The sequence below is a fragment of the Humulus lupulus genome, chromosome 5 (assembly GCF_963169125.1).
Source record: "Humulus lupulus chromosome 5, drHumLupu1.1, whole genome shotgun sequence".
NCBI lineage: Eukaryota > Viridiplantae > Streptophyta > Magnoliopsida > Rosales > Cannabaceae > Humulus > Humulus lupulus.
The window spans coordinates 11,180,647-11,235,531 of NC_084797.1; the positions used below are offsets into that span (position 1 = coordinate 11,180,647).

At 32.2% G+C, this 54,885-nt stretch overlaps 4 protein-coding genes across 4 annotated transcripts; 1 reads left to right on the forward strand and 3 right to left on the reverse strand.

The window, feature by feature from the left end:
* Positions 1-13,754: 13,754 nt before the first annotated feature.
* On the forward strand, positions 13,755-16,432 carry LOC133834435 (pentatricopeptide repeat-containing protein At2g29760, chloroplastic). Its single transcript, XM_062264044.1, has one exon. The coding sequence runs from the start codon at positions 13,857-13,859 to the stop codon at positions 16,077-16,079; it is 2,223 nt and encodes a 740-aa protein (XP_062120028.1). The 5' UTR covers positions 13,755-13,856; the 3' UTR covers positions 16,080-16,432.
* Positions 16,433-21,257: 4,825 nt separating this feature from the next.
* LOC133778843 (uncharacterized) lies at positions 21,258-25,181 on the reverse strand. Its single transcript, XM_062218862.1, has 2 exons — positions 23,960-25,181; positions 21,258-23,827 (listed from the first exon to the last, which is right to left on the reverse strand). The coding sequence occupies exons 1-2, from the start codon at positions 25,179-25,181 to the stop codon at positions 21,258-21,260; spliced, it is 3,792 nt and encodes a 1,263-aa protein (XP_062074846.1).
* A 7,226-nt stretch (positions 25,182-32,407) lies between these two features.
* LOC133778844 (uncharacterized) lies at positions 32,408-39,926 on the reverse strand. Its single transcript, XM_062218863.1, has 6 exons — positions 39,890-39,926; positions 37,036-37,968; positions 33,130-33,142; positions 32,766-33,048; positions 32,608-32,676; positions 32,408-32,509 (listed from the first exon to the last, which is right to left on the reverse strand). The coding sequence occupies exons 1-6, from the start codon at positions 39,897-39,899 to the stop codon at positions 32,408-32,410; spliced, it is 1,410 nt and encodes a 469-aa protein (XP_062074847.1). The 5' UTR covers positions 39,900-39,926.
* Positions 39,927-41,226: 1,300 nt separating this feature from the next.
* LOC133778845 (uncharacterized) lies at positions 41,227-41,909 on the reverse strand. The gene is made up of 3 exons (XM_062218864.1): positions 41,766-41,909; positions 41,407-41,680; positions 41,227-41,315 (listed from the first exon to the last, which is right to left on the reverse strand). Exons 1-3 carry the CDS (start codon positions 41,907-41,909, stop codon positions 41,227-41,229), a joined length of 507 nt encoding a protein of 168 aa, XP_062074848.1.
* Positions 41,910-54,885: the final 12,976 nt, after the last annotated feature.

Consider the following 54,885-nt stretch of genomic DNA (forward strand, 5'->3'; position numbering starts at 1 on the left):
TGGCTGGATTTTCATCTGTAAGTGTTCAAACTTATGTTTAAGGTTTTGTCAATCTAAGGCTTTTGAAGATCTAAGGCTACTTTATTGTTTCTGGGTTGATGAATGTTTAATATAGGTTTAGGGATGTTAATATCTGGAATCATGGGGTTAGAAACATGTTATGATACCTGTTTTGGGGGTTTGGGTTCAAGATTTTATGATCAGGTTCGATTTTCATGTTTAGAAATCGCACTGCAATCTCTGAAAGTAGAGGCCTAGCGCGACCGCGCCCAGCCCTGGCGCGACCACGCTACTTAGCTGGTTTGGCTTGGCGCTCTGTGAGCGCGACTGCGCCAGCTGCCCAGAAACGTGATTTTGAGGATTTTTATGTACCTTTTAGATATAAGCTTGTATTTTATGGGACTTAATGCAGAGGGGTTTAAAGAAATTCTCAAGGATAATATGGTGATGAATTAGTTTTAAAAATAATTTTAGTGGGTTTAATTATGGTTTTGCTTGATTGAGGGTTTTAAAGCCTTGATGTTATATGTTATGTTTAGGCTCACCGAGGATACTTGAAGAGACACGTTAGGGTGTGTGGATCACTGCTGCATTTGAGGTAAGAAGAGTGGACACCTGCACACAAGGTGTACGCTTGACGTATTCTATGGTAGAAGTTGTTTTATGTGATATGTTTATGTAAATGCATGATTGTACTTGTAACGACCCAAATTTCCTAATAAGGTTTAGGACCTTGATTAGGAGGCCGGGAGGGCCATAATTGATTTACTGTGTTATTATATGATTATATGCATGATTGTGTGGGTCATATTATTATATGATGATAAAGGCATGCATGGGACTATATACTCTGCTGTGAGGGTATTATGGTAATTTGGCTCATTGCGAGCGTAATTGTGTACTTGTGTGTATATTGGTAGGCTAATGTTGAGACCACATTATTATGTGGATATATCTGTGATCTGTGACTCGAGACGATCCTAGTGAGCAAAGTAGCGAAAAGTCATGGCGGGGATTTATACCTGGCTCGGGGTGAACTTAGGGGTATAAATGGGAATTTAGCGAATATACTGGAGTTTATTTTGACATTGAGGAATAATATTGATAACTAATTAGGTATCGGGAATTAAGCGGGAAATATTAGAGACACTCGAGGAATTAGCGGGAATTGGGTAAAATGACTAAAATGCCCTTAAGTGGATTAAAGGGTTTAGACTTAATGGGGAGGGCATACTAGTCATTTAGCTTACATAAGTTAAGTAATACCAGGGCTTTATGTTAGTGGGATTTGTAGAATATTGGAGAAGTCTGAAAAAGAAAGAAAAGGAAGGGAAAAGAAAGAAGGGAAAACAGAGAGAGTTCTCTAAGTCGGTTTATGTTTTCTTCACCAATTTCTTGAGGATTTCTGGAGTAAAACTCAGAGGAAAGTTAGTCCAATTAAGCCACAAGGTTACTGAGCAAAGATTGAGGATTTGGCAAGGGTTTAGTAAGATTAGGCCATCACTTGAGGTAAGGTTCTGTAATCTCTTCAGTTGCTGGTTTGGTTTTTGTTTCTGGTTTTTGAGCTATGGTGCTTAAGTTGAATTGGATGGAACTTTAGGGAATTCATGCTTAAGACTGAGGAAAGGCAAGCCAAGAAGGTTTAGAGACAGCTTGTGGTCGAAATTCTATCAAAGGTATAAAGCCTAAACTCTAACTTTGTTGTTCAGCTGGTTTTGACTGAGTTTTAGAGCTTAGGAGTGGCTATGGTGAATTCTGAGGTTGTGGATGCATGTGCTTAAGTTCTAGATGTTTGGGGTGCTTAGGATGAGTGGGGTATGGTCATGAGGTTGTTTTTGAGTTTGGGAAAGAGTTGGAAGAGTTTTGGTTCGAGTTGGTTTGAGAAAAATCGTAGAAGAGAAAAATGGTGTTGGGCTGTCTGTGACTAGCGCTACAGCGCTAGCCTTTGGGCGCTGTAGCGCTAGGCCATAATGCTGAGTGGACTTTGGCTTCTGTCTGTAGCGCTGTAGCGCCCTCCCAAGAGCGATGTAGCGCTACCCTGCTTTCTGAAGGGGATTTTTGGGTTGTTTGCAAGGGTTTTTGACCTAGGGTTTGGGGTTTGGTTCCACCACCTTGTTTGGTGGAACTAGGACTTCCCGGGGGCTCGGGATTGGCCCCGGGGCTAGGTTTTGAACTTGGGGATTTATAATGACTTTGGCCATGATTGTGATTAGGTAAGCACTAGGGCTCAAGGGGGATTGTGCTCAAGGAGTCGAGGGATCAAAGCTAGTGAATTGAAAGGTAAGAAAGCTGCACCTGATTATGTGGTTAGATTGGGACTAAGTGTTCCCTATGCTTGTATGCATTGTTATGTGAATGTGATTAACCATGTGAACACGATGGGACTAAGAGCTCCCGACATTTGTATATCATGTCATGGGATGGTATTATTATACCATGGGACATGCGATAACCGACCTAAGAGTGTCGGAATCAATATTTGTGCACAGGGCGCGGCTCAGCCACTGGTAGCTGAGGCAGCTTATCTATCACTGAGCTCGGTTTAGCTGGCCGGAGTCAGTGAGTATTACACTGGGGGCGGCCCAAGAGAGCCGAAGACAGTGTGTTAAATAGAGGGTGCGACTAAGGGCGCTGACCCTGAATATTATTTGATGGATTATGATTGTGAATATTGTGTTATGAACATGATTTGTTGGTTGTTTGGATGACGAACTGTTAATCTATTGTGTGTTATCAATGATTGGATAAATGTTATGAAACGTTGAGTTCTTGGTTGTGCATTATGGGATATTTGATAAATGATGTTGATCTTGCTATGTTATCATGCTTTCTTGCTAGGCCTCGGCTCACGGGTGCTACATGGTGCAGGTAAAAGCAAGGGTAGGATGAATCAACCATGAGTTGGAAAGCTTTGGAGGCGAGGTGTACATTGTCAGCTGCTCGGCCGCCACGGTCGAGGAATTGTACGGGGACGGAAACCTAAAATGTATATTTTTCCATTAGAGTAGCTTGAGTTATTTGTAACTCTCGGAATTTATTGTAACTAAGACGTCTAAACCCTGTCTTGAGTTTCCATGAGTTAAACTGTCATTTTTAATGAAAATAGCCTGTTTGTGACCAAAATATTTTATTCCTAATCCGTTGATGGCATTGAATTCACACTTTGTTTAAATGACTTGATTAGCAAGTCTTGCACTATTTTAAACACACAGTGTAACGGTCTTGGTTATCCAGGGCGTTACAGTACTAGTGAATGTTAATGTATATTGAGCACATATGAACTTATAGTTATGTGTTGTGTATGTGTATTTGTGTGTGATTATTGTTTGGCATGCTTACGTTTAAAAGGCATGTCTACGTTACAAAAACGCATGCTTATGTTATGTTGAAATTGCATGCTTACGTTATACGATACTTGTCCAACTCAATTTGGACTACATTTTCTTTTTATGAGTTATTATTTATGTTATATTATTGATATTGTTATTTTTATTGATTTAAGTTCCCGATTAAGGTTATGGGTTGTGTCCTACACAACTCTTCTTGTTGGCCTTTGGCTCATGGGTACTCTGTGCTGTAGGTAAAAGCAAAGAGGTGGTTACAACGCAATAAGTTGGAGAGATATGCGGAGGACGTACATGTCAAGGATTTAACGATCATAGGGGATCAGGCCTACATTGGGAATTTACTAAGTATTTCTTTTAGAATGATGTTTTAGTTTTATGGATTGAATTTTAAGTTATTTATTTTATTTTATTTATGAAAACTACGAAATTTTGGAGTTTCATTTTTTTAGCGTTTGAGTGGTGTTTATGAACGCTTTTATAAATAAAAGAGTATTTTTATTTTAAACCTTATTTATGGTAATTGTCAAATTAATGCTTCAAGAAATTAGGGTAATACAAATTAGCACAAAAAACTTTAAGTACTAAAGGCTCACTAATACACAAGAGTTAACAAATATTGTAATTTTTTTTTTCTGAAATTTTATCTTTGAGCCACCCCCACACTTTAGTACAACCATTACAAGAATTGATTCCATTACAACCTAGACTCTAAACTTGACACAAAACAAACCTAAACAACATCTGAAACTTAAGAAAAAATACAAGACATTAAGACAACACAATAGCAATTATAAACAACACCCCCCCCCCCCCCCCCAACTGAAGAGAGAGCAATGCCCTCATTGTTATCCAATAGAAACATCAACAACAAAACAGTCACAAAACATCACAACAAGGAGAAACTGTCCAAATAAAAACTAAATAAAAGCATAAGGAAAAGAAAACTCCCTCCTATCACTGATTGCCACCATTAGCGTCCTCATCACTAGCCTCCTCATCGTCTGCGGTGCTATCTCCTCTCCATGGGGCTAGGATGCTATCCGGGAATTGAGGCAAGAATGTGAAGGGCCTAGTGAAATTCCTCTCAAGTATGCTTTCTATGGACCGGTCACACTCTTGGGCATAACGCCAATAAGCCTGTTGTTGTTGATGCATAAAGTGCATCATGTATCATATGACTGTGGTAGGGGTCAACCATAGTGGCAGCACTAGAGGGAGCACTGGTGGGCATAGCCGGGGCCTGATTCTCAACTGGCGGCGCAACAAGTGGGTCATGGTCAACAGAAGAACTTTCCCCGCACTTCTTTGAATCAGAAGTCCTCAACACTCGAGTTGTGTCATATGGGGTGATGCGACCTTGGATATACTTCTCATGGCTCTATTCAGAGAGGGAAAGAAGGTATGCCTCGCTTTCTTACTGACACACTCTCTTATCTCTTGGGAAATGATCTTGCCCACATTGATGTTATGTCCTCTGATGATGACAAATAGCAAGAACATTCTTTCCATATTAACTGTGGAAGTGTGCATGGTGGGCATAAAACTATTGCAGACAAAGTAGAACCATACTTTAGCTTCGGGTGACAAGAATTCCCACCGATATGTGAGGCAACCTTGGGTGGAGGAGGATATCCACTGAGTGCCAGAAATAGTAAGATCATCCAATACTTGCTGGTGTAGCTCCCAATCACAATTTTGAAACATGGCTACATAGTCGTCGTTCTCAATATCTGGTAACCCATAAAGAGCATTGATGGTCATGGATGTCAATGGGACTTCAGTTTTGCGAACTGTGACACTTTGTAACTGGGTGGGCCAAAGGTTGGCATAGAATTCCCGCACAACAGTGCCATCGAGCATAAGGACGGGGCTACATAACAACTGCCAATGGAGTGCTTCAATAGGAGCTCGAATAGAAAAGGGCACTGCTTCATCAACACTATTCAAATTAAATCCCTTGTCTGCTAAAAAGACTTGGGTGCGAAATGTGGTCTCATAGCGATTGACAGCCTCAGTACCACTGAACTTAGCATAAGAGCTGAGCTTCCTAGCAACTTGCTTCTTACCTCGAGGCATTTTCAACAAAGAATCAAAGCTATAGAATGCAACCCAAAGTTTTGCTTACCAAAAGGCCCCGGTAAATCAAGTAAAATGTACCCTAAAGTATAGCAAAATGGCTTTGAAATTTTGCTTCAAAAGGTGCCCAAAAATAGCAAAACTGCCCAGTAATGAATCCCCCACTTTGGCAACACAATAGTCTCAGAAATGCCCTTAAAAGTTTGCTAAAAAAAATAGTTAAATTGCCCATATAATTTTAGTACCCATTATGCACTTGAGAACCATGAGCTACCATTCCACACGGCTTCATAATAGGACCAAAAAAAATTGCATATCCATTTGCACAAGGATCAAACCCATATCAATTCAGCAAATAATACTAGCAATCAAGCAACAATACCCAATTCAAGGACAACAATAAACCTCTTCATAGCCGTGAGCAATAGCACCAATCAATGATTCAAAACTGTTGCCTATTAACAAGAATAGTAACAAGGAATCCCAACAGAAAATATGGTAGACTAGGCTGGCATTCAACGTTAGCACCCCATAACTCATAATACAACATCTGAATATTACCTCACAAGCAATGCAAATGGTACTCAGCTAGGTTCTCGGGTTCGTCTGATGGGCTTGTGCGCATGAGCAGAGGAGTTGGTGATGGTGGGTATGGTGGTCAGAGTTTGGGGGCGCGACTGGGTTCGCGGGTGGTGGGGCTTCGGATCATGGGGTTCAGGTCATGGGGGAGGCGCGATGTGACAGCCAGTATCCCGTGATTCGTATGGGGAAAGACCGGGTAAAGATATGCAATCCTACACCGCCTAGGGAAGGTCAAGTGTGATGATTCTAAGACTATGTAGGTATGTGACTGCATAGTTGAAGATGGCTTAAATAAATTGATGGGTACTACCTATATCAACAAGATGCATATTCTTTTCGGTAGCCCATCACTTGAGAACTCCAAAGTTAAGCGTGCTTGACCTGGAGCAATCTGATGATGGGTGACCTCCTGGGAAGTTTTCCCAGGAAGCGTCCGAGTGAGGACAAAGCACGCTGGAAAGACTCGTGTTGGTTTGTAGGGCCAGTATTCCTTCCAGGAAGCAGCCATAGTGACGTGGGGCGTTACAAATGGTATCAGAGCCTTGACCCAGCCGGAAGTGTGGCCGACGGGGACGTCGGACTCCTAAGGGGGGGTGATTGTAACGCCCTGGATAGCCAAGACCGTTACACTGTGTGTTTATAAAGTGCCAGACTTGCTAAGTAAGTCATTAGTACATAATCGTGTTACTGAAACTGTAAAGGAAGTAGGGTTATAAGCGTTTTGGTCTCAAAAGTCACGTTTTCATTAAGAAACATTGTTTATGTACACGGGATCCCAAAAATAACAGTTTAAAGGCCATTTACAAAAGTTACAAGGTTTAAATACATTAACCAGCCATACTAAGGCAAAACGAGCAATTAGGTAATCCCTGTCCTGACTCACTCCTCGATCATGGTGATCGAACAGCTGACTAAGTACATTCCACCTCGGAGCTCTCCACCTCAGGCTTGGTCCAGTTTACCCTTGCCTTTACCTGCACCACGTAGCACCCGTGAGCCAAGGCCCAGCAAGATAACACAACAACAACAGAGCATGAACAATTAACAAACAAATCAATAACTCATATTGCATTTCATAAAACTCAGATATATCATCAGTCAGTATAACAAAGTATTCCACATACTAAGCATTTCAACTCATATCATTCACAATTCACAAATGATAACCAGGGCTGGAACCTCGGGCTGCTCCCTCTGTTATCCCGTTGTTCCTGGCTCCCAGTGGCCATTTCGCGCCCTGTGCGCTAAATTCACGTACGGTACTCTTAGACCGTTTTCACATGTCCCATAGCATGACACCAACGTTGACACGATATAACTTTTGGGAACACTTAGTCCCATCACAATCTCACAACCGGGTGCAGTTTTCTTACCTTTCGATTCACTGGTTTCCGATTCCACGAAGCCACGAGCACGGTCCTCTACCCCGAGCCTCTCCAAAGTCCTAATCACAACACAAATGAAACATCCTTTGTCACTAATCAATCCAAAGCTACCTCCCCGGAACCAATCCCACACTATCGGAACCCCCAAATCCCTCAAACAATGCACCGAAGACATCCCCTGAACCCCCGGAGCAAAGGCTCAAAATTGCAAATTCTAACATCCTGAAATTGGCCTAGTGCCGCGGCGCCCAGGAAGTTTGAGCCGCGGCGCCCAGCAAGTCAGAGAACTTGCTCTGCCCAGAAACAGCCTCGCACCGCGACGCGCTAGAACAGCGCCGCGGCGCTCCTTCGCGAGCCCAGAAAATCTGGGTTTTCCCTGCGTTTTCCCCGAACCCAAATCACTCCAAATCATCCCAACTTCATACCCAAGCCCCAAAACTTATTTAAAACCCCACATAGACCAACCAAAAACCTATAAACACTATAATCCAGCTCAACTACACAATCACCCACAGAATTCACACTTAAATTCAGACTCTAACACTTAGGCTAAAACTTGAGAAAAGTACAAACCAGTCCTCTAAATCCTTAAACCATAACAGCTACGAAATTGTAAACATATTTAACACCCTTACCTCAATCAGAAATTCGACTTGAGCTTCCTCCAATCCAAGCTTGAGCTAGATTCCACCTTAACAAACCAGCTGAATTCCATGCAAGACAAACCATGGCTATCTCTCAATTCTTTCAAAAACCAAATTCAGAACTTAACAAAACAGGGACCAATTCCTTACCTCAGTATAAACCTTGATATATGCTTGATTCCACTTCCTTAAGCCCTTCACTAGCCTCAAAGAACTCAGTTCAGCTCCTCTTCCACTTTGCCTTCTAGGTTCTTGATTCTCCCTTTCCTTCTTGATCTTTCTAGCCTTCCAAGTCTTAACTTCAGTTATACTTAGCATAAAAGAATTGTACATATCCTTTTCCCTCAGCCAAAGACATCTATACCACTGCCAAAAGACATTTTTAGCCTCCCTCAAATATCCTTTTCTAACTAAACCTCAAGGGTACACTTGTCTTTTACCTACTTTACAGTTTTACCACTCATCCAACAAAACCTGTTACTCTCTATGGTTACTAACAGTTACACAAGTTACCAAATCACCAGTTACCATTATCTAGCTTTCTAGGACCGTCTCGGCACGTGCATCACATTGAAATCACCGCATCCACGTGGTACAAATCACATATCATAATTATCACATAACATAATACACATAGTCATATAACATGCTTAAAATCATAACCATGCACCTAAATCATTAAAATCACACATAATTCCCATTATGCCCTCCAGGCACACTAATCAAGGCCCTTAAGCCTAATTAGTGAATTTGGGTCGTTACAGTGATTGTGACAGCCAGTATCCCGTGATCCGTAGGGGGAAAGACCGAGTAAAGATGTGCAATCCCACACCGCCTGAGGAAGGTCAAGTGTGATGATTCTAAGATTGTGTAGGTATGGGACTACACCGTTGAATAAGGCTTAAATAGATTGATGAGTACTACCTATATCAACAAGATGCATCTTCTTTTCGGTAGCCCATCACTTGAGAACACCAAAGTTAAGCGTGTTTGACCTGGAGCAATCTGATGATGGGTGACCTCCTGGGAAGTTTTCCCAGGAAGCGTGTGAGTGAGGACAAAGCACGATGGAAAGACTTGTGTTGGTTTGTAGGGCCAGTCGTCCTTCCAGGAAGCAGCCATAGTGACGTGGGGCATTACAAGCGACTTCAGGCTCGGTGTGTGATCGGGTACTAGGTGGAGGGCGGCTATGGAGGTGATGTTCCAGCTGGGTATCGGGTTGGGAAGGTAAAATTAGGGCAAGTGAAAAGGGAAAGTAATTTTGATGAGGGTAATTTCTGAAAAAGTTTTTTTTTTATAATAAGTGGCGATCCCACGCCTTCGTATGGCGATACATCGCAGGGCCCTCTGTATTTTGGCCAAAATTTTGCCTCAAAACTTTTGCCTAGTTTTTACCTGACCACAATGCTGCAGCATCACAAAAGAGCCTGGCATCATAGCTACAACATCACTCCCAGACTTTCCAGAATTCAACTCAGCAGGAAACCAACCATAAATACATCCAAGTCTTGACTTGAAACCTGTCTAAGTGCTCTTCAAGTAACCCATAAACATATTGAATTCATCACAACCATCCCATAGACATGAACTCACTCAATTCCACAAGAAAGACAATGAAGGAGGGAGGTGAAAAACAAGAACAAAAACAAATACTATATGCTATATATGTATATAATTAATTAGCTGCTCTCCAAATGTAACTTTAAGCACAACAACTCAATCACATGATTCTTTAAGGATCAATTAAGGTGAGTGAGATCTTATGTCACTCAACCTCTGCCTATTGACCTTGAATTCACCTCCATCATTTCCTCTCAATTCCACACCCCCATAAGGATATACCTTAGTAATATTGAATGGCCCAGACCACCTAGACTTGAGCTTCCCAAGAAGCAACTTGAGTCTATAATTGAACAATAAAACTTGTTGCCATTCTTCAAATGAACGGGGTTGGATATGCTTGTCATGCCACCTCTTCGTCTTTTCTTTGTAAATCTTGCCATTCTTATATGAAAACAGCTGCATTTCTTCCAATTCATCAAGTTGTAGCATTCTTTTCTCCCCTGCAAGTTGCAAATCTAAATTTAGTTATTGGAGTGCCCAATAAGCTCTGTGTTCAAGCTCCACCAGCAAGTGATGTCCTTTTCCAAACACTAAGCGATAAGGAGACATCCCCAAAGGAGTTTTAAATGTCGTTCTATAGGCCCATAAGGCATCATCCAACCTCTTAGACCAACTCTTGCGATTTGGATTCACGACCTTTACGAGAACACCCTTGATTTCTCTATTAGACAATTCGGTTTGGCCCATTGGTTTGAGGGTCGTATGCGGTAGCCACCTTATGATTCACACTATACTTAGCCAATAAACTAGCCAACACTTTGTTCATAAAATGGGTTCCCTCATCACTTATAATAGCCATTGGAATCTAGTGAAAATATGCTTGTGCAAAAACCTCATGAACACCTTGGAATCATTAGTGGGATAGACAACGGCTTCAACCCACTTAGAAACATGATATACAAGTTACCATATGAGGGTGGAAATGGGCCCATGAAATCAATCCCCCAAACAACAAACAATTCAACTTCAAGTATATTAGTTAGAGGCATTTCATGTCTTCTTGAGATGATTCCAACCCTTTGGCAATGATCACAACTAGCGACATAAGCATGAGTATCGTTAAATAGAGAAGGCCCAAAGAACCCAGATTGTAAAACTTTGGCAGCGATATGTGCTCCCCCAAAATGACCACCACAAGGCGATGAATGACAATGAAACAAGATACCCTCTACCTCATGTTCAGCAACACATCTTCTAATCATTTGATTCGCACATTGCTTGAATAGAAATGGCTCCTCCAAAAAATAAGACTTCACATCATGCAAGAATTTCTTCCTTTGTTGGCTTGTCATCTCCGGTGGCATCAATCCACTATCCAAACAATTAGCAAAATCAGTAAACCAAGGAAGCTCATGAGAATGTTTTACCTCAAAAATTTGTTCATCGGGGGATGTCTCATTGATGGGGACAAGAGAGTTGGAATCTTCTTCATGCTCCATTCTTGATAAATGGTCAGCCACTTGATTTTCTACCCATTTTCTATCTTGAATTTCAACATCAAACTATTGAAGCAAAAGCACCCACCGAATCAATCTTGGCTTTGCATCCTTCTGGGCAATCAAATATTTTATGGCTGAGTGATCGGTGTAGAAAATCACTTTAGTGCCCACAAGATAGGAGCGAAACTTGTCAAAAGCAAAGACAATAGCTAGTAGCTCCTTCTCAGTCACAATGTAATTCAATTAAGCTCCTGTCAAAGTGCGGCTGGCGTAATAAATAGAGTGAAACACCTTGTTCCTTCGCTGCTCCATTACAACCCCAACGACATAATCACTAGCATCACACATCAATTCAAAAGGCAAGTCCCAATCTGGGGCCACAATAATTGGTGCAGAAACCAATCAACTTTTCAACTCTTCAAAGGCTCTCAAACATGTTTCATCAAAATGGAAAGATGTATCCTTCTCCAATAAGTTGCAAAGAGGCTTAGAGATCTTGGAGAAATCCTTTATGAACCACCTATAGAACCACGCATGGCCAAGAAAGCTCTAATATTCTTCACTGAGGTGGGAGGTGGGAGCTTTTCAATAACCTCAATCTTGGCTCTATCAACTTCAATACCATGCTTTGATACTTTGTGGCCCAAAATAATACCTTCCTTAAACATAAAGTGACATGTTTCCCAGTTAAGGACAAGGTTTGTTTCTTCACATCTTTGCAAAAACTTAGCCAAATTACTCAAACAATCACCATAAGAATCACCAAAAACAGAGAAATCATCCATGAATACCTCTAAGAATTGCTCCACCATATCAGTGAAAATAGCCATCATGCACCTCTGAAATGTGGCGGGAGCATTGCATAAACCAAAAGGCATCATTCGAAATGCAAAAGTACCATAAGGGCAAGTGAAAGTGGTCTTGTGTTGATCTTCGGGAGCCACTGCAATCTGATTATAACCAGAATACCCATCTAGAAAGCAATAATAACATGTTCCTGCAAGTCTATCCAACATCTGATCAATGAAAGGAAGAAAGAGGAAAATGATCATTTCTAGTAGCCTTGTTCAATTTTGTGTAATCCATGCATATTCTCCATCCTGTCACAGTTCTAGTAGGAAATCCTCTTCATTCTTCACCACTGTGATTCCACCTTTCTTTGGTACACACTGAACAGGACTAACCTATGAGCTATCAGAAATGGGATAGATAATACCATCATCAAGCCACTTAATGATTTCCTTTTTCAAAACCTCTTTCATAATAGGATTGAGCCTTCTCTGACCTTCAGTTGGTCGTTTCTCACTGTCTTCCAACAAAATTTTGTGCATGCATAGAGAGAGACTAATACGCTTAATGTCTGTAATGGTCCACCCAATAGCCTTCTTGAGTTTCCTCAAAACATCAAGCAACTTGTCTTCTTGTTCCCTAGTCAACTCAGCTGAAACAATGACAGACAATGAAGAAGACTCACCCAAATAAGCATTTCTCAATTGGGAAGGTAGAACTTTCAACTCCAACTCTGGTGGTTCCTCAACTAAATGTCTTGGGGCTTTGAAAGCTCTAGAAGAGAGCTCTAAAGACTCAAAATGTCATCTCGAGATTGATTATGATTTTCCTTATTAACACTCGCTCTAGGAGATGGATCAAGCAGATCAATGTTTTTTGCAATCGAACTAACACATAAGGGAACCCAATGTTTTAAGGACTTCGAATTGTCAAGAATAAGAGCACTCACTCCTTCATCATCTGTGATTTCAATGGGATCTAAGCTAAAATCATTGCATGTAAATGACTTCCAACTTTACGTCAAACAATAACTTATCCACTTTCAGCTTCGCATACAACTTCTCCAATAATTCTGTGTAACCAACATCAATCGGTACGTGTATTATAGTATTCAAACCACCTTTGAAATTCCATTTCTCTTCTTTCTGTTTCCAAACACCATTGTAAAAAACAATTATATTAACTCTAGAACCTGCAAATTTACAAAAAAAAAATTATAAAACTATGGAAAATCGATGAGAATTCGATGCATATGCAACGCTATCTGCATTGCAATGTCACATCGATACCATATCGATGATATTTCGATGTATAATTGATGCTGGTGGTTGGCATTTGTACGCGATGCCATATCGATGTTGAAACACAACATACATTGCATCAATTCAGCATTGATATACCATTGATATTCAGTCGAAAATAACCTTTAAATTATATGTTCGCCCCCAACATCGATGGGACATCAGTATGACATCGATTTATCATCAATTTGGCATCGATTGGTATCGATTTACCATCGATTTTGATTCGCAACCCACCGATTTCCAGATCCAAAAAACAAATCAAAAAATGCAGAAAAAAAATACCACAATCAACACCAGAACAGTTTGAAACTAATATATAACCATGCCATTTCATATTCACAAGTAGATAGAATGAGATGATACTTACTCGTGATTTTTTTTTTCAAAAAATAGTCAAGAATGACAATTTCTTCAAGATGGGTTTTTGTAAAAAGGGTCCTCGGCGATGGAGGAGAAAAAGAGATAGAAAGAAATGTGTGAAGTTTAAATTAATTATTTTTAAATAAAAATAGTGTTTTTGAACAAAAATATGGTAGAGGGCACATAAGTGGGATGATCTTTATTTTGGCATTATAAAAAAATTAACTATGTTGTTATGCATAAAGCCTAAAATTTCCGTTTTGCTTTTAAATCCCCTTCAATTCCAAGACTCCTAACCCCTGAACCCATGGCTGCTTTAAGCTTCCCAGTTATCACTGCTCCACATAACCCAAGACCAGCCTCCTCAACCTCAACTGTCAATAACGACCATCTTTCTTCAAACCACCAACTGCTTCCACTCATAGACCAATGCACCCATATAAAGCAGCTCAAGCAAATCCACGCCCAAATGCTCCGTACAGGTCTCTTCTACGACTCCTACTCGGCCAGCAGACTCATCACGGCATCTGCTTTGTCCTCCTTCTCGAGTCTCGACTATGCCCACCAAGTGTTCGACCAAATTCCTCAACCGAATCTCTATACTTGGAATACTCTCATTCGCGCTTATGCCTCCAGCTCTGACCCTCGACGAAGTTTTCTAGTGTTTTTGCAGATGCTTGAGCAGTGTAGTGAATCACCCAATAAATTTACTTACCCATTTGTTGTGAAGGCTGCTTCGGAGATGAAGGCTTATCTGGTTGGAAGAGGTTTCCATGGAATGGCAATCAAGTCCTCTCTGGGCTCAGATGTGTTTATTCTTAATTCCCTTGTGCACTTTTATGGGTCGTGTGGTGATTTGGATATGGCTTATCAGGTCTTTCGCAATATTCCTAGGAAGGATGTTGTTTCGTGGAATTCTATAATTACAGCCTCTGTACAGGGGAATTGTCCGGAGGAGGCATTTGCTTTGTTTAGGGAAATGGAGATGGAGAACATAAAGCCGAATGATGTAACAATGGTGAGCATTTTGTCTGCTTGTGGAAAGAAAATGGATATTGAGTTTGGGAGGTGGCTCTGTTCTTATATTGAAAGAAACGGGATCACAGCGAACTTGACTCTTAACAACGCAATGCTTGATATGTATGTGAAATGTGGGTGTGTTCAAGATGCTAAGTTGTTGTTTGAGAAGATGCTAGAGAAGGATGTTGTGTCATGGACAACTATGCTTGATGGCTACGCTCGTTTGGGGAAATATGACGAGGCTCAACATATCTTTGACAAGATGCCTAAACAGGATATTGCTGCCTGGAATGCCCTCATTTCGTCTTATGAGCAAAATGGTAAACCCAAAGAAGCTTTGGCTGTTTTCCATCAGTTGCAACTTAGCAAGAGTGTAAAACCTGATCAAATCACTTTGGTCAGTACTCTATCAGCGTGTTCCCAGTTAGGAGCTGTTGATCCTGGCAGGTGGATTCATGTCTACATAAGAAGGCAGGGGTTTAAGTTAAACTGTCATCTTACGACCTCGCTCATTGACATGTATGCTAAGTGTGGTGACCTAGAGAAGGCACTAGAGGTATTTAATTCAGTGGAGATGAAAGATGTATATGTTTGGAGTGCCATGATTGCAGGTTTAGCAATGCATGGACGTGGAAAAACTGCTATAGATTTGTTCTCACAAATGCTAAAAGCTAAGGTGAAGCCTAATTCTGTAACTTTTACCAACATATTATGTGCCTGCAGCCATACAGGACTTGTGGAAGAGGGAAAAGATTTGTTCTGTAAAATGGAGCCAGTTTATGGTGTTGTACCTGGAGTGAAGCACTATTCTTGTATGGTTGACATGCTTGGTCGTTCAGGCAGTCTGAAAGAAGCTGTCGAGTTCATACAGAAAATGCCAATAGCTCCTAATGCTTCAATATGGGGGGCTCTTCTTGGAGCTTGTAAACTTCATGGAAATGTTGAATATGCTGAATATGCTTGTAGCCAGTTGCTTGAGTTGGATCCCAGAAACCATGGAGCCTATGTTCTTTTATCTAATATATATGCCAAAAGGAATAAATGGGATCAAGTTTCAAGGTTAAGGAAGCTAATGAGAGATTCTGGAATAAAGAAAGAACCAGGCTGTAGCTCAATCGAGGTCAATGGCATTGTACACGAGTTTTTAGTTGGTGATAATTCCCACCCTCAATGTAGAGATATCTACACAAAGTTGGATGAGATTGTAGCGAGGTTGAAATCTGCTGGTTACGTGTCGAACAAGTCCCACCTACTACAGTTTGTTGAAGAAGATGATATGAAGGAGCAAGCTCTCAACCTTCACAGCGAGAAGTTGGCGATCGCCTTTGGACTTATCAGTACAGCGCCATCTCAACCCATTCGAGTGGTGAAAAATCTTCGTGTTTGTGGGGACTGCCACTCGGTAGCTAAGCTTATATCAGAGATTTATGGCCGGGAAATACTGCTGAGAGATAGGTATAGATTTCATCATTTTAAAGGAGGGCAGTGCTCTTGTATGGATTACTGGTGAAATGGATATTACTGGTTATGATAGTAGGCTTATTGTACGACCCACCTTAAATGTAGGCTCATTTTGTCAAGTACGAGATAATTTTGCATGCCAGGTAGTCACAAAATTGAAGATGAATAGTACGTATGGCTAAAGATGCTGAGGAGCTAATATTACTATCATCAACAGTGTCTCGCTCGCTAAATCGCATATTGAGAGACTTCATTTCCATTCAGCCTTCCCATGGAATTGTGTCCATAAGGTCCTCGCTCATGTTTCATTGTATTTGGATCTCTGAAATTTATACCTCAACATGGGATAAATGTTTTAATCATGGAAACTATTATATTTATAAACTAGCATGATTAGTTTCAGTCATAAGCAATTCAAAATGAAAGCATAAATTAGTGAAAATTGGACTGCATAAATTTGATTTTATACAAATATTTGTGTTTCTATAATTTTACTATACTAAATGTCACATTTATTAAAAAATAATTACTCTTGTAGGCTCAATCCTACTACTATTCTCTAACTTCATGATTGAGTTTTGAGATGTGAATTTTAATAGACTCTTAAGCTTTATAAAAAAAAATCAATTATTTTTATTAAACATATTGTGACGTTTCATATTTACTATAAGTGAAGTGATGCATTTGGTAAATACAATAATACTAATATCATCAAATTCAACTAATAAATAAAATTATTAATATACTTAATAGATTGATTGTATACAAATATTTGTGTTTCTATAATTTTACTATAATAAATGTCACATTTAGTAAAAACTAATTATTTTTATTAACTATATTGTCACGTTTCATATTTGCTATTAGATAAAGTGGCGCATTTGATAAATACAACTAATAAATAAAATTATTAATATACATAATAAATTGATGGTATATAATCTATGCAAAGCTCTATCATGTATGGTCAAGCTCTAATGACGTTAGTTGAACTCTATGATGGAATTATTATTAGTCTTTTGAAATCTCGAACTCTACTCTCGTCAGTCGAGCTTTATGATGAAATATTTATCAATCTTTGCAAAGTTCTATTATGTATGACCATGGACAGTTGTTGGACCAAAAACGGGTATGCTTTAATGGATGACATCCTTGTAGCAAAAGCAAGGCCCAAAAATCAGCTTGGGAATCGGGATAAGTTAAAAATTAGCTAGTTTAATGAATTCTTAACTAAAATTACTTTCTAAATATCTTTAGTTTAGTTCTGCCCATTTTTATTACAGACAATTCTAAAAATACCCTTGACCACATGGTTCTCTTCTAAAAACTGTATCTACAGATTATAAGAGTATAATAGGTATATTGATTAAAATAGTAAGTATTATACTAAAACTTTAAAATTATAGATAAAAAAGAAAGAATTTACCTAATAGTAGATACTAAATCTAATTTCTACGAAAGGATAATAACTTTTTTGCTTTTCTGCTTGTGTAAGGCTTAGTTATTTACATTTTTTTTCCCAACAAAATGACAAAGTTATTAATCATTGCATTGCAGCATTAATTATTCAGATAATCAATCCTTATGCGATTCCTATGATGATCAAGCCAAGCTGGCCTTGTGGGATTTCTATAACATATATGAGTAACTTGACTTGGTGGAATACAATCTGCACCAGGTGACTCAGTTAAACCAAGATTTGAAATTCTACTATACTATAGCAAGATTTGAATTTTACACGTGGTTTCTCTTTCCCAATCTTATGTTGTTTGTGGTCTGAAAAGATTTCATATTTTAGAGTTCTGTTATATCAAAAAGTTTGATCAACCAAAATAATAATAGACAAGTGCAAACAGAAATCATATCTGGTGGAATTGTGTAGAAGTTTGGACTATTGGTCAGTTGTCTTGAGAAAAGGTTACATTAGAAGATGAAATTCAAAAGAAAGAGGTGATACCAGAACATCATTTTGAAGAACCTCAGTTTAACTTACTAAAATAACATGTGTTCAAATTGACCCTGAAACATTTCAAACTTGAGTTAGGTACTTGAGTAACTGAATTAACTGACATACTCATATACTCAATTGCACTTAACCATTTATCTCGTAACCTCAACATTTCTGTATAAATGACTTGGGAGGTTCCTAATTTAGGGGATGTCATGAAAAATAGAGTCAATGATCACAGAACCACACAACAAATCTTTTCGAAAATCAACTGAATCATTCCGCACACGCAATACTTTACATTGACAAGTCTTTAGACATGGTGAGATCACTTTCCAAAACAACATACATATGATTAAGCACAATTTCTCACATGGAAAGTGTGAGGATACATTCAACAATACACAGTATAAGTTACTTCACTCATCACTAATTAATTTTGAGATAGAACCTCATGCTTCTTACCATGCACTTCATTCTACTTCCAGACCACCTTCCATTATTATAAGAAAAGAAAGGAAGTGAATGAATTAACTTCGTGGAAGGCTATTGTTGAGGAAAGATGAAGACTTTTTTTTTTTGTTGTTCTTTTCCAGAACTATATTTGAAAGAAATGATATATAATATATAGGGGAAGAAGAAACTAAGTAAAATAATAAATAAAAAAATAACACTTTTATATAGAACCAATTTTGTATATATAATGGACAAAACAAAAATGACTATATTGTACATGCCAAATTCATTTATATATATATTATTATTATAAGAAAATCAATGAAGTACCTTTGTGTGGAAGGCCGATGTTAGGAAAGAAGAAGACTTAATTTTTTTTTTTTTGTTCTTTTCCTTAGACAGAGTAAAACTATATTTGGAAGAAACTATATATAATATATAGGGGGCAGGCGGTGGAATAGTGAACATAAAAGGAAAAAGCAAAATAATAAATAAAAAAATAACACTTTTATATAGAACCAATTTTGTATATATAATGGAAATAGTGAACAAAAAAGATAAATTCAATATAATAAATAAAAGATTGACAATTTTAGATACAACTACATTTGTTTGTATATATAACGGACCAAAAAAAAGGATGAGCAGCAGATAAGAATGGGTGACTCACTAACAAAAAAAAAAGTTGACTCAAAAAATTATTCATGCATCTATATATATATACACACACTAGTGAATGGCTCGTTCCTTAAGCACAAGCAACCCGTTAACATTGTTACTCTTTCTCTAGTGTTTTGCTTCTTGTCAGAAGACTAAAAGTGATTTAAAAATAAATAAGTAAATAATTATATTTTTGTTTTGAATTTTTGTAAGTGAAAATTAAATTGACTGTGTTACTTATTGAATTTAAGATTTTTTTATCATTATTATTATTATTATTATTATTATTATTATGTCACTCCTTTGATTTTATGATACACGTACAATAATATATATATACAGCAAAAGTTAATACACATACATAGTTTTAATAATATAAAAACAATTAAATTAAAAGAAAAAGAAAACAATAACAGATAAATAAAATGAATGATCGCATTTGACTTAAAAAAATAATCATAAAATACTATTTCTTTTTTATTATTTTGAAAATAATTCTATAAAGTTGTAATATATTTGTTTATAATTAATATGAAACCAATATTTTTTTTACAAATAGTATGATTTTATTTAAAATAATCCTAAATAAAATTACGTTTGATGGATATCTTTTTATAATTTTGCTAGATATTGTAATATGATATTTTTAAAAATATAAAATAGTAAATAATTAAATAACATATATCATTTCATAATGTTAATTTTTTTAAAAAAATTATGACATATAGAGTACAAATTTGATTTATTAAATTTAAAAAGAAAATATTATAAAAAAATAATATGATATTTTTTTTAATATATAATATGATATTAACTAATATATATCATATTATAATGTTAATATTTATTTAAATGATGAAAAGAGAACCCATTTTAATTACTTAATTTAAAAAAAATACTATTAAAAAATAAATCTCAATACAAAATAATAGAAGAAAGGGAATAAAAATAATAATAAAAAATAGAAATATTCGAATAAATTTTACTGAGTAATTAATTTAAGAAAAAACAAAAGTATACAATGATAGTATAAAAAATTTACATGATGGATGATGGTTCTTTAAAAGGAAAAAAAACTTAGACAAAACAAAAAAAGGTAACAAAAAATATAACAAGTAAATAATATTAATAATAAAATATAAGTGTCAAATTTTTATTTATTTAGTAAAAGATAAAATAATGTAATATATAGTGTCGACACGTCTGATAATTTTAGGATTAAAGAAATATAAAAAAAATTGAAAGGAAAAAACAAAATAATAAAAAAATAAAAAATAAAAAAGAAAGATGACCGTATATGTGATTCACACACCAGCATAGAATGACTCGAGCAACAAGCCTATCAATACATGTAACTTTCCCATGCATTAAACCACGTGGCCTTCGTATATATTAATACTAGGAAACGATACCGCGCTTGCGCGGTCTTGATAATAACTCAATGTTACATATATATTAATATTTTTTATATATTAAAATATATGATGTTATTTTTTATGCATTAGAAACAAAAATAAGAAAAGAATAAAATTGAAAGTACTCAAAGATACGCAACGTGAAAAAAAAAATATAATCATTTATTAAGGATACAATTGAGCTATATAAAATTTTAAAAAATGAGTATTATCTTGAACAAATAGAAGGATTGCAAAAGTTATACCTTATTAGGTAAAAATTCGAAGCAATGACATAAATGACATGACTACCACATTGCAGACTGGATATTTTATCTGATTCATTGATTTGTGAGCTGAATAAGTAAAACACATAATGAAAATTATTATTTTAGTATGAGGTTGCAATAATATGTTAATTAAATTTAAAATAAAATGTAAGGATGTGATACTTTGATTTTATGGGCTGATTATACTATATTTTGGAATACTTCATTGTACACGATATTTTTTATGAATGTTTTGTCTTCCACCTCATCGTCAGCATTTATTATGGTCAATCCTTCTCTTGTTGTAACTCGAGAGATAGCAACATATAATTGACCATGAGTGAATACTTGCTTAGGGAGATACAAGCCGACATGTTTAAGAGATTGTCCTTGGCTTTTATTGATTGTCATCGCAAAACATGGGGCCAAAGGAAGTTGTCGTCTATTGAGCTTGAATGGCCACCTTGATTCATTGGGAGACATGATAATTCTTGGAATCGTTACGTTTTAACCAATATTTGTCCAGAAATGATGTCACCTCTAATTGACCATTTACCAAGACGGGTGACTATCAACCTTGTGCCATTGCATAGACCTTCTGTTTGATTCAAATTTCTAAGTAGCATTACAGGAACACCTTCCTTAAGTCGTATGTCATGATTTGGGATGCCATTAAATTTCAAGCTATGCAAAAATTCAGGTGGATATAGAAGGTCTTCATCATTTGCGTTTACACTTGCTTTGCATATATTGTCAGAGCTGAAATAGGTTCTCCCTTCTCCTTGTATCATATTCATAATCATCTCATTTAACTCATGAACCATTTCATTTTTTGGCGTTAATATAGCTCTTTCTTTCAAATATGCTGGATCATTGTACTTATGCAAAAGCGAAGGATAGATAGCTTCAACTATAGATTTCATTGGATCTTCAGATGGTTTTTTGCATATATCAGAAGGAATTTTAATTGATTGTCTATCAATGTCATCATATAATGTACCATCTCCAACCTGCAACAACCATTTGTCAAAAGAAGCGATTTTAGCAGCCTCAGAGCTACTAACACTTCCATTATAGAGCCTCATATTTTGGTTGAGCTGATATACTTTGAAAAATGACCACAAGTAGGATGAATTAAGAGAAGAATCAACAATGTCAGCTCTTGTTCCCTTTGGGACAACTGGCAATATTTGACGGAAATCGCCACCACATACCACTGTAAGTCCTCCAAAAGGTTTGGTAGCACTATTTTCATACCTTGTTTTTAAAATATCCCTTAAGGTTTTATCTAAAGCTTCAAAGCAGAACTTATTTGCCATAGGTGCCTCATCCCAAATGATCAAGGAGGTTTTCATAAGAAGAGCAGCTAATTGGGTGCCGTGTCGAATTTCGCAAGTTGACTCTGCTGTTACATCCAAGGGAATACGAAATCGTGAATGAGCTGTCCTACCATTAGGTAATAATAAAGCTGCTATACCTGAAGTTGCAACTGGTAAGACTATTTTTGATTGTGACCTGAGCTTTGCAATAATTGTATTCCATAGAAATGTTTTACCAGTACCGCCATGTCCATTGATAAAAAATAAATTGCCTTCTTCATTCTCCACAGAATGTATTATTGCTTCATAAGCTGACTTTTGGCAAGGATTTAAAGCAGCAAATGATTTTTCATGCAATATTTTTAATTGATCTTGGTCATATTCAAGCTCTTCATTGACCAATCTATTACCCGAGTTTCTTATTAAAGAAGAATTAGGCAGGGGCATTCCATCTATGTCTTTCAGACTTTTTCCCATCTTCAGCATTATACCTTCAATTTCGAACAATGTGTATGCTTCCACCTGTTGTTCTGTTAGTTGAAGGTCCTTCGTTCCAAATCTCTTCCTTTGTAATGAAACCATGTCTTCTGACAATGTAGTATAATTAGATTTCCAAAGTTGTGATGCATCGGAAACCTGACAATGAATGAGTATCATGACAAAAAGATGTCTTAATTCATTTCCGGTTGCCCAAATTGAAGCTTCAGTCAAGCAATCAATCCACTCTTTATCATCATCTAATAATCCCAAAGCATAGCATGCAGCTTTAAAAGTAGGATAGGTCACTCCATTTACTGTTCTAATACTTTCAAACGAAGTACTTCCTTTGACAAAGTTGAGCATCATTCTCATATAGAAGCGTTCTACAGTTGAAGGATGTGCAAAGTAAATTCTTCCAATTGCTATGCCGCTTTTTCTCCTTGTCCATGTTTTGTCTTTTGAATTCCAAACCCAACATGTAGTAAAATCAGAATAAGTTAGTTCACACGCATCCTCATAATTCTTGTTTGTCTCTAACCATTCAGTGAACTTTGTTTTTTCTATTCCGGGTATGCAAAGCACATTTTCGGTGCAATTGTTCTCTTCAAATATTATTGTATGCTCTCCAGGCAAATGGAATGGTAATCTTTCGACAGCTGGTTGTCTGTAATGTATGTCAAACTGGAAGATTCTCCAGCAAGCTTCAGTTGATGATATGTATCTACAGTCAAGATATGTTTTGATCTCATCTATTTGTTCAGCAGTGTCAATAGATTCTATTGTTGCTGTTGTTCTATCAGACCCTTTATGAACGTACTTAAATAGATATTTGACTGACCTTGAGTAATTGCAAATCTCAACATTAATATGTGCATCAAATTTGACAATCAAATTCCTATTATAAGGGACCACATAACGATTATCTAAGAAGACATTTTTCTTTTCAACACGGATACCTGTATTTTTTCTTTTGTAAACCGGAAAGCCATCTGTGTCAACAATCGTTTGGTCTGTGAATTTTTTAGGAAAATATTTTGTGCACTTGCCTTGCATCATACACGGAGAGTTAGGATTGAGCTTGCCACAGGGTCCATGAATCATAAATTTGCTGACTGCATTATAACCATCAGGATCGATATGTACGTCTGGGATTTCTGCACTTATTATTTCATCAATATGATTTGCTGATGGATTTTTCAATGTTTGGTGTAAGAAAAGAAGTATATGTGCATGGGGCAAGCCTCTTTTTTGGAACTCAATTGTGTAAAGACCTGCAAAAAATTCGAAGTGAAACTTAGTTTTGAAATATTGTGATACAAATTGTTAATGTATTACTTTTGCCCACATTTTTCATTAACAAATAAAATAAATTTGTTGTGGATATGAATACGAAGATGACTTACATGCAATTATTTTTCCAAATGGTTTTCCTTTTTTGAGATCCTGCATTAGTTGGAATAACTTTATCTCAAAAACTCTGCATATGATATCCACTCGATTGTCATCATCTTTTTGCCCAATCAAATGCAGCATATTATTTATTTCTAGCCACTTTGGGTTGCAAGTGAAAGTAAGAAACAAATCAGGATATCCTGCCCACTTACAAATGGCCATTGCATCTTGGTAATTGTGAACTCTATATCGTGGTCCCCCAGTGTGTGATGAAGGCAAAATAATTGATTTTCTGACTCTTGAACAATCGGAATCACCTCGATGAACAGCGTCCATTAAGCCGGAGTAAAGATCTGATCGGAGTTTTTTTTTATTATTTCGTATCCAACGGAATCTTTCTTCTTCAATTGCCATGTAAGAATCAACTATATATTGTTGTAGTAGTCTACCAGCTCGGAGAAGAGTGTGCCCCTCATTTAATCTTTGCTGCAACCTAAAACAATAATGTTGCCTCATTGTCAACTTTTGCCTCTTGAAAGAGGTCTTAGTTAAGTCTCTTAAGAGTATATCAATTCTATATCCATCTTCACCATAAGGGTGTATCAATGGATATGTCATAGACATGAAACTTGGATGCAAATCAGTGATTCTCTGAAGTTCGTTAGTTCGATGCTCTACAATAACGTCGCGTTGGTAGTTTGCTTCACTAAAATCACAAATTATTAAGCCTGCTACTTCAGATGCTGTTGGCATATTGTACTGATGACCATCTGTAGCCCTGCGACTTAAGAGTCTTAAACGAAACGTTGATTCAGGTTGTTCTTTGAATCTATCCCTTGCCATTCGAAAAGATTTGACCAAGCTATTATGTTGATCCAACATTTCAGATAATTCTTGGACAATTTCATGTTCTATTTCTGGCTTTCTCCCCTGACTTGATAATGTGTTGATTCTATTTCCAATCTCATTTTCAGTGTCATATATATATAGTTGAGCAAATTGTGGTTTTTTCCCAACATCTGGCAATAACGAACCAATGTGGTGATAATTTTGACCTCTCATCCGGAATACATAAGGACCTCTAGATTTGTTGATCGACGTATCAACTCGGCCTCCCATTGATGTGAAAGCAAACATGGAGTTATAAGCTCGTATATTTCTTCGAAACTTCAAGCCCTTTTGGCCAGAATCTGGTCCGAGGAGATATTTGAGTAAATGAGGTGTTTCTTTCATTAGTGGTATTTGCACACGTCCTTCCATACAACAAAAAGAGAATTTGGGTTGTGAAGCATTTTGGGTTTTTTTAGTTCGTTCCTCATACCATAAAATAGCACCACAATATTGGCACGTATATGTAGGGGGTTCGAAATTCCATGGTGTTGTGTAATGAGCTATTAAATGAAAAAAATATATATTGATAAAGATATAGTATGCAAATTTTTCAAGTGAATACGATAACAAAAATATAAAATTACCTTGTTTCCCCTCCAATTGTATGCTACGAAGTCCATGGATACTAACTTCTTTGTGTTGGTCTTTGTCGGTTGAATCATTTGCATCCTCGTTATTATAGTGACATATTCTTTTTACTTGTTCGTATTCAACTGTTTTTTTTTTTTTTTTTTTGTAGTTTCAAAAGCATAAATAATTAGTATTTTTTAAATATTAGAAGCATGAAGGATAAATAACAAACTTTTATCTCAAAGAGAATATACCTATTTGAAGACGACATTTTTCTTTATTTTTTTGCCTGTTTGGATTAATTTGTATTGATGTAGTATAATTGTCATCTATACTTCCATTTGGTTGGAGGAGAATCTGAACTGAAACATGTTAGAAACAAATATGTTTGTTAATTATTAATACAAATATCTATACATATAACATGATAATATTTTGTTTGATGTGTAAATAGAAATAAAATTTATAAAATGAAGAATGACATACCATTTGATTGAATCAATTCAATTTCACTTCTTAGCTTGTCCAACTTCATAGATTTTGTGAAAAAAACCACGACTTGTAGGATCAAAATGATTCGCTTACTTAAATCATGTTTAAATCTATTGTGGATAATAGTAATTTTTCTCTTGAATCTTGAATGTTTGCATATGTTCTTTCGAAGGATAGCTAATTCAGTTTTTTTAGTGTGACATTGAACACTCAATAAATATTTATGAAGTTGTAATCTTTGAATCCTTTCATGTCAAGCTATAGCTGTGAGTTGACGACATAAGTAAGAAAATTCTTCGGAGATATTCCTTGAACCACTAAACTCTTGGATGGTTGCAGTAATTAGCTCCATTTAGTCTGTACAATAATATGGAAGAATAAAGTATATTATGAAATATATGAAAATTGGAATGTAATTTGAAAGATTCAACAAAAAATATTTAAAAATAAAACTTATATTCAAAATTTTTATTAAAAAAATATTGTATATGTTCCATTTTATTTTTGTTTAATTCCTCCCTGAAATGTTTGTATTTTGTTGAGATAATTATTTATTATTCACCAATAATTTATTATGTATTATGTAGTAAAAGTGACGTAATTTTAATCGCCAATAATAATCATAGTTGTATTTTTTCTTTAGAAAGTAGCTTTTTTGTGCTTCAATACTACTGCACTTCCTTAATCACAAGTAACAATTTGTTTATGATTTCATTATTTTGGTTGTCATGACTTTATAATCATATAAAATAAGTAAATATAAAGGGCATGAGATATTTGTGAAGGATAAAAATTCTTATATAAGATATGTGGTAAAATTACATTAATTATTTTTCATATTTTAGTCCTAAATTTTTGTCATATATAAGATGTCTATTTGAAGTTTTGTATTAAATCTACATATGATTATTTATGGTTATTTATTTAAGTCAATATTGAGAGTATATATGTGTATATTTGAACCATTTTATTATATTAATAATACTTTGTGATATTTAAAAAATTAAGAGTTTCTTAAGAACACATGTTTAATAAATATGAGATTCTCATTTGTGAAATTTTTGCTTATTAGAACTATTATTTTATGTGGTTTTTGTTTGCAATTTTAATTTAGAATTTTCTTATATTTTCATACTAATGTGGCTTTTTTGTAAAATAAATTTGATTAGAAAAATAAGAAAAACTATATAAAAAATAATATATTGAAATTATCTAATGATAAAAAAAATAATATAAATATTGTAATTCATTACTTTTATTTTTTGAAATAACAACATCCCTATGATTTAATTTTTCTAAAAGATAATTTAGAAATTTATTGTAATAACTATTAATTTTAAAATAAATATATTCATATATTTCTAATAATCATCTTAAATAATATTTAACCATCCATATCTATATATAATCTATTTATAATGGATAAATGAGGATGTAAATACATACTCACTGACATTAATTTTTATGCAATTAGACCAATTTAGTTTTAAATAAATATACAATATATGTGGAATATATGTGGAATTGACTAAAAATAGTGATTGAGACACTCTTTGTATATACTGGAGTTTTTTTTTTTTTTTTTTGTGATTTTAAAGTTAAGAAAATTCTATCTTGCACAAGAAAGTTGATAGTAGTCAAAAAAAATTAAATGACTATTGTTGTACTTTTTTTTTGCTAAATACATATTGTCTAGTACAAATAATCTTTAAAAATATCATTGCACTTAACTTTCTATCAAAACCGGAGGATTAAATCTCTTGTAACTTTGAGCGAAAAAAAACTATGAATTTATGTTGTATATTCTATTTTGAGGAGTTATTTTAGAGGGTGGGTTTTGTAATTTGTTTGACGTGTGTCTCTTTTAGGGGGGTTGTCTTTTGTAAACATTGTTTATGAATGAAGAACTTACTAACTTACCAAAAAAAAATATTTGAACAAATTTATATTATATGGAATGTTATTAAAATTTATTATAAACATATATATATATATATATATATTATTAGTTAAAGCTTTATTATTATATATATTTGTTATGTTATTATTTTTATTATATACATATATGTTTACATATTATTATTATTATTATTTACATTTACATATACGTTATAATTAATATTATTATTACCGCTTAAAATTTTATGTGTATTTATTAAAATATATATTATATATATTTACATATTATTATTAGTAGTAGTATTTAAAGGTTTATATATGTTTATTTTGTTATTAGTATTGTTGTTATTATTATATGAAAAAATTTAAAAATGATTTCACAATTAAAGAAATAATTTTATTTATTAGAAATTTATTATATACCTAGACAATGACATGTATGTTATTATTATTATTATTATTATTATTATTATTATTATTATTAGTTGAAGCTTTATATATGTTTGTTAAGTAATTAAAAAATAGGAAAAATTCAAAAAATAAAAACCAATCTTTTTATAATGAGAAGGTCGGTCAAGAAAATTAAACAAAAAATAAAAAGATTTCTAATTTGTAATTATATCGAAAACGTGTTGTGTGTTAAGCTAATTTGACTTTTTTTTTTCTTAAGTTAAACTCAATCATCAAAAAACTCTTAAAAAATGTAATTCAAAAAATAAGCTAAGTTCTAAAAATTCAAAATAAAAATAAAAACATATCTCTAGATAATGAGGAGGTCAGCCAAGAAAAATTAACAAAAGATAAAAAGATTTTTAATTTGTAATTTTATCGAAAACGTGTCGTGACAAACTAATTTGACCTTTTATTTTTTAAGCTAAATTCAATTATCAAAAAACCATAAAAAAAGATTTTGAGATTTAATACATTTGAATATTTAATTACAATTTGGGTGATGCAATTGAATTTGTTAAAAATTATAAATCAATATAAAATAAAAAATAACTTATATACTTTTGAAATTATTATTAATATTAATACTTGTATTATTACAATTATAAATATAAAATATTAGTATTACTTTTAATGGTTATCTTTTTAAAAAAAAATATGAATGTAAATAAGAATCAAGAAAAATAATATAATAAAAGAAAACGTAAACAATTATTAGTTATAATATATTAATCACAATTTTTACTACTATTATTAATGATTAATAAATCCATTTTTTTTAAAAAAGGAACGTAAATTATTATTAACATTAATAAATACTTTAAAAATTATTATTGATATTTTTACTAATAAACACTTCTTACTTATATTTATAATTTGTGTCACAGTATTAGAAAAAAAAAACATGAGTTAAAAACAATATAGTTTTGTTATGCAATCTTCAAGATTTTTATGTAAAAAAATATGTACAATATTAAAAAATGACAAAAATATAGATTGATATACTTACCTTTACTTAACTTTGGGTCGTAGGAATCTCAAACGCAAGAAGAAAAATTTTATAGCTGAGAAGAAATAAAACAACAATACTAATTTATAAGAACATGCAATACAAAATAATAAACAACTCAAACGATATTTTTTATTAAAAAAATGGAAAATGCAATCCTTGAAAGAAAAAAAAAGATTAAAGAAATTTGTTTTGATATATTTTTTAATTCATTTTTTTCAATATTTTATCAAATAAAACAAAGTTAAAACTCTCTTAACTTTATATAATTGCAAGGTGAACACAATTTGCTCAAAAGTAAAGTGCAATACACACACACACATATATATATAAAGAAAATAATGATATTTCATAGACACATGAACTTGTATTCTTTATTAATATAGTAAAGCTAATAATTAGAACAATGAAACTAAAAATACCTTTAGTCTAAGTGCAACTCTATTGTAAGATCACATTTTTTTCCTCCCAAATACCTTGGAATCGCTCCTCATCAAGATCTCAAAAATCTAATTTTTTTTCCTTTTCTTACATTTCAATGTGTATGTATATATATATGATGTGAAGAATAATTGTTTGACCTTTCCTTTTTCTATAACCACATTATTTATAGTAAAATGTGGTGTGCTTTGAGAAAAGAGAAATGTATAAGTGACTTTTTTAGTATAGTTAATGAAACAAAAATTTATTTTACTAATGAATATAACCTGAAATTGAAAAATAATTAAAATAAACTGAAAAATAAATTCAAATTTTGTTACGTTGATATTATTATTTAATAAGATATTTAATTCATATTGTTATAACATTTGAAATTTATGTATGCATATATATGTTATTTTTATTAATATAACTCATATGCATATAATAAAAGTTAAATTCTTGGAAGTGTTTTAGATAAGCCTTCACCTATATGTCATTAATGTCATTAATTTATATATATATATTTAGATAAATGCATATATATACATATATATGTTACGTATTTTTTGTACTATTATTATTGTTATTATAATAATATTGTGTCATATACTATAACTATACATGTATATATATAACTGTTTTTTAATTAATTAGTTATTGTTTTAGATAATAAAGTTATTTTTTAATGATTAATCAGTTAGGAAGTAAAATTAGAAATTAATTACAATTATTATTATTATTATTATTATTATTATTATTATTAATGAGATATAGTTAAGATATATAAAGAGGAGATAGAATTTTAATGGTTTTGTAGTTATGGATATTATTTCATAGTCAAAACCAGTAATAATAACATATAATAATATATTATTATTATTATTATTATTATTATTATTATTAAGATGAGAGAATAACGGATATAAATTTAAAGTTTTATAATCATATGAATTAAATGGCCTATTTTACATATATATAATAATTATCAATAATTCAAATAATGATGATTTGAATGGTCACTCATATAATAATAATAATAATATAAAGTTTTAACTCCATATTATTATTATAATATATATATATATGTAAATAAAACTATACATATATACATATAATACTACTTTATTATATATAGATACAGAATTATTATTATTTGAACTTATATATATTTATTATGTTATAATTAATAGTATATGTAAATATATATGTATATAATAAATTTATTCAGATAATGATAATATAAAACTTTAACTCTCATTATAATAATAATATAAAATTATTCTATTATATATAATAAACAATTTATAATATGCATATATATACATATATATGTTACATATTTTTTGTACTATTATTATTGTTATTATAATAATATTGTGTCATATACTATAACTACACGTGTATATATATGTAACTGTTTTCTAATTAATTAGTTATTGTTTTAGGTAATAAATTTATTTTTTAAAATGAGAGAATAACGTATATAAATTTAAAATTTTATAATCATATGAATTAAATAGCCTATTTTACATATATATAATAATTATTAATAATTCAAACAATGATGATTTGAATGGTCACTCATATAATAATAATAATAATAATAATAATATAAAGTTTTAATTCCATATTATTATTATAATATATATATATATATAAATAAAACTATACATATAATAATATAATACTATTCTACTATATATAGATACAAAATTAATATTACTTGAACTTATATATATTTGTTATGTTATAATTAATAGTATATGTAAATATATATGTATATAATAAATTTATTCATATAATGATAATATAAAACTTTAACTCTCATTATAATAATAATATAAAATTATTCTATTATATATAATAAACAATTTATAATACATTTAAATTATAAAAATTATTCTTACATATCATCATGATTTTGAAATCAATATAATAAGAATAACACCAATATTTAAAAAAAAACGTAAACATTTAAATTAAGAACTATTACTAATATTAATTTAATATATTAATCATAATTTTTAATACTATTATTATTAATGATTATTAATTTTTTTTCCTAAAAAAAGAATGTAAATGTGTATGAAAGAACATAACAAAACAAAATATAATTAAGGAAACACGAATATTTACATGTATACATTTGACAAAATAATACCAAAAAAAAAGTTTTAGTCATAACCATTAAAATTAGAATATTTTGTAGAAATTCTCGTTTCATCAACTTGTTGATTCAAGTGCCACTATGCTCACATTTTTTTCATTCTTTTTTTACTTGTTATACTTATAAATAAAGACTCTTTACTCATCTAATATTCAATCAAGAACAAAATTATAATTTTCTATATATGAGATATTATCTCATTAATAAAATTATTGAAAATGAAAATGATTTGTTGACAAATACTGTTAGTAGATTAAAAGTCCATTAAGTAATAGATTATGAGATTTATTAAGTCTAATGGACTTGATCATTTTTTTTATTTAATAGATAAATCTTAATATTTTTTATGGGTTATTTTGAAAATAGACAATGAAATGAATTGTGATCAATGCAATAATAATTCTAAATAAAAACATAGATTAATAAGGAATGAGAAATATCATATTACACCACACTTAGATATAAAATTAAATTAAACACGCAAACACACATATGGAAAGATAGTCCACCAAACTACTAAGCAAATCCTTAAAATTGAATAATTTTACTATCATCAACTTAATCATCATCTTCATCATCAACTACAACATGCTTTTTTCTCTTTCCATTTTGAACAGTGAGACCATAGTCTTCCACAGAATCTCCAAAATCATGATGACCCTGCAATTTAATTTTTAGAAGAAAAAAATATGAACACAAATCATATTCATTTTAATAATAAGAAATATCAATTTAGAAATGGGAGTTAATGAAATTACCACATCTTGAGAATGATTTTCTTTCGTTACCCTTAGTTTCTCATCTCCATCATTTGTAGTAAATTTTTCCTACAAAACAAATAATAAATATATTTATTTAAATTACATATATCACACACAAATTAAACCTTGCATTTTAAAAAAATTACATTCTTTACTTTCTTTGATTCATGTTCTTGTTCTAATTTCTCATCAGGCACAAAAATCTTGGACACGGTAAAATTTTCAAGACCCTCTTTTAAGTTATATTCATTCAATCTTAACTTATAAACAAAATCTTTTCCACAAAGAGTTTCAATCTCTGTAGGAAGATTATTGTTTGAAGATAATCTATTGAATAACTTGTGTGCAGATGTATCAAGTAATTTTTCAGCTATAACATTGAATAAAACAAAAGTTGTTTCTCCAGTTTTATCCACGACTCTTATATGTATTTTGTACCTACATTAGACAAAAACAAAAGTTAGAATAGATCAAATAAAATAATCAAGAATTTTTTTTAAAAAAAAAAAAATCACCAACATTATTGCTCTTACTGTTAGAATAATATGAAAGTGGGCATATGAACAATCCTATATACATGTAGGCGGAATTAATATATAGAATGAACATATACAAAAAGAATCGAATATTGTATACCTCCAGCCATTGCTATTGATAACCTCGATCTAGCTTTAGATCTACAAAAGAAAAGGAACAGAAGTTAGAACGAGTACACGGCCTTCCAAGCTCTCACTAACTCTTTTAGATGGAGTTACTGAAAGTCAGAATGAGCAGCGAGCTTGGGGACCGGTACTCTATATTTATAGAGTGAGACCTACCATCAGAGTCTCTGCCACAGATTGAGATATTTCCTCAATCAGTTGGGATATGAAAAATCGGGTAACAACAAATCAGGTAACAAACAATGTTGACCATTAATTAGAATATTTTGTCAATAAATTAAATATTGAATATATTAAATCAATTAGTTGATTTTATATACCAAATAAATAATATTCTAACATTCTCCCACTTGGTCAGCATTTAAATTAATGTATTACTTAAGCCCGACGATCATCCCTGTTAGATAATAAACACATGAATCATGGCGATAGGTCCTCTTTTTTTATGACGAGTATTATCTTCCATGTATTACAATATATTTATTACATAACAATGTAATTTATGTGGCTATGTACTTAAACGAATAAACCTTATGTTTATTCAGGTCCTATGAAAGTAAAATTTTCTCAAATAAAATTAAGATGCGCATAAATATGAGAAAATATCAAAAATAAGAGTTTCATTGATAATAACTTCAGTTTGTACAATAAATTTACATAAGGGAACCAAGTCCCATGTTCACTACATGATCCTTGAATTTATGAGGTGGCAAGCCTTTCGTCATAGGATCAGCAATCATCAATTCAGTGCTAATGTGTTGAATGACCACTTTATTTTCTTTAACACGTTCTCTCACGGCTAAGTACTTGATGTCGATGTGCTTGCTTCGACTACCACTCTTGTTGTTCTTAGCCATGAATACAGCAGCTGAATTGTCGCAAAACATTCTCAATGGCTTAGATATAGAATCTACAACTCTAAGGCCTGAAATGAAACTCTTTAGCCATACACCATGCGATGTAGCCTCAAAACACGAAACGAACTCGGCTTCCATAGTAGAAGTAGCAGTCAGGGTCTGTTTGTTACTCCTCCATGATATAGCTCCACCGGCAAACATAAACACGTAACCAGAAGTTGATTTACGTGAATCAGTACAACCAGCAAAGTCTGAATCTGAGTAGCCAACTACTTCTAGGTTGTCGGTTCGTCTGAACATGAGTTTGTAATCCTTAGTACCCTGAAGATACCTCATAACTTTCTTTGCAGCTTTCCAGTGGTCTAATCCCGGGTTACTCTGAAATCTTCCTAGCATTCCGACAGCAAAGGCAATGTCGGGTCGTGTGCACACCTGAGCATACATCAAGCTTCCAATAGCAGAAGCATATGGGATGTTCTTCATTTCTTCCTTTTCAAAATCATTCTTTGGACACTGGCTCAAATTTAATTTATCACCCTTAACGATAGGAGCAACACTTGGTGAACAATCTTTCATCCGAAATCTCTCTAAAACTTTGTTAATGTAGGTTTCTTGAGATAGACCTAAGATACCTTTGAATCTATCTCGATGGATCTTAATGCCAATGACATAAGACGCATCACCCATATCCTTCATCTCAAAGTTCTTTGAGAGAAATTGCTTCACCTCATGTAGCATGCCCTTATCATTGGTTGCAAGAAGAATATCGTCCACATATAAAACAAGAAAACAAATCTTACTCCCACTGACCTTCTGGTATATACATTGATCCATGACATTCTCTTCAAATCCAAAAGAAGAGATGACATCATGGAATTTTAAATACCATTGGCGGGACGCTTGTTTTAAACCATAGATGGACTTCTTAAGCTTGCACACCAAATGCTCACCATTACTAGAGGAGAATCCTTCTGGTTGTTTCATGTATACCTCCTCCTCTAGGTCACCATTTAGGAAGGCAGTTTTCACATCCATCTGCTGTAGCTCTAAATCGAAATGAGCAACTAATGCCAGGATAACTCTGAGGGAATCTTTCTTAGATACCGGAGAAAAGGTCTCCGTGTAGTCAATTCCTTCTTTTTGAGTGAATCCTTTAGCAACGAGTCTCGCTTTGTGTCTCTCAATGTTGCCTAATGAGTCTTTCTTTGTTTTGAAGACCCATTTACACCCAATAGCCCTCGCCCCATTAGGCAACTCAACAAGATCCCAGACTCCGTTGCTTTTCAGAGAATTCATTTCTTCATTCATGGCATTGTACCACAGTTCCGATTCTTTGCTATTCATAGCTTGTGAAAACGTTTCTGGATCATTTTCGGCTCCAATATTGTAGTCAGATTCTTGCAAATACACAATGTAGTCACTAGGTATCGCCGATTTTATTATCCTAGTGGATCTTCTTAAGGCTACACCAGCAGGCTCTTGAGGAGCGGGTGGTTCAGCTTGTTGTTCAACAATTATAGGCAACTCTTGAACAACTCGATCCATTTGAACTTCATCATTGACTTGTGGATCTTCAACAATTGGCTGTGGTGGTTCAACATCCATTTGGACTGCAGGGGTGTTATCGACCACAATCAATCTTGCTCTTGAGGTGGAGGGTTCTAAAGGATCTTTCTCAGAACCTAAGTCCTTGGATTGATCACTCCCACTAATCAAGGCATTTTCAAGAAATTTTGCATTCCTTGATTCCACAATCCTAGTGCTATGAGATGGACAATAAAACTTGTAACCTTTAGACCTTTCAGCGTAACCAATAAAGTATCCACTTATGGTCCTTGGGTCCAGTTTCTTTTCTTGTGGATTGTATACCCTAACTTCATATGGGCATCCCCAAATGCGTACATGTTGCAAACTCGGTTTCCAACCTTTCCATAATTCAAAAGGAGTTTTGGAGACTGCCTTGGTTGGAACTCGATTTAATATGTACACGGATGTCTTTAGAGCTTCAGTCCACAAGGATTTAGGAAGTTTAGGGTTGCTGCTAAGCATACTTCGCACCATGTCCATCAATGTTCGGTTTCTCCTTTCTGCAACACCATTTTGCTCGGGTGTACCGGGCATGGTATATTGGGCAACAATCCCATTTTCTTGAAGAAACTTTGCAAAAGGACCAGGTGCTTGTCCATCTTCAGTGTATCTACCATAATATTCTCCACCTCTATCTGATCTCACTATCTTAATTTGCTTGTTGCATTGTTTCTCTACTTCAGCTTTAAATATCTTAAAGACATCTAACGCTTCGCTTTTGTTATGAAGTAAGTAGATATACATGTAGCGTGAGTAATCATCTATGAAAGAGATGAAGTATTTCTGACCATATGAGTCCATGTCTGGACTACATATATCAGTATGTATGATTTCTAATAGGTCAGAACTCCTATGGACACCACTTTTCTTAGACTTGGAGGTATGCTTTCCCTTAATGCAATCCACACAAGTATCAAAATCAGTAAAATCTAAGGTATTGAGTACCCCATCATTTACTAACCTTCTAATTCTATCAATAGAGATATGTCCCAATCTCCGGTGCCATAATGTAGAGGAATTCTCATTCATAACACATCTTTTATTGCCAGCGTGAACGTGCATAGTATTATAAGCGGTATTGTTTTGTAAATTAAGGCAGTAAAGACCATCAGACAAAATACCATTTCCAACACATTCAGATTTATTATATAAATTAAAATATTTGTCTGAAAATGTAAAGGAAAAACCAAAAGGTACAAGTCTTGAAACGGAAATCAAGTTTCTAGAGAAAACAAAACCGCTACTTAAAACTAAATGGCACGTTCCTATAGCCTCCACATGTGAGCCCATCTTGTTTCCAGATAAGATTCTTTGCTCACTTCCCACTGGCTTCCTTAGGTTTTGTAAACCCTGCAAGGAATTTGAAATGTGAATTGTCGATCCAGAATCAATCCACCATGTGTTAATATTAACATTAGCCATATTAGATTCATAACATACGAATGAAATTGGATTACCATTGTCGTCCATCCATTTCTTGAACTTGGCGCATTCCTTTTTCGCATGTCCCTTCTTTTTGCAGAAGAAACATTTGATGGAATCCTTCTTTATATCACCTTGGGGAGGCACTTTATTTTTCCCCTTGTCCTTCTTGGATGGTTTGCGTTTCTTGCCTTGGGTGGCCATGTGAGCACTTTCACCTTGTTCCTGCAGGAGCCTTGCTTCTTCTTGAGCACACATGGTTATCAGTTCATTGATACTCCATTTGTCCTTATGTGTGTTGTAGGAAATTTTGAAAGGCCCATATTGAGGTGGAAGATGGTTAAGGATGTAGTGGACCAGGAAGGTTTCGGGAATGACTACATCGAGTTTCTTCAGTTGAGCAGAAATGTCCCTCATCTTTGAAATATGTTCTCTAACTCCTTTGACACCAGTGAGTTTTGTGGATGAGAACTGGTGGATGAGGTTGTTGTAAAGTGGTTTGTCCGAAGTGTCGAACTGCTCATCGATCAGTTTGATCAAGTCTTTGACTTTCTCAGGTTGCTCCACCGATCCACGCATTCCCAGAGGGATCTTGGACATGATGAACATGATGCTGAGGCGATTGGACCGCTCCCATTTCTCATATAGTGCGATCTGAGCAGCAGTGCTAGTCACAGTGATTGCAGCAGGTTCGTCCTTCCTTATTGCGTAGTCCATGTCGGCGCAGCCTAAATGAAGAAGAACTCGTTCCTTCCAGATTTTGAAATTATCACCCCTAAGCTCAGGAATTTCGGTAAGGATTTCAGCAAAACTAGAGGATGATGAAGAAGCTGCATGAATAGGATTACAAACTTAGATTTAGAAGATTGAGGCTTAATGAAGTCATGTTTTACCAATGTATAACATGCTGAAGATTGAAATTTTATTAAACAAAAATTGCCTGTGGGCTAAATTTTTAATTTAATAAAATTGGATGTAAAGGATGATAGATTATTCAAACGAATTATTTGGGATAAAGTAAGGTTTGAAACTTCTATCTTTATTAAACTTTATGATAAAACTATTAAATTAATTATCATAACTCCTGTGGGTAAATTAAGAAAATTAATTTAATATATTATCCTAATTGATTATATAAATATAATAAAATCCCTGTGGGGTAAAATTGTTATATTTATATAATCAATCACAATTTTGTCCATTATGTGATCCTTTCAAATTAATATATAATTTTATATAATTAAAGATGCTGTGGCTACTCCCTAATTATGTAAAATTATATGGTTCACTAGACATTATGTTTTAGGCTCTAGGAAGACCTAAGAACAATTTCGTTATAACATAATAGGCAATCACAGAGAGTAGTGCTCCTAGTGTGGTCGTCCGAAGATCATTAAAAACCGTTCTAGATTTGAGCATTTGTCTCAGTTTCATGCGTTCTTATGTCAACCACAAAATTGTTTATGAATTATTCATAATTTTATTCACCCTAAATGTTTTATGAATATTTTATGAATAAATTATGAAGATTAATGTGCTAAATATTATTCAACCTATCTTAATGTTTTGAATATAATCTAAATATATCTAGCACAATAATGAAATATATATAATGTATTTAAAATTATAAAGGCATACATATAAAATTAAAGATAATTATACTCAAAATAAATTTTGCATGAATAAGAACAAAATAATCATACAAATTAGTATAATTAATTATATGTACGAAAATACAATAATTCCATATATATACTTAATGGTAGAAAAAATCATGCTTAATAAGACAATAACATCATTTACTGATTTCGTGAATTAATAAAATAATTGCACAAACTTAATTGTAAAAATTTCTTACATTCTTAAAATAGCACAATTATTTAATATTGCATGAATAAAAGAAATATACCATACACCAAAATCAAGTAAGTGCACATTTTAATTAATTTCCAAATATATAATTTACCAAAATTATATGTTTTAATTAAATTGGCAAGATAAAATTTATTGTCCAAATTGGTTCGAAATTCATGTCTAAAGAGATTCATGACGTTAGATTGATTAAACAACAACAAAAAATCGAAATTTAATATCAAAATTGTTTTTGGCCATAACCGGGTACATGAAGGTTGCAAAACTGATTTTGGATTCTCAAAACTTGATTTGGAAACATAGATCATTAGAAAAAATAATCTGAAGGATTTCTAATGGTACTTATGTGGAAAATTAGTTTTGAAACAAAAAATCAAAAAATATGAGACATTAAAACTCTCTATCAAAATAAAAATAAAAATAAAAATTATGAATATGGCCCTCAAACAATATATAAAACTATATACACGAATATATAATATATGTGTATAGATGAAGACATAGGCACATCTATAAATCATAAAAAAAAAATATGTGTATAATTTGTTTATATTGCCAAAATATGTTAGATATAACATATATGTAAACACAAAACAATACAAACACAATAAAATTACCAAAAGAAATTTTGTTAAATGTAGGCCAACCAAAACCGAAGATATATGTATATATATATATATATATGAATATGAATATGAAGGCATATATAAATCAAATAAATATACATGCAGATAAAATTAGCAAGGCAGAGATGTAGACTGGCGACTGATACCAAATGTTAGAATAATATGAAAGTGGGCATATGAACAATCCTATATACATGTAGGCGGAATTAATATATAGAATGAACATATACAAAAAGAATCGAATATTGTATACCTCCAGCCATTGCTATTGATAACCTCGATCTAGCTTTAGATCTACAAAAGAAAAGGAACAGAAGTTAGAACGAGTACACGGCCTTCCAAGCTCTCACTAACTCTTTTAGATGGAGTTACTGAAAGTCAGAATGAGCAGCGAGCTTGGGGACCGGTACTCTATATTTATAGAGTGAGACCTACCATCAGAGTCTCTGCCACAGATTGAGATATTTCCTCAATCAGTTGGGATATGAAAAATCGGGTAACAACAAATCAGGTAACAAACAATGTTGACCATTAATTATAATATTTTGTCAATAAATTAAATATTGAATATATTAAATCAATTAGTTGATTTTATATACCAAATAAATAATATTCTAACACTTACATCACAAGAGGGTAATCACATATTTTCTTGCAAGTGCCGCACATATAAACACCATTTGTAGGTATGATTTTTTTTAAACACGTTTTGCATGATATATAATACCATCCAAAAGTGTTGTCTATACCAATAATTTTGCACCTTATTGTAACAATGCACTCCTACAATTAAACACAAACCATAGAAAAATATAAATCAAACAATTAGACATAGGAACATTAAGGAATAAATAATAGAATAGTCAGAGAATGATGAAGAGAATGGAAAATGATTACCTTGACTTGATCACCCAAATTAGCCTCTAACATTTCTTTAATACTCAAGCGATTGAGGAACATCTCTTCCTCAAGAGAAAGCCTATTGACGTTGGAACTTTCAATATCTTACACTCGGTTGGAGGTGGTGGAAAATCTCTCAATTAAAGATGTCACATAATCTATTTCAAGATTAATATATATTTTTGTTGCACTTGTTGTAGAAAAAATGACTTCACCTATTTAAAGTAATTGTAAAATTCAATAAAATTATTTTTTCCATATCAAACTTAATATATAATAGTAAGATATACAAAACTTGAGTATAAAATAAGATACACAAAGCCAAGAATATAAATTTCAATAAAAAAATAACTTGACTATAATAGTGAGGTATACACATTGATTTTTTTTTTTTTAAAAAAAAAAGTATAATTGGTGAGATGTCAAAAAATTATCACCTTGGAATCTTTTAATTGTTGTGGAAGTGAGTATCACTATAAATGGTTTGTCATCTTTTTTATACAACTCACGATCAAACATCTCCTCCAAATCTCCCCATAAAGTTATTTTTGTTGTCACCGAACTATAAAGGAAAAAAAAATTCAATGTTAACTAAAAAAAAATAAAGGCAGAATATGAAAGATTTATAAAATAAACCAATAATAAGAAACATACACATAATTTTAATTTTTATGATCATGTTAAAACTTACTAATTTGTTATAATTTTTATGTCTCTTTTTTTCCAGCTACCTCCAACAATCTCAATGTCACCCACTCCACACAAGCATCCAACAACATCTAAAATAGCACCCCCAAAAAAATATCATTAGAATACAAAGATAATTTTTTTAAAATATAAATTAAAAAATATAAAAAATGATACAAGTACCTAAGAGGATTGTATTGTCATTGACACGTAAATCAATTAAACTTTGAGATATGAATTGAAATCCATTGATTGGAATCTTAACAATTCCTTCTTCCAACTTCTTTAGGGAAGTTGTAACCAAAAAAAGAAGTTTGTTCTCATTAGAAAGAGGTTTGTACTCGCCTGTGCTTGCAACCACTTTTAAATTTTTTATACTATATAAACAACCCTCACTCAAAAAGTGCTTAAACTTGGTAACTAAATTTTTTCTGATTGTTGCATGCATAAGATTTTCCTGTCACAAAAATCCATATTATATTAAGTATAAAATAATTGAAAAAAATAGACAATATAATAGGATAAAAAGATTTTTTGTATACCTTTTCATCAATGAAAATCATGTCAAGACTGATAAGTTCTCCATTTTTCTTGGTGTTGATTGATTCCCACATCCTACAAACTCGAACTCTTATCATCAAACTACCCTTATCATTGTCTAAATCTTGAAGAAAAGAGTACTCCATAAAGTAAACAATGAAAAAGTTCAAATATCAATTACCAAAACACAAAAATACTTTGCAAGGGGAACTTTCCTTCAAGCAAATGGTGTTTATATATAACCAATTTAATTAAGTCTATTTACTAATTAAAAAATATAAAATATTAAGCTACATTTATTATATACTAATCAGTTTTTTTTCTACAAAATAACGTTTTTTAAATCTCATAACTTATATAATTATTCAAATTATTTTTTAAAAAATAAAGTTATTTTTAACTATAATTTAAGAAGTAGACGTTATGGGTATTGGTGCAGCCGTTGGTCAATAAATAAAATAAACTGTTGTGTATCGTGTATGTATATGAGCCTTTGTCCTACATGCATAATAATATAGTTTGCATGTAAGGGGCTACGTGGAAGAAAAGTAGATACACAATCTATTGTATATGTATATCTAATATATTTTTGGTAGAGAATATAACTATATTGAATGATTACGTGTCAGGCTAATTCATATGTTTATAATACCTTAAATTTATATATGCACATAGGTTATGTAGATACTCATTTTCTCTCATTTAATAATAGCAATAATAACAATATATTTATTATATGTTCTTATTACTGGTTTTGAGATTGAGACTATGAAATAATACCCATAAATGATGAAAGAGATATATGTTTACAAAACTATTGGAATTCCATCTCCTTTTTATTATTTTAACGGTAAGTCTTAATAATAATAATAATAATAATAATAATAATAATTGTAATCAATTTTAAATTTACTTCCTAACTGATTAATCATTAAAAATAACTTTATTAATTAAAAAATAACTGATTAATTACAAAACAGTTACATATACATATATACACTTTGTGTAGTTATAGTACATGACACAATCTATATATATATATGCATTTATTTAAATATATATATATATAAATTAATGACATACATACAAGTGGGGTTACCGTTAAAACAATAAAAAATTTATATATCATAATATAAAATAATAAAGTATATAAAAAATTCATATATTATAATATAAAACTATCCATATATATTATGTCCATATATGTTTATTATCCATATATTATAAATTATTCATATATATAGATATAGATGTTATCTAAAACATATATAGATTTAGAAGTTATTATTATTATTATAGGTTTTTATTACTTGAACTTATATAGGTAAATATATATATGTATATAATATTAAATTTTAACTCTCATATAATAATATAAAATTATTTAGATGTTATTATTATAATATAAAGTTTTAAGTCCTATATAATAATAATAATATTAATCATAGATATATGTAAATAAAATTATTCATATCATAATATAAAACTATTCTAATAGATGGTTATAACATGTATAGATTTAGAAGTTATTATTATTATTATAGTTTATTATTACTTAAACTTATAATTTTTAATAAAAAAATTATTTATATAATAATAATGTTAATTTTTCTCATATAATAATATAAAATTATATAGATATTATTATTATTTGAACATGTAGATATATTTGTTATATTATAATTAACTCACATGTAATTAATATAATACTAATAATTTATTAAAAAAAATCAAATTCTTAAAAATTAGTAATAAATAAATAATAATAATGTTAAAATTTCTCATATAATAATGTAATTAATATAATAAATAATAATAATGTTAAATTTTCTCATATAATAACTCACATGTAATTAATATAATACTAATAATTTATTAAAAAAATCAAATTTTTAAAAATTAGATAATTCTAATAATTAACTCACATGTAATTAATATAATACTAATAATTTATTATAAAAAAATCAAATTCTTAAAAATTAGACAACTCATCTAAAAGAGATATTAGGATGCCACCTAAGCTCCATGTAGCTCCCTATTATATAGATATATAGATTCAACAAATAATGATAGGCTTTATTATGTTACTATATAAATGTAATAGACTTAATACAATATAATCATACATATTAAAATTATATATATATACTATATTGTATATTGTGCATATACAACTACGAATGAACATGATATAATTAGTGTATATTATATATATATATTGTATAACAGAAAAAACAAATTAAGAAAAAAACAAAAAAGAAAGACGACCATGTATACTTAATACAATATAATGTATATTGTGCATATACAATTACGAATGAACATGATATAATTAGTGTATATTATATATATACTATTTAACAGAAAAGACAAATTACAAAAAAAAAAAAAAAAAAGAATGACTCTGCGATCCACGCATATATATATATAATTTATTAATATTTTTTGCTCCTATCGTAGGTACATTTTTTGTTTTTAGCATTTGGAAAAATTATAACATAATTTTGTTTATATAATGGTGGACATTTATAATAGACATCCATCAAATTTTTGAGTAATTTTGAATAATTTATGGTGTTGAATCACAGTTCAAACAATGTATTTTCTACATATATAAATAAATTAGACACTCGTGCAACTGATTATTTGAACTTTGATTTCGGTACTCTAAATTATTTATAATTTTTTGATGTCTACGATAACTTTAATGTACATCATCCTATAAAAAATATTAGGTTATAATTAATGTATGAGTTTTTATATAGGATGAGTTTTCAAAAGTTATGTTTTTCATAATAGTCATATTAAACAAAATGTATTATTATTATTATTAGTTTTAGATATTAATTATTATAATTTATGATATATTTTAAGTAAATTATTACCCAATTATATTGAAGTAAATATTGAGAAACACAAACAGCACATATGTAGTAAAGGAGTTAGTTTTTTTTGTGTTTAAAACAAACGACTTAATGTAATAAATGTGTTTTCTTTTTTATTAATTGTCGTTGTTTAAATTTTTCTTTACACCTGATTAGACTTCTTGAGACTAACTATTTATTTATTTGCAATGTAGTTATTATTATTTTTTTAATAGATGGATGCGCCTTTTATTTCTTCTAAATTCAATAATAATAATAATAATAATAACTTAAATTCAATAAGTAATACAGTCAATTTAATTTTGAAGTCCAAAAGAATTAAATTATTAACTGTGAACTATTTATTTATATTATTATTCACTTTTTTCACATACAAGAATTCAAAATAAAAATATTATTTTTATAAAAAGTAAAACGCAAGAGAAAAAGTAACACTATTACCGGGTTGCTCGTGCCTTATTGTTACTATTTCTCTAGCGTTTTGCTTATTGCCATAAGACTAAAATTGATATAAAAATGAATAAGTAAATAAGTATATTTTTGTTTTGAGTTCTTGTAGGTGAAGAAAGTAAATAATAATATAAACAAATAGTTCATAATTAATAATTTTTTTCTTTTAGACTTAGAAATTGAAATGACTGTGTTACTTATTGAATTTAAAATTTATTATTATTATTATTATTATATATTTTGTCACTCCTCTCATTCTATGACAATTTTTCTTTATTTAAAATAAATTAATATTTTGTGAAAAGATAACTTGGTTGTAAACTAATATTTTTCTAAATATTTAATTCAACTATTTACAACTTCACAAATATTTTATTGATATTATTGGCTTATAATATTTTCAAATACCAAAAGTAGAAAATATTACTACCTAAAAAAAATCATATAAATACACTATTATTTACTTATTAGGATCTATATTGACATTTTTAAGTTTCTTAAAGGTTCGGTTATTTGATTTTTTTAACTGTTTATCGTATATATTCTTTTTAGTGCAATATATGAAAGGAAAAAAAAAGACTTGAATTTAAATGAGACTGTTATATTCTATAGCTTGTAAATTATATCCAAATAGAAATATACACATATATTTATCACCCTTAGTTATATATAGACATTATATATCTGAAACTGATTTTTTTTAGAGGATCTAAAAATGATATTATGGCCCTTAATTATATATACATGTATATAAAAAAATATATACATTATCCGAAACTGATACTTCTTTCTTTATTTCTTTTTTTTTAACCAAAAAGTAGGAATGTTTATTACAGCGTGACAAACTTGGAATTAATTGTAAAGGAATATAGGAGAATTTCAAGAGGAAAAAAGGAAAAGAAAAGAGAATATCAGAATTGGGGAACCATTTGAATATCTTTCTTTTTTTTTGGCAATTGAATTTACTGTAACTCATTATCTTGTGATAAAGAACACTGCCACGTGACAATTCTTTTAATGTATTATTATTATTATTATTTTAGGTATGTGTCATGCACATACTGGTTATCTAAAATATAATACACTATTTAATAAACTAATTTTATGTTTATGATATTCACAGTTTTTAAAGGTATTTATTTATGTTATGATTGTTATTAAAATAATTCTTCTGGCATAGTAATATATGGTAGCATAGTAAAAGCAGATTTATCTAACTTAATAAAAATAATAATAAAAAAATAATGGAGACAAACTTTTCACCAATTTTTATCTATCCGCAAGAAGACAAAATAAAACTATTGAATCAAAAACACAAAAAATGAAGTGAAGTCGGTTTATTGATTTGAAGTGCAATTAATAGACATATAGGGACAAAACGACAAAAAAAGGTGGCGCAGTTTATTGATTTGAAGCTTGATACACAGTAGAAACAAAATGACAAAAAAAAAAAAAAAATGAGCAGCAGCTTATTCACGCATATATATATATATAGTATAATATTATACTATATAGGCGAATTCTTCAATCCCTCACAGGATTCAGTCTTTCAGTGTGGGGTCCAACTTTGTGCCATTTGTCAAAATTTTATAAGATTTGGTCTTTTTGTCACATTTGTTTTTGACTTGCAATGAACGGTTTGGTGAACCGGTTAGAAAGTTGTTGGTGATGTGGGTGTAAATAGTAGGGGCAAAAAAGTAATTCCTTGTCCAAAAATATGTACAGTTAAGGAGTTGATCGTAAACTTAATATGAATTTGAGAGATATTTACGATTTTGGTAACGTAAGCATTGTGCTTCCGGCAAGTGATTTATATGTTATGTTGAGTGAGATGCACTAATAACCATGTAAGTAAAACTGATATATATTTTGTACTGCTTTGTAAGTTTTTTTAAAGTTTTTTCCCTGGACTTGATCGTAAACTTAAGGACTTGATTGTAAACTTAAATTGAATTTGAGAGATATTTACGATTTTGGTAACGTAAGCATTGTGTTTCCGCCAAGTTATTTATATGTTATGTTGAGTGAGATGCACCAATAACCACGTAAGAAAAACTGATATTTATTTTGTAGTGTTTTGTAAGTTTTTTCCCTGGACTTGATCGTAAACTTAAGGACTTGATTGTAAAGTTAATATGAATTTGAGAGTTATTTATGATTTTGGTAACGTAAGCATTGTGCTTCCGCCAAGTTATTTATATGTTATATTGAGTGAGACGCAACAATAACCACGTAAGTAAAACTGATATATATTTTGTAGTTGTTTTATAAGATTTTCTTAAAGTTTTTTCCCTGGACAAGTTTCATTTATTCAATATTGGGATGAATGAATCACTAACTAAATTAGGTATGGAAAAATGTTATTTAGATGGTTGATTAACTAGGAGAGTCAGTACTTGCTTGATTGATATATGTTTGACACTAACATGTTAATATTTTGCAACTAGTGTTTACATAAATTAAGTGTTAAAATATTCTTAATACAATATCATAAGTTTAGTTGAAATATTCTTAATACATAGGTTTAAAGTGAAGACCGCATTGGTGGCTTAGTGGATGAGGAAATTATAATTTTCTTATCAATTGCATGAAAAATTGGTTCAACCAACTGAGAAGTGTCGATTGTATGAGTGAGTCGTATTGGGGTAAGTAGAACGTCCCCAACCACGCTTGTGTAATCTATGTTGTAGTAATAAAAAACGTATACACTCATCTGGTTTAGTGTTAATACTTTTTCACCATTCGACCACACTTGCCTAATTCTTGTATCTAATTGTAATTGTTTTGGGATAAGTATGTATCCAGTACCTTGTCTTGTTGCCGATAATATTTTGAAAGCCCTTATGCCAAGGAGGACTGAATATCTGTTGAGGCTAATGGTGAAGACATCTTCAATTTGTTGGGGTAAGTTAATAACTTTAACAGTCGGACTTCTAGAGTCGAACAAGAACAACACTTGAGTAGTACATTATGTGGCGTTGACACCATTCATTGTTACCCCCTTAATATTTCATAAAGTACAAATATGATTAAGTTTAAATATGATGAATGAAGCTATTTATTTTAAGAATAAATTATGATCACGTATCTTTGAGACTAGGGTAAGAGATATTTATGACCAGTTTTCGCACTGTACTTGGTTGTCATTGAAATTTTTTACAGTGGCAAAGGCCCTGACATGCCTTCCCATTGATGGGAGATGGCTCATTTGAACTGGCTGAGGTTGGCCTATATCCCATAGTTGCAGTCTCTTGGTTGAATGTAGAATGACTCCTTCATTGCTACTCCAGGCAATTGGTGTTGAAAATAGAAGTGATTGTAAGAGAAGTCCCACATCACAATTCATTTTAATAGTCCCATTTGTAAGATCAAACAATTTAATGAAACTATCTTCGTTGTTTCCATATAGCAGTAGATAATGACTTGGGACATGGCAGTGATATGCTTCATTATCTTGTTGTTCTTGTTCTTTAGTGCTTTTGTGTACATATATGATGAGAGGCATTGAAATAGATGGTATTCCCAGCTAGAAAATCCTCCAAAATTTGTGGAAACCGTTTGTGTACATTGTGACACGTTTATATCGATCTGAATATCCATTTGTTGTGATCGTAACTTGATTCCAAATTCCAGAGGGAAGAATTTTACCAGTGCAGTACCGTCTTGAAATAAGCTATATTTTGCAACATGAAAAGGGTGAACAATTTAAAAGTTATTAATCACATAATAAAACGATAATGAATTAACTTGGTAACGATCATTGTAAAAATGAGTAGAGTTCATTTGTATTAAAAATTTAGAAGTTCAATTAATCATTTCGATTAATTTACGAATTTAAGGACTTACCAAACATGTGAGAATGTCGTATATACAACATTGTCCTTCGTCGAAAACAAAAATGACAAGGTTTCCATCTGCATTTGTAAATTTTGAATATCTCCCTGATGGAAATGGGAGTCGTATTGCTTGTATATGACACTTTGCAAGAGAAACATGTAACACATGTGTTGGGATCTTGTTTTTGTGTGGGTCGTAAGCACAATTCTCAGTTTTGATATTGGCAACTATTTCAATATTTTTTGTTTCCAACTCTATGTCTTGTGGGTCCGCCATTTGGAGGAGAGGTTGAGATTATAAACACCCTTCAAACTTTCAGTTAATGGAGTAAATGACGTAGGCAAACTACAAGCATATAATAAGGTTAATGTTAGTATTTGAATTTTTTATATTATACTCATTAAGTAGTTAGTGAGCAAGCTAAATGAGCAAACTATTGAAATTTTTCTACACAAGCCTTCACAATTTTTAAAAATTTCTTTACAGTTTGTTTCTTGCCCACTTGAGGAAGTGAAGTAGTCCAATTTAACTTATCAATAAGTTTGAGATAAATGTGGGCTACCAAAGTCAGGCCCACTTGCAAAGTGAAGAACCATTGGAGTTAAAAGATTGAATTCCATTTTCAAACATCAAATTTGGTGAGGTATAGAAAATAATAGGTAACGTTACTTGTGGACATTCATAATTAAACTGAGGTGGGTGTTTAATTTTATGATTGACTATAGAAAAATTTCTTGAGTACTTTGCGAAGTTATGAAAAGATGTTGTGCATAATAAAACATGAAAAATGGTGTATGAACTAGTTACTTGCCGTGCATAGAAAGCAACATCAATTGATTCACCACTTTTGACCTGTTTGTCACAGATGAATAGAAACTTTTGACAACTAGTAGTTGTACTGAAGAGAGGAATTTGTTATGGAATTCGTTATTTCTTGGTGAAGATGAAGGAGAAGCACATACAATGCTATGCGTGTGAACGAACTCCATCCCGTTGTAGATGAAAATTTATTGAAGTATTTTCATATTTGATATAGAAGGCAACAATTGGCGAGGAAAGTAAATGTATATTTATTGCTTGACCGTGTTATAGGTGGGTGATGCATGTACCATTGTTTTTTGGGAAACTGAGTGATAGGTTAAATTCGTAAACACTTAACAGGTTAACTTGTGGGTACAAATTGGCGAATTTCCAGGAATATCGGTCCAGCCCAGCTAAAAATGAACCTACAGTCATAGATCAATTTAGGAAGAGAAGTAGTACAATAGATTAGGGTAGCTGATTTGTGATAAGACTAATCATTACTATGTTAATACCAAATAAGGTTTAATTTTTGTGTTGTTTGACCGAAGAGAATAAGTACTACAATAATTAGTTGATCCTCTGATATGGTAAATTTGAGGATCATAATTACGTTAAGGTTTGATCATCTCAGATATGTATTATAAATGCATCACTATAAGAGATGGAATGAGTGAATTGCCAAGTAAATTACGATTTTTGAGGCCTTTAAAACCATTTTTTTTAAATTGTCAGATACGTATATTAGGAAGATACGTTAGCGGGTAAGAGCTGATAAGTAATTTGAAAGTTGTAGTGCATAACTCATAACTCTTACCCCGTAATAAAAACTGCTACTTTATAATTGTTCAGACTATTCTATTTTATTTCGTGCAAATGTTTTATTTGTGTGATTTAGGATGATTGAATCACCAACTATATTATTTACAGGAGAATATTTTATATATTCTGGTTATATTATAACTCGTTACATGTCTTTGTTCTCCTGTGATTGATATCTCAAATCAAATTAATTAATCTATGAAATTAGTTGGGCAACATTAACTGGAAATGATCGAAAATTTCAGTCATGATTTTTTTGATAAAACAAAAGAAATTCGTAAAAGAGACGGTGACGTATAAAAACAACTATTAAAATGTTACGAAGAGGTTGCTTTTCAAATTGATGAAAAAAATGTAAGTTAAACCATGTCATGAAATGCATTAACAACACAACATAGTAACTGACATTCATAATAGCCGATTGGTTCATTGCGTACATGGTTATAAAACAACTTCAAAATAGCATATTGAAATAAAACTACCAACCTAATTGTTTCATTCCTTATCCAACAAAACTATAATAGAGGACTGCAATAATCACAACATCACAATGAAAAAAATACATTTCAGTTCCAGTCATTGATGCCTTACTACTTAGGACTAGAGGGAGGTGGTGGAGAAGAAGACTTGCGTTCGACTAGGTTGGGATTTCCCTTTTGTTCCCCGTGACAACATTGGCAACACCATCGACTCCTAATTTCATCAACGTCGTTTCGCAGATTAAACAACATGCTAAATGTTAGATTTTGGAAGGTGTTCCTGCTCATGTACATCTCTTGGTGGGACACCTCAGAGTCTGAAGACGACAATGAGATTGTTTTCCCATGTTGTTTCGTCCTTCGAGCAGACGAACCTTCGGGTAGAACAACCAGTTTTTTGCGAGGTCGGCCTTCGAAAACCAAAATTAATAGTTACGATTTGCAAATTATTCAAATCAGAGGAAGTTCTGAAGGTAATGTAAAAAAACGTAGTAAATAATATAATCATGAACTTGAGTGGATAACCTCGCCTTCGTCGTGGCTGACTTTTCGAAGCATCCCCTTTGACAAGGTCATCTTGTAAACTTTGTGGAGGAGGCACGTCTTTGTCTGGTTGTCGCTTGAGAGTGTTCTTGTTTTTACTAGGATGGCCGACCCTTGTTGGTGGAGATGGCTCAAGAGATCCATGGGGTGTGTCTTGCGTCGTTAATGGGGGGCGGCCAGCCAAGCATTTGAACCTCATGTTTTTAGGAATGGGAAGCAGTTAGGTTTGTGATGGGGAATATGTGAATGGTAAGGGTTTACATATGATTTACTGAAATGAAGAGATGATGTTGGGAAAGAGAAACTGAATAGTGACCTCCAAAACTACACAGTAGGCTAATCATGGCTACTATGTGGACCTAGTTGGATACTAACACACGCAAGACACATTCGGAATCCTAGTTGAATGATTCTGTTTATTTTTCTTGCACCAAATTTGATTTTATACTGCCACAGTCTGTAAAATATGTCGTCCATTTTTTGGTTAAATGGGCTAGACTTATTTTGAATGGGTCGAAATCTTTGCTGGAGATGTCAGTTTTTAATTAAATTCTTGCAAAATACCACATTCCACAATACCGAAAGGAAAATTTTTTAAATTAAGGGACCGACAATTATTTAAAAAAATAAATTGCCTATTTATTACATTTTTAAATAGTAAGTGTCTAATAAATTACAAAGCAAGTTATTGTGACATTTTCAACATTTTTAATTATATTTCAAAGTAAATGTGAAGATATAATTTTGTGAAAAGAAAAGTTGTAAACATAGTATAAAACTCTTTGTTGATATTACATTAATTGAATAAGATATTCTAATTGAAGACATGGTAAATGAAATGATTTCCGTGTTGGATTAGCTTATACATAATCTTTATTTATTTCCATGTATATCTAATATTAAATAAATTAATACATAATAGCCTAAAACATGTTTACAAAATTGAATTGAAAGAGAAACAAAGAATAGAATACTTACAGTATATGCAGGGGAATTAAAGAGTCATTCCTTTAGTTTCTCTAACTCTTGTATCCTCTCTGTCACAGAGTATTATCAAGAAACTGAACCGATTTTTTTATTTTCTTCACAATCTTCCAATGCATCCTTAGAACCACCTAGACTAGTGTGGGAAATTCTGAACACATGAGATAAATATAGAGAGAATAAGAGAAAATAACAAAGAGGCTTAGAAAATGACTTGTGTTTAGAGAGAATCTAAATCTATCAGAAAATCTGAGTTGTGACTTATGTTTTGATTTCTTTCTAAGCACTCCTTTTATAGACTCAATTAGGTCAATTAATTTAATTAGAAAATCAATAAAATAATAGCCATTTTAAAGCCCTAGGTCGAAATTATCATGGGCTTTAGGCCTGTGAAATTTTTCATTTGATTATAAGCACATTGGACTTAAAATCAATGTCTGTATTATTTTCTATCGATTTAATTAATTAAATAATTTTTTAAATCGTTTATCAAAATAATTATTTATAATTTCAACCTTGATTTAAACTTATTTATTAATTTATATACGAATTTATCTTAATTAATAAAGCAGCCATAATTTCTCTTTTTTTCTCAAAATTACACAACTCTGTGAAACTATCCAAAATTGACCTGGTCAACTTTGATAATTAAATCAATTAATTGAGACTATGTAGATGATTTTATCCAAGGTACAATGGGGACCATGGGCCTATGAAATAAAGCTCCAATAAGTTATCATAAATCTAACAAATAAATTTACTAACTTATTAATTCTTTGTGACTCCACTATAGACTTGGAATTGCACTCTTGAATTCATAGAACGCTCTATAACAAATATATATACGCTATTAATTATCCATTGTTACAACCGTAATTGTCACTCAATCCTCTATAGACGGTCTACAATGAGATATGACTAAAATACCATTTTACCTCTCATTGTATTTTATCCTTAAAACACTTAGTTCCTTGTAAATGATATTTCAGTAAACTAATTTAATTACTGAAATGAGATCTCTATCATTTAACACCTTGAATCAAACTAAAAGGAAACCATCGTTTGACTTCTTCATCAGAAGCTATAGATGTTCATATCTATGATTAACACTCCCACTCAATTATACTACCGAGTTCCCAAGATGTAAGAATGGGCTAGTCCTTAGGGTAAGCTGGTAACGAACAAGTCAAAGAACTCAAATAATACAATCAGTTATAATACTAACCACTCAGAATTTAGATTGAATTGACCTATGGTCAACTATATCATATGACTAGAATATATAATAACGGTATGTTTATTTATCTTATCAACTGTGAATAGTGGTCCAGTCCGATGTAACAAATACATCCGATCTTATCTACTTTGGTATAATGTTTTGGAAAGAACATAACACTGTAATGTGTAAGTAGATCATATCGTAGATTGGCAAGTCAGTGTAAATCCTGTACACTGACTAATCTTAGGACTAACTTATTTTGAAAGGGCATCCTGGAATAGAAGCCAAGACCATCGCATTGGCGTGTTGCATACTCCTAGATCGCGCCATCCGATGCCTCCCGGGATGCAATGAAGAGGTCGTGGTTCCCAAGTCCGAGATTAGACCGGGACGACTATGGATGAACCCGCGTCCTGGTAGACGAACCGAGACCCTGGTAAATGAAGAGGGATGTTGGTAAACGGACGTGGACCCGGTGTCGAAGTTGGGTGTGATAAAGTGTCCCCGATATTGACATCACCCCAAGAAGTGTGTAGCTATGTCCCCATAGATAACCTGCAGAAGAGGTTACATCAGGAATGTACGGCGTCGGTTCAGAACTCCACTGCCACTACTCTGACAGATCCTGTCCCCTTAATCTCCCTCTAGAAAACAGGCAAACAGAGGTCGTCAACAAGATGTTGAAGGGAACAATGAAGAAAAAGCTTCAAGCCTGCACAAGTAAGTGGCCAGAGGAGTTGCCCTATGTACCTCTTCATCGTCCAAGGGTTTTGCATCAGTTTTCTCCTTGGCATCAAACTCGGCTCTTTTCGTGGTGGGGTCGGGGTAAAGCAGGAGGTTCGTGTTCTTGTCATGGAGCCAGGCCATATAGATGGCCTCGTCGAATGTAGCCTCCAGCAAGGCGTCAGCATGTGTAACGCCCTAGTTACCCCAGAACAGTTACGGTGAATCAGAAATTTGACTCGCTACCCGAGTCATTTGGTTAAAAACGTGCTTGTAAGTATTATTAACAGACTAAGGTGGAAAACAATAAAAAGGAAAGGATATATTTTATTAAATACATAAAACTGTTCATGGGCCCATAAAAACATTTACAAGTTAT

What these genes read in the sequence shown, in the direction of transcription:
- LOC133834435 (XM_062264044.1), top strand. Translation starts at nt 13,857, where the DNA reads ATGGCTGCTTTAAGCTTCCCAGTTATCACTGCTCCACATAACCCAAGA.
- LOC133778845 (XM_062218864.1), bottom strand. Translation starts at nt 41,909, where the DNA reads ATGGAGTACTCTTTTCTTCAAGATTTAGACAATGATAAGGGTAGTTTG. An exon ending in TGATTTTCATTGATGAAAAG is followed by an intron (nt 41,681 to 41,765) that starts GTATACAAAAAA and finishes TTTTTGTGACAG; the next exon opens with GAAAATCTTATGCATGCAAC. An exon ending in TGACAATACAATCCTCTTAG is followed by an intron (nt 41,316 to 41,406) that starts GTACTTGTATCA and finishes GTGCTATTTTAG; the next exon opens with ATGTTGTTGGATGCTTGTGT.
- LOC133778843 (XM_062218862.1), bottom strand. Translation starts at nt 25,181, where the DNA reads ATGAAAGAAACACCTCATTTACTCAAATATCTCCTCGGACCAGATTCT. An exon ending in ATTTGGAAAAATAATTGCAT is followed by an intron (nt 23,828 to 23,959) that starts GTAAGTCATCTT and finishes AATTTTTTGCAG; the next exon opens with GTCTTTACACAATTGAGTTC.
- LOC133778844 (XM_062218863.1), bottom strand. An exon ending in AAGAACATGAATCAAAGAAA is followed by an intron (nt 32,677 to 32,765) that starts GTAAAGAATGTA and finishes TTTGTTTTGTAG; the next exon opens with GAAAAATTTACTACAAATGA. An exon ending in AAAATCATTCTCAAGATGTG is followed by an intron (nt 32,510 to 32,607) that starts GTAATTTCATTA and finishes ATTAAATTGCAG; the next exon opens with GGTCATCATGATTTTGGAGA.